The 71,502-nt window shown below is 45.8% G+C and overlaps 1 protein-coding gene across 1 annotated transcript; it reads left to right on the top strand.

Annotated features, from left to right (window-relative positions):
- The first annotated feature begins 17,729 nt into the window (after positions 1 to 17,729).
- Positions 17,730 to 57,869, top strand: Cdyl2 (chromodomain protein, Y-like 2). The gene is made up of 6 exons (XM_013012799.1): positions 17,730 to 18,316; positions 39,572 to 39,789; positions 48,701 to 48,873; positions 53,581 to 53,791; positions 55,324 to 55,467; positions 57,100 to 57,869. Exons 1-6 carry the CDS (start codon positions 18,139 to 18,141, stop codon positions 57,256 to 57,258), a joined length of 1,083 nt encoding a protein of 360 aa, XP_012868253.1. The 5' UTR covers positions 17,730 to 18,138; the 3' UTR covers positions 57,259 to 57,869.
- Positions 57,870 to 71,502: the final 13,633 nt, after the last annotated feature.

Below are 71,502 nucleotides of genomic sequence, written 5' to 3'. Positions count from 1 at the left end.
TCTAGGCCAGTGGCAATAGAGCACAATAAATGTCCTTAAATGTCTAGAAGGCAATTCAGGAGGTGGGATTGTAGGTCTTGGATATGGGCGGTGAGCATTAGAAGTATCAGATCTCTGTCAAAATAACTACTTCCTCAGTTGGATGGCTGAATTGGGGTGTTGGGTAGTGGCAGTCATCCAAAGCTCTCAGTCACTGCTAATTGTGGTGAGGTCTTAACTTGGGGCTCATCAGGATTCCTGTATCCTCTATTGTACTCTGTGGTCCTTCTTTCTTCACGGTCTGAGCCAGACATGTTTCTTCGTCTTCACCCTCTGATCTCTGCAGGCTTAGTTTCATAGACTCATGGCTTGGACTGAAGCCCTGGTTATGTTTGTGCACCCCAGGCACCACAAGGCAGTTACACTTGGTAGATTTCATCTCAGTTGCTCCCTCAGGTAAGTAAGACTCATCTTCTCATTTCCACGGACTTAACTGCTCCTTTGGGGTCTATGGATGCTTCAACTTGGTGATTCTGTCTCTGGATGAGTGGCTTCCCAGCTCTTGGCATGGCTACCTCCTGCTTGCTGGAATGGATTGGAACACCACATTGATTCTGTTCTGTGAAATCTGCATAAAAAACTACAAAGCTTGATGCTTCCATTTGATCTGTGAAAATGGAATTTTTGATCCAGATGTAATGATGGCTTATTTGGGTGCTAATGGATTTCACTGCGAAGCCCTAGGTGAGCCTTAGGAGTTAGCTAGGTTGACTATGGAATGAAGTGGTATTTCTGCTCAGGGTTTGCAGGTTGGCATCGTTGTAAAAGTGTGCTGGGGTTCAACAGACCGGACCTGTTGCAAAAGCAGAAAGAGTAGGATAGATGATTTCATTGAAATGGCCAGAACTTGTGGCAGATCGGAGGAAGTCTAATCTAATACACGAGATACAGGAACTGGTGTTTGTCACAAGCCAGGTGTGCAGCAACCTCTTGATCTATTTTTATTATTAAGCTAGCATTCTTTAGAACAACAGGCATGTTGTTATTCTTTTAAACCTTCAGCCTTCAGTGCAGCCATTTCAGAACTTGTCCATTTTGGAGAGAAAAAGGAGGCCTGGCCAGGGAAAAGGAGTCTGCTGAGGTTTATACAGCAAGTAGCTTGAGTCAAACCCCAGGGCTGTCAGGAGGTTTTGCCTTCCCACTCTGGTAGCTAGAGGACAAGAAACCTTTTTATCTTGGGAAAAGCCCGCTCTTTTATTGGCTTGAGATGTTGATAAAAGCAGGACTTCCTCCGAATCATTCCAGTAGACCCATCTTTGCCCTTTCCCAGGTGTGCCTGCGTCTGTGGCCGCCTACCTCCTGCCCCAGGGTGAGCTGTCACTGTCTTCTGACACAGTGCTTCACGATCTGAGCTTTGCATTTATCACAGCTCCACTGATAGGTCCCCTGCCCTCCCATGGGAACATCCACTTCCTGTTGGCCATTGGCTTTGTCCAGAAGGTTGTCTTCCTGTTGGCATCACTTTGAGACCAGCGCTCTCACCTAGTTTGCCTCCCATTACCACTGTCAGAGTGCCGGCATTGTCCAGTTTGCCAGTCATTTAACCACACCTTGACTTTCCGAAGCTTGTGGTGTGTTGAGTCCTGTGTATTTGCCTGTCGTAGAGAGGAATTGTTTCCGTATTTACAGCAAGCAGCTTTAGAGACAGACTGAAGATAACCAGCTGCGGTGCAGGATTCAGATATGCACTGTAACAAAAATAGGTATTCATGAAACTAAAATTTGAAATTACTTCCTTCATATCTCAAAATGAATAGTGTGCTGGGCATGTGATACGTGGTGCAAAACTATTTCTGATTTTTAGCAAAACCAAAAATTAGCATATTCAAAATTCTTCTTTGGTGACTTGGCTCTTTACAAAATTTAAAACACCACAGTTATGAATGTGTGTGTGTGTGTGTGTGTGTGTGTGTGTGTGTGTGTGTGTGTGTGAGAAATGCATGCACATGTACCTATGGGATGTGGTTGAGATGGTTAGAGTTTTCTGCCTTGAACTGTTGTTTCTAGTGGACAAATCATCCACAAGCAAATGCAAAAGCTCAAATTATTCCCTAATATATCAATCATGTTGGAACAAATTTGTGTTTTCAAAACAAGTTAATGGTGGGTACTGACTGTACTTTTCTGTTTTTATTTCCTCTTGTTTGATTGGTGCCTTACACTTCTGTTCAACTTGCAGTTTGGAGCTATGTTGCCAGAAGTATGTTTTTATCTTTATATTTAAAACAGGAATGTGGATAGGTAATTGCCTCATTTTGCTTTATAATAAGCATTTTTTTGTATTTTAACATATTTTCATAAGAATTGCATCTACATTATTTTATAATAAATATTCCTTCACTGCCAGATTCCTGCATGCTCTGTCTTCATACTTTGGAACTGAGAACAAAACAAATTGAACCACAAAATGAGCTTGTAATACTTTTCACTTATAAGTTATAAGAACTCTATGCCTTTTTATTTGCTTATTCATCTGAAAGGGAAATCTGACTACCAGATAATACTTATTGATTGCTTGTTGGGTATCTTTGTACCCAACAAGGCTGTATGCAGTGGTGAGTGTCATGTTGAGTTTTCCCTTTGATGAAGATACTGAGTCTTGTCCTTATAATGGGATGATGTTGGTACCTTTACAAGGGAGTGGTAGGGCTGTAGCAAAATAAAGGAGATGGTAGGTCCAGTGCCTGTTGGACACGTGTAAGCTTCTCTCTTTCTTTCTATCCTAATCCTTATTCTTCCCATTAGCTGAATATTTTCTACATCCTACCCCTCCATGGGGTGGAAGGGAGTGAAGAGCACCATCTTTACCCAAGCCCTGAGAATTTGATCCTCTGGGCTCTTCTGTTGGTATAAAAACATCCTGTCTTGCTTTCTGGATAACCTCGCGGTGATCTAGTGTTAAGAGAATCGAAGGCTCTCATTGAAATTTGGCCAGTAAATATTGATGAAATATTCTTCTCATTTATGACAAAGTGCCATCCCTTGACCTGTGAAGGGTCCAGGTAAGCTGAGCCCCAGAGCTCTCTGGAGCTGTTTCTGCTTGCTGGATCTAGCCATTTATTTGCAAACAGAAACTTTTCTTGTAAACACCAAGTCTGATAAAAATTAGGAAGAGGTCATGCCTTCAGCATTGGGTCTGTGCACTCAGAATGACCCCATCTCCTGTCTTGATACAACTAGGATGTCTGGAATTGGGGTGAGCCAACTGGAAGAGGCCTCATGTTCTGGGCCATTTTGAGGCTGCTACCTTGCTTTGGGCATCTAGAGTCATATATCTACAATGTTCATTTCAGCACCAGTCACAACAGCAGACAGAACCTCTGTGGCTATCTCCAGTCTGTGGAACGTGGCTCTGGCTGAATGGAGTTAGAAATGGGGATTGACTCCCTGCCTGTCCCCTGGTCCAGTGTGACTTCCTGCCAGGCCTCCACCGAATCACAGGACCTCCCAGAACCAAATGAAATCCCTGCTACACTTCATGCAGGAAGACAAGCTGGTAAATGTGCTTTGTCTGGGACTCTTGGCCAGGTAGTCCAGGAGCCAGATCTTCTAACGCCTGCCTTTGACTCCCAAGCGGTGGCTGGTAGAACAGGAAGACTGCCTCTCCAGTCTCGTTTCTCCTTCATTGCTCCTTTCTTCCTTTTGTCATTCTGGGTGCCCCCTCACCTCACCTCATTCTCACTATTTTCCTTACAACACAGTGCATTTTCAGGACTCTTGCTCATTACTTATGTGTAGAAGGAGGGATGTTCCCCTCTGGGGTTGCTTCTAGCATCTAGGTGGCTAATTCATTGTTGGTGAATTGTTACCAGGTTCAGTTGTGAATTCTTTCTAAATGCCATCTCATTTGATCCTGCAATATGCAAAGCCATGGTCATTATTCCTTCTCCAGATGGGAGAACTGGAGAGAGGCCCAGATGGCTGATTATAGGCCTGTATGTCTCACTAGAGTAGAGTCTAGATTCAGGTTCAGGTTGTCTCGTTTCTAAGCTGCACTTGTTAACACCAGCCTTGAGTAGGGGTAGATCTAGCCTTGCCTTCTTGGTTTGGAGCTCTTGATCTTTTGTGAGAGTAATCCTTTTGATGTTCTTGGGGGAGTTGATAGACTTGCAGCCAAGAGGAAAGTGTTGGACATACTTGGTTTTGCAGGATTTTTGATAGACTTGATGTAGGCTCTTCAACAGTGGTTTGAGTTTATATCTTTTCCCAAGGGAAAGATACAGAGTAGAGAAGACTGACTCTCCTCACTGGATGCCAAGTTTTGTGAGAACTTAGACCATGTCTGTAGTATCAGATCATATCCCTGTAATGCCCCCACAGGATTGAGCATACAGTAGATGCTCAGTATGCTCGACTTTCCCATGATACCTCTGCATCTACCACAGTCCCTAGCATGTGATATGCACTGCTTGTTGAATGAGTAAATGAATGAATGAGTCTTGTCTTTTGTGTTCTGCAACAGCAGCTGTGGCTGCCTAGAGTGGGAAGTTGAAAATAATAATTGTAAAATGTATTGTAAATTCTGTAAATTCCATGCTGAGTGTGTGGGGGCAACATGGGCTGATGGGTGGATGTTATATTGACTAGTAACCTCATCCTGGGTGAGAAAAAGGTGAGGGGGAAAAGAAGGAGGTTGGAGAGTATCTGGAAGACAATTAACTCTAATCCTATTCCCTTGAGATACCATTCCTGTTAGCATGCTGGCCTCTTTTTGCATGTGTGTGTGTGTGTGTGTGTGTGTGTGTGTGTGTGTGTGTTCATTTGTTCTACGTAGTAAATACAATTTTACAAATAAAGTCTTCAATTTTTCCTAGGGTGTGCATATTTAATGTGGTTGAAATACAAATTCAATAATACAATTTCAATGGTAATATCATAGATACACCTTGATACAACTTGGTTGCTTAAGACACGAGCAGGTGATCGCCCCTCAGGATTCTGCAGGGCCTGGGTGGGTGGTTCCTCAGTTGTTTGGTCTGGTCTTACCCTTGCAGCTAGGATGGAAGACCAAGTGGCCCCAGCCAAGTTCCTAGCATGAGATGCTGGTGGCTGGCTGGGGTGTTTCTTATCCTCTCAACCTCCAATGTGCTAGGCTGGTATGTGGTCAGGACAGCAGACCCAGGAGATGGGAGCAGAAGCCACGGGCCGCTTAAGGCCCGGTCTTTGAAGTTGCAGAGTCACTTCTACTGTATTCTGTTGCTTAAAGCAAGTCACAGGGGCAGCCTGGATCCAGCGATTGCGAAATACAGTCCACCCCTGATGGCAGGAGAGACGAGGAGGAATTGCTAGGGGGTTGTGGACACTCATGATTCATTGGCGCTGTGGATTCCCTGAGACAATGGGAAACACAGTTTTTTATTTAGTATTGCAGCACTTTCCCGCATTATTAAAACCTGTTTGTTGATCTAATACTTGGAGCATGCATATTTCATTTTAGCCTGTTGGTGAACGATGTCGCATTTAATCTATTTCCATGGAAACCTACAGTAAACATGCACGGTGCTTTGCCAGTTTTTTTTTTTTGAAGAGACATTACTCCCTTAATGAGTTAGAGACATTTAAAGGCCCTTGCTACTTAGTGTGAAAATCTTCCACAGAAAGTTGATCACTACGAAACAGTGAGTCAGGAGTGTCTTTCCCATCCCTTGCTAGCGCTCCACACTGCTGATTTTCAAAACACCTTTAAAAGGGCAAAATCAGAACCTTATTAGTGAATTTATGTTCATATTCCTCGTCATAGTTATGATAAAGTGTTCTCTATATTAGATAACCATTTGTGTGTTTCATTTGTAAACAGCTTAATCATTTATGTATTTATCTCTAATGATATTACTGAGATCTTCATTTTTTATTTTTTTCCTTTTTAATTTACACTGAGTATTTTAAAAAGCAGATGATTTTGCTTTTAAGCTTTCTTGTATGTGCGTGTGTGTGTGTGTGTGTGTGTATGTGTGTGTGTGTTATTGTGTAGGAGTTTAGGTTTTTCTGACTTTTGAAATAACCTGGAATTTTTTTTATTTTTTTATTTTTTGTCAGTTGTGGGGGCTGAACTCTGGGCCTGGGCGCTGTCCCTGAGCTCTTCAGCTCAAGGCTAGCACTCTACCACTTGAGCCACAGCGCCACTTCCAGTGGAAATAATTTTTTAGGAAACCCTGCACTGTGTTTCCTCTGTTGTGAACTGGGCTTTCCCCAATGCCACTTCTCCAATATTCCTTTCATTTGATAGGATTTCTTTTCTTTTTTTTTTGGTTGGTCATGGAGCTTGAACTCTGGGCTTGGGCGCTGTCCCTCAGCTCTTCAGCTCAAGGCAAATGCTCTACTGCTTGAGCAACAGCACCACTTCTTGTTTTCGAGTGGTTTATTGGAGAGAAGAGTCTCATGGACTTTCCTTGCCCGGGCTGGCTTTGAACCATGATGCTCAGATCTCAGCCTGCTGAGTAGCTAGGATTACAGGCGTGAGCCACTGGCGCTTGGCTTGATAGGATTTCTGATGTTGCTATTTTATTTTAATAGGGCATATGTTCTCATAGACACTGTATTGTTCCCAGGCGTTCTCTTGTTTGGCTCACTTAGTTTTCCTTGGTCACGCCAGCCTTCGGTGGTGATGCTAGCTTTGTAAGTGTTCACTTTTGTAAGTGTGGGAGTTCCTTCTCAGTACTGGGCTTCTTCAAAGATGTCCATGTTCATTTAATTCCCTCAGTGGTACTTGGGGGTCATTCTGTACAGTTCTGAAAATAGATCCATAGGGGTCTGTGTCGTGATGGCATTATTGTTACGATCGATTTGTTGCAAATGGACAGGTTTAATGTATGCAGAGGCAGGGGACATACACCTCCATTCATTGAGGTCCCTTGAAACGGCCCTGTAGAGCCTTGTGGTTGATCTTCTTGCAGCTTCCTGATATTTCTTGTGAAAGTTAATCTGCACAATTTAGTCTTTTTCTTGGTTGTTAAGTCATTTGAGGAGAGGAGAATTAAGCTGTCTTTCCTAAATGGTAGAGAACCAGTTCCTGTCGGTTAAAATCACCGCAGAAGTTGTATGTGTATGTTGGAGGTTACACATATATCTTGGTTCTTTCTAAAGTTTTATGCACTGATTTTAACATCCATTTGTAGGTCATTTCTGTAGCAGTTATTACCACAGTAATCTAATGATGAGTTGTCTGTTTCTCTTATTATTAACAATTTTCTGAACTTGAAATGGATGTAGGAGGGGGTTAGAGTTGTTTTTTGTTTTTGTTTTTTGTTTGTTTGCTTTTTTTTTTCCTCCGGTCATGGGGCCTGAACTCTGGGCCTGGGCGCTGTCCCTCAGCTCTTCAGTTCAAGGCGAGCGCTCTACCCCCTTGAGCCACAGTGCCACTTCGGCTTTTTCTGCTTATGTGGTGCTGAGGAATCGAACCCAGGGCCCCATGCATGTGAGGTGAGCGCTCTACCCCTGAGCCACTTCCCAGCCCCACGGGGGTTAGAGTTTAACAAGCCCATCTGCGTTTCCTTTGTTCCTGGATGGCTCACCTTCCGCCTTTCTCTCCCATCCCACCTTCGCCTTTCCCTCTCCTTTTATCCCAAATGTACATTTCGTATTCCGGCTGTATGCGTCCCTTCTTTTCTTTTCCATCCTTCTACTCCCCCTTACCTGCCCTCCCCACCACATTTTCCGTAATTTTTTCCCCTTTATTATTTGAGATTATTCTGAAAGGAATATGGGTCTCTTCTTTCCCTTTGCTTATTTCTCCCAGGGTCAACAAACTTGATCTGTAATGGGATAATAAATCCCTTTGATTCTGCAGGCAATAGAGATTTTTGTCACACTCTACCCTGGAAGTTGAGGATAGATATTGCATAAAGGAAAAGGATGGTCTTGGGTAGATTCTATTAAAACTGTTTCCAACATAGGCATCGGGCCGACGTCAGCCCATAATTTGCCAAGCACTGATGAATTCGTTCATTAATTTTATGTTACATAGACCCCTGGGTATTTATTTTATGTTGAGGTTTCAGTGCAGCACTGTCATTGTTTTGTTATTGAAATGATCCCAGCTTTGACCCCTGGCAGCTCCTTCGTCTGGCTCCTGTGCCATCCGTATCCTCTCACTGTGGGTTTGTTCATTTGTTTTCTTAGGAGATGTTTTACTTGTTAGCACTGCAAGACCATTTGGCTTCATCCCGTGGATGAGCTATATCCTGTCAGTTTTAAAATCCAATACTTCTCTGGGGATTCTTGTTCCTTTCATTGGAGAATGGTGTTTAGAAACCAAGTTATACATGTGAGGTGTGTTCATTGCTATTGAGGGAGGCATTCTTTTTGTGGTCTTCTCAGAGGACAGGTGGAGGAGATACTGGTGTGTACACTAACCCATGGTTTATATAGCTGTACTTCTGTATTTATAGGTATGTGTCTGTGCATGCATGGTTAAAATCAGCCAGTTCATACCACTTCTGTGACTCAAATCTTATCCTGGCATTCATTCTAGTCTTCCCTTTAGTTTCTTTACAACTTCTTCATCTTCTTTGAGATCCTGACTCCTCTTGCCAACAATTGGCTTATTGGCTCAAACAATCTATATGTAAGGTCATGTCTTTATTTTTCATACCTCTGTGAAGAACAAATTTACCAACTATAGTGCAGTATTTTTACATAGTTTTATTTATCTGTGGCCTCTGTTGTATCCACTTTAAACATATTTTTTTCCCTTAAGTAAGAGAATGCCTTTTCCCCCATCGCTTCCCTCGGATTGTGTCCACCCTGGTGATACAGTAAAAGTCAGTTGTCACTGGCAGCATCTCATCCTGGGGGTCCCCAGCATCCTGCCTGATATTTTAAAAAATGCATACAGAGAAGGTTAAGTGTTTGTGGTCTGTAGCTCTGTGGGTTTTGACAGATACACAGTCATGGATCCACCTCCGCGGTGCCACACACGGCAGCTTTGTCACCAAAAAGTTCCCTTATGCAGTCACTTTGTCATCATTCCTTCCTCTGCTGGCTCCACTCATCTAAGTCATAAAACATAGAGCCTGTGGGTCTGTCTTTTTTCCCTTGGCAAATGAACTTGAGATTCACTCAGCTGCCTTGCAAGTCAGTGTTTTCCCCCTTTTCTTTCTGAGTAGTGATCCAGTGTTATATGGGTGGACTTCGGTTTGTTTATCTGTGAGCTTGTTGGAAGATATCTTTCCTATTTCCACTCTTGAACAGTTAGGAGCAAAGCAAGCACGAGAATTCACTTGTGGATTTTGTTTTGAGTAAATATTGTACCTGTTCTTATTTCTGCTTTCATAATTTGATTCTTTTTGGCTCTTATTCTCAAACGCTCTTTCATTTTTAAGATACCTCTAGCAGTGTAGGTCTTATTTCCATCTTCTTGATTGATTTGAAATGTTTATTTTTGTTTCTATACGTTTCATCTGTGTTTTCCACACAATTTTATTAAGGCATTATTTACCTGCACACAAACCTCACAGACTGTTAAGTGTAAAGTTGATTTTTCACAGATGTCTATGGAGACCACAGTGGTCAAATTATGGCGCATTTCTGCCTCCTGGAAAGCTTATTTGTGGCTTTTGTAGTCATTCTCCTTTCCAGCCCCGCACCAGCATCCTGCAGCCACTGATCTTTGATCTTGTGGATATGCTTTGCCTGCAAGGTGCTTTCCTAGGTCGGGCCTCTTTCTTTCAGCTGATGTTTGTGCAGTTTGCTCGAAGTAGATGTTTATCCGTTGTCCTTTCTGTCAACAAGCAGCAGATCGTTGCCTGATTATACTGTAATTTATTTAGCTGCAAAAATATTTTATTTCTCTGGTTTCTGGCTACTATGAATAAAAATGCTATGCTCATTTGTATCATTTTTGTATCATTTGTGCCAATGCTAGGACTTGATCTCAGCACCTCACACTCTACCACTTGAGCCACAGCTCTACTTATGGCTTTTTGCTAATTAATTGGAGATAAGATGTTCATAGACTTTTCCTGCTTGAGCTGGCTTTGAACCATGATCCCCATATCTCAATCTTCTATGCAGATAGGATTATATGCATGAGCCACCAGCACCTGCCTAAGAAACTGGTTTTTTAAAAAAATAATATATACATTTTTCCTCATATTTTTGCTTTCTGTTTTCACATTTTAAATAAATAATCCTTTGAGAACCACTTTGTATCTGCTTCTGATTTTATCATACTCAGTAATGATTTAGGATTAACTGTAGATATTCAGTTGGTCTTATTGTTTAGTGTTAATCCTCACATGTAACCTTCCTGTATCTTCTTAAGTATGAAGTTCAAAGACAGGTTGAAAAATCAGTTTTTGAAATACCCGTTTGAGTCAATATTTTTAATACTTGGTCTTCTAAGACATGAGATGTCTTCCTTCTTCTCAAATGAGGGATCACAGAATCACTTGACCAAATGCAGAATTCTTGAATTAGAAATATTTATTTCCTCCTCATATATTACGGCACATAATAGTCTCTAAAATTGATCTGATTCTTGTTTTTATCATTTTGGATGGCTCCTGATAGTTGTACATTTGTTATTTTGGAATAAAGATGCTTGTGCCCAGCCTGAAAGTTGACATTTTTTCAGCCTCTCTTTCTGCCATCACTGAGATTTTTTCTTGACCTGCAAACTCAGAATATGAGAGATTTTTTTTCTGTTATGTCTTGGGTTAGTATTTCTGTTCCATTTTGATTTTTTTTCCCTCTGTTGGACTTAGATTGGTTGGATCTGTGTAACCTCTCCCAGATACCTATTCTTACTTTCTTCGCTATTTTCTTTCAAATCTGTGGCCTTTTCTCTGCCTTCCTGGAGAGCTTTTGTGTATGTAGTCTACATCACTGATTTGATTTCTGCATATTGATTCTATCCTTTCCTGGTTCCAATGGGAATTTTCTTCTTTTACTTGTAGTTTCCTTTTGGTTTCTTTATGTGCTTTCTTATGTAATGAATCTTCTTTCATTTCAGTTTCCTTTTGAACCTGTTGGTTTCACTTCATCATTTTCCCCTTTTAAATACAGAGGCCATATTTTCTATTATCTTGGAAGACATACCACAGTACTATTCAAAAATGTATAGGCCCTGATCAGAGCAAGGCTCCTCTATCTGTGAGATGTCTTCAGCTGTGGTCTGGGCATCTGTCTTAGTCACCTTCATCATGTTGCCCGTGTCTCTTGGTTGGACCTCACATTGAGACTAGTTTGATTGACCTGGTCCTGAGACAGATATCTTGGGATGGCTCTCCAAGCATGGGCAAGAGAAGCCATTGTGCCTCCTATGTTCCTTTGACCAGATCACTAGAAGCAAGCGCTTCTAGTAACCTCAACAGCTCATGGCAAGTTGCTTCTAGAACATTCTCTATCTTCTTCCTTCTTGAAGGCTATAAATACCAAGTTTAATGATGGGGTTCCTGAATCCTTCTACCCACAAAGGAGTTGTTCTGTGAAGCTAAAGGATTCAAAGGCATGGTCCTCATGGACGTGGGGTTTGTGGTTTGGCATCAGGAATGAACTATGTGTCTGCCACATAGCATGGCCACACTGATGCATATATGTGCAGGCTGTAGGGGAGAATGAAGGAAGGAGTGACATTGACCAAGAGACATTAAAAAAGACTCACAAACCAAAACAAAGTATGTTGCTCAACACCACAGCACCACACTTTCTTGCTCTTTCCTGCCAGAGGCTAAGATACAGACCAACAATGCATTTTCTCAGGCCAGCCTCACCAGCTGCAGAGCTGTTCTGTGTTTTCTGGGCAACCCTGGTCCACAGCAACTGTGTTGTATCCAGTGCCCCTGTGTGATGGGAAGCTGGGGTAAGGACTGTGATAGTGACTAGGGAGGAGGCACACACTGCATGCATTGTGCCCACAGGAGACTCGAGCTTGGGAAGTTAGTCCTAAATGATACAAAAGTGCCACAAGTGTTCATTGACCCTGCTAGGTATTGAGAGAAGACCACTGTAGACCTCATCAAGTTGGACCCACTTGATATGGTGTAGCCATTGAAAGTATGGGGTTCGGAGCCCAGGGGATTGGCACTCTGATTATTTCTCAGAGGTGGGGCCCTGGACAGGGTCCATATCCTCTGTAAGAAGGATCATGCTTATAATCCTAGCTACTTAGAAGGCTGAGATAGGGAGGATCATGGCTCAAGGCTACCTGGGGCAGACAGATTAGCAAAGGCCCGTTTCAGCTCATAGCCAAGTGCAGTAGAATGTGTCTCATCCCAAGGTGCATGGGGGGCGGGGGTTATAGTCTCAGGCTAGCCTGAGCAGAGAAGTTCATGAAACTCCTCTCAGAAGAAGAAGCTAGGTGTGGCACAGCACACATGTCAGGCTAGCTCTGGGCAGAGGTGAAAAATAGGAGTATCGTGTTTAGGTGTGTACCTGAGAAGGAAATGAGACCCTGCCTCAGAAATGACCAGTGCAGGAAAAGCACTTAAGACATGATTCATGGCTCAGTGATAGAGTGACTGCCTAGTGAATAATAACGCCCTGAGTTCCAATCCCAGTACTGCCAAGAAGGAGAAAATTATATTCTCACTTTGAAGATTCACTGAGCTAATAAATAGGGATTGTGTACGTCTGTGGCTGGCTCTTGGCGAGTGTTACAGAGAGGTCTGATATTGCGGTTGCTATTTTGTTAGCCTGGTAATGGAAGGTTGAGGAGCCAGATGTCCTTGGATGGTGTCTTACTGCTTCAGCTTCTCTCCGTTTCTGAGCATCCAGTTTGGCCTCCATTGACTTGTTCTGCTCAGAGGAGCCTCCTTGTCCGGCTCCTTTGAGGCCCTTCCTCTCACCTGTGCTTCTCTTGGTACTCCGCTCTCTTCCCACAGTCCTTTCTGCAGAATATGTTGTGCCTACTCTTTTCACGGCTGTGTCCCCCACTGGACCACGGGTGCCCTGATGGTCTGTGGGGTTCAAATCTTGGTTAACTACACTGACTGACTCTGTGGAGGGAAGCTACCTACCTTCTTGATGTCTTCATGTCCTATCTGCCCTCTAGAAATCTCAACGTCCTTGTTCATCCAGTGGTAAGAATTTACACCCAGGTGAAATACTGGGGACAAAATGAAACCTGACACCTTGTAAGTGATTATCAGAGTTCCTAGAACATGTACCAATCCAGGTGACTGTCATCATCATTATCCTTAATAACACAGCCATCCGTGGGTCCCTGTGGCACAGGTAATAATTGCATCAGAGCTTCCCTGCCCCCCCTTGCTGTGGAATAGTCTCAAGTCTGGGATCACAAAGAGTAACAGTTAATTAATGATTTAGTTGAACTCCAAGGAATAGTTCTGAGTCTCAGACTGCTCATCTTTGAAGAAAAGAAGCTGGTGGAGGTATAAGCATGCTCGATTTCCTTAGCTTCATTCATATACTTTAGCATGTGTAATTCCAAGAGAAGGGGTCTAATTTGCACTGGTACTGCACATGACCTGTGTGGTAGAGAGGCTGATGAGTCGGGGTCAGAGCTGCCAGGACTGGTGCACATGGCTGAGTTGCCAGCGGGCATGTGGACACCGAGGAGGATGCTGGGAAGCTTTAGGAGAGAGGACTTCTTATATGAGGAATATTGTGGCATAAGCAAGGTCAGGTTCTAGGTACGGATCTTCATTACCAACAGAGCAAACTGGCATTCAGATGATGTCCGAGACCCGGTGAGAAGAGAGGGACCAATGGGAGGTAAAGGAGGGTCTCCACAGCTTCCCTCCTTTTTCTCTGTGGACATTTTGGACTTTGTCAAGAAGCAATTCTTTTTCTGAACCTGAGAATAACACTCACTTGTTTGTTTAAACGCTGCATTAGATGAGATACATAGAAACATTCCCATCTACTGTTCTGTGTGTAAGAGAGCAACCCCTTTGTTTTAATAGAGTGCTTTGGAGTGCTCCACATTACCATCTCTTCAGTTCTTCTAACAACTGTGTTGGTGGTAGTTGTTACTATAAACTCCTGTTTTTACATTTGGGGATGCTAAGGTCCAGAGAGGTTGACTAGTGGCTCCTGGTCTTAGGGATAGAAAGTGGCAGAGCCAACAGATTTTCCTTCCAAAGATCAGGCTATCAGAGATGGTCCTGTTAGTAGTATTCATAGTCAAGTGTCCAGTGGCTTTGTGGATGAGATCAGAGGTGGAAGCAGTTATTTTTTTAAGTCCCCCATAAAGCAACTTGTGACTCTGTGATTGAAACCTCAAGTAACGTGGAAGGAGTGAAGTTCTCCCTCTGTGTGACCCCCGCATCCTTGCTACCCCACCAGGCTTCTGGAGCAGCCCCGATCTGCATAGCTGCCTTTCAGACTTAGAAAGGCTCCGTGGAGTGGTTGGTCTCTTTTGCTTCTTTCCAGGGAAGAGCTGGTTGTCCTAAGACGTCTGGTGGCAGCATGGGGAGACATTGTGTCTGCAGATACCACCAAGGTTTGGGTCCTAGGAGGCTGTGTGAGATGAAGTGACCTTTGGAGTTGCGTATGAAAATGCATGTTTGTATATTCTCCGCAGCTGCCCCATGAAGCTGTCGTGCTACTTCCTCCTTGCTGTATGAGTCATCCGAGGCCCACAGTGGTTTAGAAACTTGCTTAGGAACATGAGATAAGGCTTGATGGTATTTAAACTAGATGAGCTTGCTCCAAAGCCTGTGTTATTGAATATACTATGCTCATTTTTCCCCTAAGTTCATTTTGTTAAGTGACTGACATCTGTCCATCCACTCATCCATTTAGAGACCAGCTCTCCATCCTTTCATCCACCACCTACCTATCCATGTGTCTCTCCATCCACTTCTCTTTCTGTTATCGATCTGTTCATCCATCTACCTATCCACCCTCTGATTTCACTGTTCATCATTCAGTGATCAATCCATCCTTAATCCAGCCATCCACTCACTGTCCATCTTTTCATCAGCCTCCCCTCCCCTCCCCATTCATTATGTTGGCTATCTGTCTAACATGCTCCTTTGCTTCATTTGATATTCCCTCATCTGAGAGCCAAGCATTTTCTGCCTTCCCTTCCCTTCCTCTCGCTTCCTTTCCCCTTTTCCTCCCTTCTTCTCTCTTCCTTCTCTCCCTCCTTCTCTCCCTCTCCTTTTTGGAGAGCTCAGGGCCTTGCTAGCCAGGTGCTTTACCACTTGGATCACTCCTTTGTTGGTCATTTCAAGATAGGTTCTTGCTGTATGCCTGGGCTTCTCTAGGCTGAGATCCATTTATGTATGCTTCTTCATGTCATTGGCATGACAGTGTGTGACTCTGTGGCCAAGCATTATGTTCCCCTGTAGCTGGGATGACAGACATGTATCACATTGCTAGCCTTTGGGTAAGATGAAGACTCAGAACTTTTTACTAGTGCTGGCTTTGAACTGCAATCCTTTAGATTTCCACCTTCCAAGTAGCTAAGATTATGGGCTTCAACCACCATGCCCATCAGATTGTGTGTTTTCTCAACCTGAAAACCTTCTGAATACACATTCCCTTGTTCTCAAGGACTTGTGTGGGCTTTTGCCATTCTAATTCCGCGCCCTTGGGAGTGATGCTATTCTAGGCTGGGTTGGGCTCCTTTGTCACCTTCCTCCCTCTGCAGGCATGCGGAGGATCTCTCCCTACAAAGGCCTCAAAATGAAGCAAAGCTACAAGCCCATCCACAACTCCTCTGGGCTTTCTGAAGAGCATTGACAACTATTTCACCAGTGTTCTTTGACCTATAGATTGGAAGTTGGATGAGTTGGACATGAGTTTACTTTTTACAAACTAGTATAGAGTTTGTGTGGCATATCTGTAAATTATGCAGTAAATTTCAAACAGATGTCCACAGAGCATTTTATAAGGAAAGAAATTTTAATTGGCCTGTTTAAATGGAGATAAATCAATTATGGAAACAATTAAAATTGTCTATGAGAGGCAGTATTGGGAAGAGGAAACATGGCTTAGCTATTTCCATATTTATTAAGTGCAAGGCAATAAAAACTGTTTAATTATTTTGCATAGCCTCTGTTGTGCATAAACCAGTGAGAGACAATCCCTCTTTACAAAAATTCAAGCATGTAAACAGAGGCCACTAATGAACCCTGCCTGAATTTCAGTTTAACTTCACCCACTTTACTCTTCCCATATTTCTTCATATGTTTCCACGTTGTAGTCTTGACTTAATTACATCACAATTCCATTCCATACAATTACATGTGCACTCAAATATAATATACTTTTGAATATAATCATTTACTTTTTTTTATTGAAGCAGCATCTTTGGGGTAGAACACTGGGAATTTTCACTGTGTTTTTTTTGGGGGGGTTCCAGTCATGGGGCCTGAACTCTGGGCTTGGGCGCTGTCCCTCAGCTCTTCACCTCAAGGCTAGCACTCTATCACTTGAGCCACAGTGCCACTTCCGGCTTTTTTCTTTTTGCTTATGTGGTGCTAAGGAATCGAACCCAGGACCCCATGCATGCAAGGCAAGCACTCTACCACTGAGCCACCTTCCCAGCCCTATCACTGTGTTTTTTTTTTAAATATTAAAAAAACCTCAAATCTGAATTGTCTGATACCCTTTGCTTATTAGTTCATCTGCCATTTGCATGAGGACTACTTTTGTTACTTTGAAGACACAGAGACAGTAGCACTTGGCTTGAAACTAGGAGGTAGGTTCAGATCCCACCCTGACATCATCCTGGCTGTTCCTTGGAGTCCCCTTCACATTTGGTTTCTTCATCTAAAATTGTGGTGTACCCTATAGGGCTCTGCTAGCCACATGGTGGGCTCTCCCAAAATGTCCTATCTCTTGGCCTTCTAAGTGTGCTCCTATGGTGCACCAGGTTTCCTGCTTGGCTTTGTTAATTATAATCCTTTCTGGTTGAGCTGAAAGAATTGTGCCGCTGAGACAGTTGACCTTGTGGTTAAGACTGGTGCCTGATGACAAAATCCCAGCATCTGAACAGAGCACTGAGAAGTCCTCTGAGCTACACTAGTGCATTGCTCTTGCAGAAATGAACACGTGGTACTTCTGTACATTGTGTGTGTGTGTGTGTGTGTGTGTGTGTGTGTGGTACTTCTGTACATTGTGTGTGGGTGTGTGGTACTTCTGTACATTTTGTGTGTGTGTGTGTGTGTGGTACTTGTGTACATTTTGTGTGTGTGTGCACGCGCTCGCGTGTGTGCACGCATGTGCACGCATGGCACACACAGAGTAGGAGAGTAGGACTGGTGTGAGCATGGTCCTTGTGTGGCTCTGCCCTTCCCACCTGCGGGACTTGGTTGAGTTCCTTCATCTCTTAGAACCTTAGTTCTCTCTTGGTAAAGTGGGGAAGTACTACCTCACTGGGTTGTTTTCAGGAGCATTTAAGATGGGCAGCAATTAGGATAACTTAGCGTAGTGCTGTGTATAGTATTGCTCAGAATGGAAAACCCACTCTGAATTGGTCTTTGGAAAAAAATAAGTCAATTTTGCTGCTATGCAAAGAATGACAGTCTCTTGAGAAAGCAAGCCTGCAGTGTGATTTCAGATGCGAGCAAGCATGGCTGGACACATGGCGGCCCCTGGCAGGGGATAGCAGCCGGGCACCATGGGACGTGACCACCTACCTGTATGCCTTTGGTTTCATTGAGTGATGTCCCTGATGTTCCTGGCAGTGCCAGCTGACCTATGCCAGGTTCCGTGTTCTTGCTGCCCAGGACTGACTTTCTCTTTCCTCTCTGTTTTCTGACTTTTTCCACCCAGGTTGAAAGGATTGTGGACAAGAGGAAGAACAAGAAAGGGAAGTGGGAGTACCTTATCCGATGGAAGGGCTACGGGAGCACGGAGGACACGTGGGAGCCGGAGCACCACCTCCTGCACTGTGAGGAGTTCATCGACGAGTTCAACGGGCTGCACGTGTCGAAGGACAAGCGGGCCAAGTCAGGGAAGCAGTCGGGCACCTCCAAGCTGCTGCGGGACTCCCGGGGCCCCGCTGTGGAGAAACTTCCCCACAGGTCTTCAGAGCCCGCCAAGAGCAAAGGGACTTCCCACAAGCGGAAGCGCATCAATCCTCTGTCTAAGCCCAAGAAGGGGCATTCAGGCAAGCCCCCCGCAGGTGGCGACAGGGCAGCTAAGACAGTGTCTTACAGGACTACACCCAGCGGCCTGCAGATCATGCCCCTGAAGAAGGCCCAGAACGGCTTGGAAAACGGGGATGCTGGCTCCGAGAAGGATGAGAGTCATTTTGGAAACGAGTCCCACCAGCCGGACTTGGATTTGAATGACCACGACGGAGAGCAGGAGGCCGGCGACAGTGATGGGACCCACTCGGCGCTGGTGGAGAATGGGCTTGGTTGGTGCTTTTCTTTTCCCTTGGGTTTGGTTTTGGTCAGGTGGGTGGGTGGCCTGCAGTCTAGGGAACGGGGAGGATGCTCTCTTCCTGACTCCTTTCCAGTCATGTTCCCTCTGTTCATTCCCCTTGTCCAGGGCTGTGGGTCTTATTTCCAAATTAGGCCCTGGCTGCTATAACAAAATCTGGAGGCTTGGTAATCTATCAGCAATAGAAATTGGTTTCCCACAGTTCTGGTGACTGGAAGTTCAAGGCCAAGGTGCCAGCAGTGTCAGTGCCTGGTGGGGGCTGCTCTTCAGAGGGGCATCATGGAACTGTCCTGACATGGTACAGGGTGGGGGTGGGGTGGGAGGCGTGGCCCTTTTCAGGCCGCTAACCCCTCTGGAGCTGAGCCCTCCACCTCTTGATGCTTCTGCATTGGGGGTGAGGTTTCAACCTGGGAATTTCTGGGGAAGGGAGTGTGGGACACTGGTATCCAGACTGCAGCAGGTGCACAGTGTCATCCTGACACCATCCCAGGCTAATTCCCTGCGTTTGCACTCTCTTGCTCCATCCTGGAAGCAACACAGCTTGTGTACACCATGTTCCATCCTGGAATTCCACCCTCCTGCTGAGTCTGTACAGGCAAAATTAAGGAAAGAGGAGGCAATGGCCCAGGTAATTTGAGCTCCCACACCTGCCGTTTCCTCAGCAGGTAGATTGCTCTGGAACTGAGTCCTAGGGGGCCCTGTATCTTCCCGGGAAGCTGTCGGTGCCAGGGATCAGTGTGTGTTCCCTTGTTTCTCAGACACCAGCGTGTCTACCAGTGTGTACGTTGTCCTCTTCGCTGATAGCCTTGATCCTTGGCAGGTGGGGGATCCTGTGTGGGCATGGACATGCCAGGGAGGGCAGGGCCATCTGGCACCTGCAGGAATGCTGAGATGTGAGAGGAGTGATGTGAGAGTGTTGATGGAACTTTGGGGTTCACTGGGGTGAGCTCGCCTTTTAAAGGACTCTTACTGGGGGGCTGGGAGCCCTCACTTGGAGGTTCTTTCTTCTCCAGAGTGGAGATTCACCCAAATAGGATTCATTTAGCCATCTGTGACTCACATTTCCGTCTGGAGATCCCTGGTGCTGGTGGGACTGTGCCTACTATATATGTAAAAGCTGTTAGTTTTGAACATGCAGCTCCTGGGGAGAAGTGGGCTGGGTACTGGAGGCTTGGCACAAGCGCCCATGTTTGCTGCTCCTGTAACAGCTGCCGCAGTCACCGGCTACCTATGGCAGGCAGGGTGACAAGCAGCTCCAGGTGTCTGGGGCTCTGGCTGTGGGTATGGGGAGTAAGCCCAGCACCCTTGGCTGTTGGCACCCTCTGCCCTGCTCAGAACACAGCTGCCCCCAAGGAGGCAGACGTGCAAGGGAGGGTGGTTTTCTGATACTACTAGACCCTGGTGTGAAAAAGAAGAAGGTGGCGTCCCTCATCCTGAATTGCTTTCTAAAGAAGTGCTAACTCTTTGCTGTCTGTCTTCGGCTCTCATTGAGGCCAACCTGGTCTTGGCCTGCTGTCAGGCAGGTTACCTCACAACCAGGAGAAGCAGGTGAGGGCCACGGTTGTCTTGTCAACTCCACTATGCTTATCTGGATGTCTCCCCCTTCTCATCTCTCTGGTGCTTCCAGTGTGCACAGCTGGGATGGGCAGGAGGAAGTGTCTGCCTCTCTCTGCTTTGCTCTGAGAGGGCCTTACTGCTTCATAGCGTGCTGTAATGGTGCCCATGAAGTCCACGTGGCTAAGCCAGTGCTTCCTGCACTGCATGCGTGTCAGATCAGCCTAAGACGGCGAGAGCTCATCACGTCTGTGATGGGGTGGGGCCCCAAGGGCGAGTTGACAGACCCATGGCCACTCTGCTGCATTTTGACGCATGCTCGAAGGTAGCCTGAGGTAGCAATTAAATTTCACATTAGGCATCTGTGCACTTTGGATTCAATACTAATCTTTTTTCCAGCACTTCCTGGATTACTGCTGGAAGTACAGTGGTAAAAGACAGGTAAGGGCTTTTCCTTCGGAAACTTACAGTCTACTTTCTGGTGAGTTAGAGTGGTTGCGTCTAGCTCTGTGCTGAGAAAGTGTGTGGGGCTGATCACACATGTGTTACAGACAGGCGGTGCCACTGTTCCACCCACATGAATGTCCCAGCCACCGTCAGCTCTGCACATTCTAGCTAGATGCAGCTTTTTATTCAGGTACGCAGGTGACCTGAGGAAGAAAATGGCTGGAAATTATTGCCAGAGATAGCAAGGACAATGGCCAAGAGAGTTGTTCTAGATTCTTGAACAGACAAACTCAAGAGAGAAGAGGCTCTGTTGGAGGAGGGCAGCCTGGTGAGGGAGTAGCCATGCCTGGGGTGGAGCCCTGATGTCCTCCTCCTACCCGCTCCCCTATTCTGTCTCCTGTGGTTCAATTCCCAGCACCCACTGCTGTGCCTGCAGGCTTGCCACACCAATCACAGGCTTGCCTTTCCCTGGCAGAAAGGGACGGGTTCTCCCAGGTGCCGCATACCAATGTGCTTTCCATGGTTTTCACTTCCTTTGGTGAATGAAAGGTCTGCATATGGAGTAGCGACCCGTGTGCTGCTGGCTTCCCCAGGTTCTGCTGTGGGAAGACATGCTAAATCGGGGCTCCGGCGGGTAGTGTTTTGGTTGCAGATTGTTTCCCCCAGCCGTGTTTATGAGGTGTATGCCGTACTCGTGTTGCTCTCAATACTGATTTTTCTCAGGTCATGACAAATAGCTTTGTGGTTCAGATACCATCTGCCTCAGTACCCCTTAGGGAGCTTGTTAAAACTCACTCCACCCTGATCAAATGGCGGGGCCTCAGGTGGGGGGGCAGGGTCTGCATCTTACCTGTCAACGGAATTCTGAGAGTGGGTGTACACAGGTTGTGAGCAGTCAGTCCTGGGTCCCTTGGAGGAGGGGAGGGTCGAAGTGATTGCTTGGATTTTAAGCCTGTATGTAGGAATGTGGACTTTCCAAGTTTTAAAACCTGACAGTTTCTGGTACCCTTTCCTGAACCCATCCTCTCTCTTCTTACCTAAAGCAGAGGTGTCACCTGAATGGAGAGGCTAGTTAGTTTGTTCCTCCCATTCTGTCTGGAACTGCTGGTCATTCTGTTGTTTAGAGGTGTACAGAGCCGCATGTCCATTAACCTGAGGGGACATGGCTCCCTATGCCTCCCCCTCCCCCTCTAGCCCAAGAAGGACACGCAGATGCCTGCTGCTCTCCAAAGCCTATGGCCCACGTCCACGTTGCTTTAAGTTTTGAGGGTCCTTTCCTAGTCTGAAGACTGCCCTCCGTCTCCCAACTCTTTTAATCTCAGACGTCGCTTGAGTCTATGTTTTCCCCATTATTCCTGCTGTTGAATGCATCATCCCACAGATTCTGGCAACCTTTGCCGTCTTCTGTCTTTTGATCTTTTAAGATGATCATAGCCTTTGCTTCTAGAATATTTGTTTATCACATCTTACTCTTTCAAGGTGATTATCATTTTCCCTTTATTGGTCAAAATCAGGAACCGTGTTTGGAAAGCAGGGCATGGTGGCATATGCCGGCACTCAGGATGCTAAAGCAGGGTTGTGAGTTTGAGGCCAGCCTGAGTTACAAAGCTGTTTCATAGAGGAGCACTTTAGTGCTGGTGCCAGTGGAGGAGTGCCCTGTCACTCTCCAGCCTCAGTTTCTCAGAGGTGGAGCCAGAAGTAAGTCTGAAGAGTGGGTAAGAATGCACATGTGCATTTCCATCAAGTTATCTGCTTCTTCTCTCTCCCCACCATGCTTGAGACCATCATCCTGGATTAATGAGTGCTGTGATGGCAAGATGGATATGTAGGGGTTCCTGCATGCTGGTTGTTACAGGGAGAGAGGTAGAGTGTGTCTGTACTCTGGATCTTAAAGTTTGCTTGTAGAAAACTTGGAGAATAGAATGTTTGTGAATTGAAGTTTTGGAGGATAGGAACTTACCCTGAGGTACAGCCTTGAGGTTTGCAAAGTAGCTCCAGCAATCATGCAGTTCTAATCAGCAGTACTCTCTGTATGACAGAAGTGGAGGGTGAGGTTACATGAGGGCTTAGGTTGGGGCCAGCTGAGAGACCTAGGCAAGGTGCTCCAGCTCTGGCCGCTGAACTGCTCAACTTGCTTCCAGACAGTAAAAAGCGATCCCTAAGCTCTGATTATTCAGACGTGGGACAGGAGTGCTGCTGGGACCCGCTTCTGTTTCCCAGCCCCCCTTGCTTCCTGTCCGACCGACATGATGTAAGCTTACAGGACGAGCTCTCCACAGTTCAGTTTGAAAACTTGGATATAATGGTCCATTTCCTAGAATATTGAAATTTAACTAAATCGAATGTGACATTAGAAATTTCACAGAAGGATCCTGAAAGAAAGAACACAAGGTCTATGTGATTTCACAGGTGCTTTGGAACATTCTAGAGCAGGTCATCTAAGCCCATGGTACACATCATCCCTGCTGGTCTAGATGATTGCAGAAAGCAGAGAAAGAGAGCACGTGGAGTCCAGAAGATCCTAGACTTCAAAGCAGGCAGAGAGAGGAGGAGGAAGACAGTTCATAGGACAGTCTCACTCAGGTGCAGGACAGTTCTGAAGAGTCCAGTCCATGGACGCTTTCCCAGTGCTTGACCCTTGCAGGAGCTTCTCACTCCTGGCCCTCCCGAAGTTGGTTCCAGCGCATGACTGAAGAGCTGCGGCTACTTCTAGAGGCTTCCAGCTTAATCTGGAAGAGCCTTTTCAGGGACAGCTATCTCAGGACAGCCCTGAGCGTCCTGGGACAGGGTTCCAACCCATGAGTCCAGGCCAGTGTCCACGTGATGCCTCTTGCCAACCCAGGCATCCGTTTCCCCAGCACAGCGTTCTCTTCATGGGTGCGGAGCCCCAGCTCTTCTCAGGTCTACAAATGCTGACCCATCCTTTGGGTGTTCAGAAGTAGGGGATTCTCCAAACCGGTAACAACAACAACAGAAGCTATGAAGGTTTTGTGTTTTGCTTCAAAATGTCACAAGTTAGTACTTTGTGCTAATGAATGAACTTAAAATAACCCATTTATGCTTTTATGTTATGACCCTGTCCGGCTTGGCCACTCCATCCTTTGGAAGTGCCAGGCTGTGATGGAAAATCTGACTCTCCTACCGGGAGCAACCTGACCCCTGGCAAGTCCAAGGGAGAAATGGACTCCCCATTGGGCTCCTGAGCCTGGGGTTTGGTTTGGCATCTAGAAGGGGCGGATGGGATTCTGATGCTGGCTTTCCTGCCAGCTCAGAAGCTTTTCTTGATTGGCCACCTAAGAAATGTCTGAGGAACTATTTTCTTGTTGCCAATCGTCTGTGTCTAGCCTTGTGGGGGTGAAGTGGGGAGTAGATGCTTCCTTTCTAGCGAAAGCATTGTGTGGAGTGGGTACCGTGTCTCTAGAGGACTCGAAGCAAGAATAAAATTAGTTTACTGGTCACCCACAGTGTGGCAGAATGTTGACCACCATTGACTTTGTTGACCTCCTTTTTATTTTATTTTTATACTTTTTGTTCAAAGATTCTGTACTCCTCTTTTACAATGTCTTTGAAAAAGAGAGAAAAGTACTTATATGACATAGTTTAAGTTCTTGTAGGGTTTTATTATTTTATTTCCCTTTTATTTCTTTCCTTTTCCTTTTCCTCTTCTCTCCTCAATTCTCCGTGTCTCTCTATTCCTCTTAATTTTTAGTTACAAAAGTGAGGCATCTGATTGTACAAATTCCTACAACATGGAAAGGATTAGCTTTTGTTTCCCTTTCTTCCCAAATTCTATTTCAAGTGTTCATGTTTCTTACGGGTCTTTCTGGACTATTCTCACTTATTACCCACTATGTATTACATATGTAATAGATATCATACATTTACTCAAATATTTGTTGAGGGAGATATGAATATGAGTAAACTCTCTTTTGTGTATTTATCACCTATCATATCTGTTTATCAACCATATTTATTTGTATCTGCCATATATCTATCTCACCTATCAGTCCTGGCATCTATTTTATCTATCATTATCTATCATTTATTATGTATTATTTATCATGTATCATAGTGTTAACTATCATACTTATTATCTGTCTGTCTGTCTGTCTAGTTATCTGTCATCTCCAAGGCCTCCCTGAGGTGACATTTGAGTAAAGTCTGGGGCATTTGCAGCCTTTTTCCTGTAACTTGCTTTCTACATTTTAAATCCACCTTGGCTCTGTGTCTGGGTCAGGACATGTGGCTCTGCTCTCCTCTTTTAGCCGCTGAGGATTTTACAGTGTGCAGAGACTTAACTGTTCTCTCTTTGACAAGGCTGAGGCAGCCTGCAGAGACATGTGCTCTTGCCAGCCCTGGCTATCTATTACCAGCCTTTGTAATGCTTTTTCCAAACTCTGTTGATTTAATTTTAGTTTAGCACTGAGGGAGCATCTTCTCATGCCCTGTGTCTGTCCATGGAAACTGGTCAGGTGCAGGCATGTGCTGAACACAGTGTGCTGGGAAGCCATCGTTCATCTTCTGCCTCAGGTAAACGCCTGACCTCTCTGTCCATTTCATTGATGGAATGCAGATAATTCTGCCCCCAGCACTGGGTGAAGTGGCAGTGAATTAATTTATAGAAAGCCCTTAGAATATTATTTTTCACATGGTAGATATTCCTTAGTTATTAACAGTTTTTTCACTTCCCTTGTTCTAACTGTATCTTTGCATTTTCCTATTTGTTTGTATAAAAAGCTTTTTTTTTTTTGTCATGGAGCTTGAACTCAGGGCCTATGTGCTATCTCTGAGCCTCTTTGTGCTCAAAGCTAGTGTGCTACCACTTGACTCACAGCACCATTTTCGGATTTTGAGTGGTTAATCAGAGTCTCATGGGCACTTTTCTACCCAATCTGTCTTTGAACCACAATCCTCAGATCTCAGCCTCCTGAGTAGCTAAGATTACAGGCATGAGCTACTGGCTCCCAGCTTTAGAAAGCATTTTAGTGTGTATATTGATCCCTTGCTCTAGTGTTAAACCAGCCAATACTCATTGAATGACAGCTGTATGCCAGGAACCATGTAGACAGATAATAGAGCTCTGACACAAAGGATATACAAGAAAGCCGCGATGGGGGCTAATAGTGGGAGTACCAGAGCCATCCTGGGAGGAGGCCTTCTTGGAGAAAAAGATACATAAATTGGGTCTGAGAAGGCTGGCTGAGTAAGCGAGAAGAGGCATGGCTGGAGGTGGTGAGAGTGTAACAAGGGCACAGAGTAAAAGACCAGCACAGGGGTACATGTTGCCACATCACAAAGGATATGGCAGTTCAACCCATCCTAGACCATTCTGGGGGAAGCCAGATCCATGGACCCCACTCTCTGCATTCCACATGTGTGGCTCCTCCTTAGTGTCCCTTCCCTACCACCCCTCACATTCATAGTGGTTGCCATTCATCCTGCATGTCCCCTTTAGTGACCCCTCCCCTGGGAGCCCATCTACCAGGGAACATGGCCTTCTATTTCCATCTACCCATGTAAAAGTGAGCGTCTTCACTGACAGCATGGACCTCAGTTTGTACGTGTCACAGCCTGTCATTTATGTGTTAGTTACTTTGGCATTGTTGTAGTTAAATACCCCAGAAAAGCAACTTAAGGGAAGATTTCTGCTTGTGGCGTCAGATGGTTCATGCACTTGAGCAGAAAATCGGAAGCGTGCTTGCCTCATGGCAGACAGAATGTGGAGAGTACAAGAAAGGCCGCACCCCCATTGACCTACTTCCCCTATTAGTCTCGTGACTCCTAGTTTCCTGAACCTCCCAAAACAGCGCCACTGGCTGGAGACCAAGGGTATAACACTTGAACTTGCTGGGACCTCTCCTGTCAAATGCTCCCATTGTGCATAATCTTGTCTCCCACACTTAGTCATGATCCCTGAGACGGTAAGAATAGCCTGGAATTTTGCTCATAGCTCTATTGTTGAATTGTGCCAGGGCACTAAGAGGTGGCTAAGAAGCACAGTGGGTGCTGGATGAGGGGTGATCAGGAGGAAGACAAGAAACCTTTCCACTTGTGACATGGGTCCAAGTTGCAAACTCACCTAGCATTAGTCAGAGCCTTGATCCCTGGTCCCCCTCTTACCTTCCTTGAGTTGTTTCAAGTGTTTGCTTTGCTTTCTTGTGGCTTCCTGCTCGTGGTATCATGCTATGAAGAGCAGATAACACTGTCAGGGTTATTGACAGGAGCTAAAGTTCCCCTTTACCTTGTCTTTTTTATGTGTAGGTTTTTTTTTTCTAAGACAAAGCCTTCCTTTATAGTCCTAACTGGTCTGGAGCATTATATGTAGCTCAGGCAGGCCTGTGAATCACGAACTTCCTGCCTCAGTCTCCTCAGTGCTGGGATTACAAAGGCGCGAACAAGCATACCTGGCTCAACAATGGGCTATGTGCTACCAGTCATGGCTGATTCTTCATTAAGTGACCAGGCTCACTCCCCATGTGCCCTTGGTAGCAGAGTATACCTCCTATGGGTTACATTTTTCCTGTTTTGTATAGTTCTTTGCTATAGAAAAGAAGTTATAGGCATAGAAACTGAGGCTGGAGCACATGGACTAACTGGCCTGTGGCCTGCTGGTGGGTTGGTGGTCACCAGGGTTTCAGCTCTGCTGATCTAGCGCCACACACACACTCTGGCTGCTGCTGCCCTCATTTGTCAGAAGCTTAGAGAGGAAAGCCACATTATATTTGAAAAACCTGTTTGTGTTAGTTCGCCTTTTGAGATCATAAACTTTCCTCTACCGTTCAGTTAAAGAGACATTTATTTTATGCCTCTCTATGCTGGCAACTGAAGATACAGAGATGAACAGCCTGATCTTCTTGAGAATTTGAAGCTAATTAAGTGGATGAAGGAGTCACTTGGTCCCTTAGGACTGCTACAAAGCCATGCATGCTAATTCTGGAAGGACCGGCCCTTGAGTTCCTTGATCAGCCATTCCCAGGCACCTGGGGATGAAGAGGCAGCTTCCAGGAAGACCACTGTTGAGGTGGTTCTGGAGGACTTGATGTGCGAAGGTGGATGGAACCAGCATCCTGGCCAAGAGGCTGTGGAAGCAGTGGTCCAGAGACAGGAAAATGCAGTGCTGAGGCCCTCAAGTAGTCCTGAAAATTTGGGTGTTTCAAGGGCAGTAGTGGGAGTTAAGGCTCAAGAGCAGATCGAGACCAGAAGGCTGAGGAGTGTAAGACTTTGAGTAGAGGAAAAGGGATAAAATGACTTTTCAGTGGAGTTACTTTATGCACACTAATGCTCTTCCATCCTAACACTTTTTAAGTAGCTATGGCCCTTGGACAATCTTTATGCAGGAGTCTAGGTTTGAACTGCAGAAGCAGGATCTCCCTCCCCCAACCCCTTTTATTGGCAGTACTGAGAATTGAGCCCAAGTTTCAGGTTTGCCAAGACAGACTTTTTTTTCTACCCCTTGAGCCACATTCTTTGCCCTTTTGCCCTTTTGCTTTTAGTTGGTTTTTCAGATAGGGTCTTTAGATTTCTCAAGGTCAGCCTGGGACTAGTCTTTCTACTTAGGCTTCCTGAGAAGCTGGGATTACAGGCATGGACCATAACACCTGGTTCTGAAATAGTTTCTTGTAATCAGGTTATTTTGCATTTTGAATTCATGCTTTTCTTGGCTGTTTAAACTGTTTAGATGGCTGACAGTAAACATCACAAGATGTATATAATCATCCCAGCCATTCTAAGTACTCTCACAACCTCAACTTCATTGAAATTCAGAGTGTATGGATTTATCAGGAATAATTATGGCTTGCCACAGGATGGCTAATGTGACTAAGAGGTTGCAAATTTGAACTCAGCAGGTGCATTCAGCCTTTGAGGTCTGAGCTTCTCTACAGGGGGCCAAGTTGGGAGCTGGGACAAGAATGACCAGTTCTGTTACAGTGGAGCTAGTACAGTGCATAGGAGCACTCTGAACCACACCTGGTTGTGTGTGTGTGTGTATGTGCATGTGTGTGTGTGCGCACACGTAGTGAGGGGTGTAAGCCAAGGGATTTCCCAACCCCTTCCCCTCATCATAGCCAAGACTGACCTTCCTGCCCACACTTCTTTGAGACATCATTTGGGGCAGACATACACTTACTCTATGGTTCCCAATGACCATCTGTGGCTACCTGGTTATTTTGATAATTCTGTATAATCCACAAATGAAGTTATAAACATTCAAAATCTCTTGGGAGATGAAAGGTTCACCCTTGGTAATCATTCAACATACAAGGATCTGTGTCTGTCTTGTGCTGGGCTCCTGTGGTTCAGAAGACACCAGAATGAGTAGGATAGTCCTGGCCTTGAGGAATCCATCTGGGGGCCAGAAGGGAGCCAAATGTTCACGAATAGCAAACTAAAGACAGGGAGGCATGCATGGTAATTACCCTGCCATGTGAATCCTCACTGCTTAACAGGAAGCCTTCAGCCTTAGGTGGCCACACTTGAATTTCAGTTAATTAAAATGAAAGAATTTTAAATTTTCAGTGGCCTGTTTTGGCCACTGGCTACTCTGTGGGACCATGCATCCATTGGTAGATCTACATCTGGTCCTGCTGATCAGGCCACCCCAGGGGCCTGCAAATAGAGCCACCCTAGCATCGCAGATGCTCACTGAGAACTGCTAAAAGGACCGAGGATTGTACAGTGTGGGCTGTGAAAACAGGACAGACAAACAGGAAAGAGGACATGCTGCTGAGGGAGGATGTCCAGGCATGTCCCACTGGAGCCACACTAAGAAGGACAAGGCCTCTCATGAGTGTGGGAAGGAGGCTGACATTGGTTCAGGGATGGAGAGTGACCCTGGTCTCTCGACTGCCTTCTGGGTCTGATGGTTGAAGCCCCACTGAGTGCCACCATCTGGAGGAAATTTCCTGGTACCTGCTCCCAACACCCTGTGCTCTCTGCTTGGGCTCCATGAAGAGGTGAGATCTCGCTTGGCTGCTGTGAGGCAGAAAGCAAAGGTGTGGAGTGAGGTGTGAGCGAGCACCTGAACCATGCAGGGCCAACCGCTTGTAGAAAACACAGGTTTTCCTGCATGAGGGCAAGGCAGAGCTTGGGGAACATAGCTCAGGAGGCTGAGGCTTCCTCACCTGTGAATGAGGCAACTGTGGAATGAACCCGCCATCTACATAGATGTTCCATTAATGGCATTGTGGTTCATTGGGTGCTCTAGTTGGTTTTCTCTGTCTCCTGGCTTGCTCATTCATGAACTTGATGAACACTGTGCCGAGCATGTGCTGTCTTCTAGGCACTGCCATGCTGAAGATGCAAAGGTGTATAAGACTCAGGTTTGTCCCCTGAGGAGTCCATGATTTGGTGGTGACAGCAGGCATGTGTGGGGATGAAGAGTACACAGTGAAATGAGCTCTGCGTGGTGAAAGATGTCACCTAGCACAGGGGCCAGCCACTGGGCTTCTATTTTCTTTTTGGCTTTGTTCAGCAGTAGACTGGGCTTCTGGGAAGAAAAGAAATACTTTTCTTACAGCTCATGTGAATGGCAGGGCTCCCATGCAGCATGAAGGTTTAGAGTCCAGAATCTTGCTGGAAGTAATCATGCCATGCTGGCACTGCTCTGTGGTGTGGCCTTGGGCTTTGGTCAAGGACAGTATGCTACAGTGTGGTCCTGAGAACTGATTGTGATAACCCAGGTGGAAGCTGCATTTGGCACTCAGCAGTGCACAGGGATTGAGGAGTGGGACCTATAGCTGGTGGCCGACATGACACCCGGAGAGTCTCTGCTTTGGGTTGTCCTGGGTAGTATGGATGGTTCCCAGTCCAGATGTTGTGATCATCAGAGGTCAGGACTAGAGTACAAGGATGTGTGGGATCAGAAAAACTACATACACATCCTTGACTTAGGGACAGCATTGGTGACATCTGCACTTGTCCTTCCTTCCCCCTGTGTAGTGGAGTCTTTGTGCTCCTCTTGCCTAGTGTTTGATGTGCTCTTGTTAGAGAACTTGGCCACAGATTCTGAGCTCTAATAGCACATTGCTGAGAACTGATGCTGCATGAGAGGCACATGCTCTGTGATTCATTCCTGGTCTGCTTTGTTCTCTGACCTGTGCAAACACCTCAGCCCTCAACCTTCTGTCCTCCTAGACAGCCCATCCATCTATAGTTCTACAGTTCAAGAAGGATAACTTGTCTTGGTGGGGAAATATTGGAAATGCCTATTTACCTGTTCCTTTGAGTGCTATTTTAGCTGGGTATAAAATTGTTGATTGGCAGTTATTTTCTCTTGGCATTGTGATGATAATTTTTTTATTGTTACTGAAAAAGGTGATGTACAGAGGGTTACAGCTAGGCAAAGAAAACATTTCTTTTTGGACAGTGTCAACCCTTTCCTCATGCTCTCAGTTTTTCCCTCCCATTCCCCACCTGTAAGTTGTATAGTTCATTTTCAACATAGTGTCCAGTGAATACTATTGCTGCATTTATTCACCCTTTGACTCTCCATTTCTGTGCATTCTCTTATATGAACAAACAAACAGAACAAAAGAAAAGAAAACAAAAACACCAAAGAAGAATAAACCTCTCATTTTCATTTCTTGGAGTAGATTTAGATAAATATTATTTTGTATGATCAAATGCATATAGGCATTGTGACTTTCTGTTCCTCTCCTGCGAGTATCCTCCTTTGGTCTTACTGTGTGTGAATGCCTAGAGTCATGTATAATTTGTTATTTCCGGGTATTTTAGATCTAGCTTCCACATATGAGAGAAAACATGCACTGTTTGTCTCTCTCAGCTTGGCGTACCTCACTTAACATGATTTGTTCTAGATCCATTAATTTCCCTGCATAATATTATTTTTTTCTAATGGCTGTGTAAAATTCCATTGTGTATAGGTGCTGTAGTTTTTGGATCCACTTGTCTATTGTAAGGCATCTGGGCTGTTTCCCCAGCTTAGCTATTGTGATTAGTGTAAGTGTCTTTATGATATCCTGGCTTATGATGTTCTGGGTAGATGCCCAGGAGTGGTATGGCTGGGTCATAGGGGAGATCCATGTTTAAGTTTTTGAGGAACCTCCAGAATGCTGTGTAGAGTGGTTGTACATTTCCACTAACAGTGCTGTAGGGTTCTTTTCCCCCCACTTCCCCACCAACATTTATTGTTTGAATTCACAGTGTGGCCATCTAATTGGGGTGGAATTGATAATAAGTTCCTTATACTTTTTAAATTGCTGTTATCAGTTGTTGTTCTCTTTATTTTTTATTAACATAAATAAATTGTACAAAGGGTTTTCATGTCATAATTACATTTATGTGTATAATGTTCTCAGATCAAATTTACCCCTTTTTATTAGTCTTTTTAATCTTCTCCTTACCCCTTTTTTCCAATAGGACAGGTGGATGGATGGTTAACTGGATTCATGGATGGATGGATAGATGGGTGGATGAATAGATGGACAGATGAGTGGTTGGATGAGTGGGTGTAAGTATGGATATATGTATATATGCTAGATGATGAGTAAGTGGGTGGATGGATGGAGAATAGAAGAGGCATATGTAATTATTGTTAGGTTTTTAAAAAGAGGTAGCCGAGTAAGAACAGCACCATGCATGTGGTATTCAGGTAAGGGGTAGGTTTTTTCAGTAGACCTGCTGGGACCAGGCAAGGTTGGCACTCCACGCAGCTGGCAAAAGAGCGAGAGCAGAGAGAGAGAGAGCTAGAAAAGAGCAGAGAGAGAGTCTGGGCCTGCGCTAGGCCTTATGTAGGGTATGGGCAGAGAAGGGTGTGGCCACATCAAATTCAGATGTGACCTCAGTGGATGCAGATGTGACTTCTTCCAGGTGTCCCAGTTGCTTAGGTAACACAGGTACTGGGTAGAGACTTTGCTGCGAGGAGGGTGGAGTCTGCTAGCCATCCAGGAGCGGACCTTGCAATTATTATACACTGAAAGAAAGCAAATAGCAAAATACTAAAACTGGTGAATTAAAAATAGCCAAATACCAAAACTGGTGAATTTAAAAAAGGGTCCTTCATGATGTTTTCTATAAATTTAAAATTTTTAAAAAATAAAATTAATTTCAAACATAACTAACCTGCAAATAAAATATAAATTAACTTTTTGTACAAAGGGTACCTCTAAGAAAGAAATACTCCAAGAAGTAACAGTGGAATATTTTTTGTGTGTGTTTATGTGGTACTAAGGACTTTAACCCAGGGCCTTATGCATGCTAGGCAAGAAGTCTACCACTAAGCCACATTCCCAGCCCAGTAGAATTTTTTTAAAATTCTCAGTTGGACCAATACTGTCAGTACCAAACAAGATAAAAAGACAAATAATAAAGAAAATGCAGAATATAATGGAGAAAGAATTTAAAGCACAGCATATACAGAAAAAAAATCACATGATTAAGAAGGAAGTGACATTATATATAAATACACACACAGGAATGGCATGTAATAAAACCTAATAAAAACAATGTTACGTTGCCATCCCTCTTACATTAATGACTGCATGCCTTATGTACCTTTCCTTTCTTCATTAGGAAATGTGTTTGTTGACATCACTCTGTATTAGTTTGTGGAATTGATGCTCTTCCTTTTTATGGCTATACAGTATTCCATTGTGTGAGTGGACCTTAGTTATTCCACTTACCTATTTCCTTTGAGGAAATTTCAAATACTTGCAAATAATGAATAATGTTCTAATGAGTAATCTTATGTGTGCCTATTTTGTCTTATAGTTATATTTTTGGGATACATTTCTAGGAAGAGGATCAATTTTGTCATATCTCACAAATTCCCTTCCATAATAATTTCTTTTTACACCTATTTGGACTCCTAAATAGCAGAATATTGTCAAGAAGTTGAGTTTTCACTAAATTGAAGGGCAAGATGGTAATTTCAGTGTAGTTTCATTTCTTCTATTATAATACACTTTTGACTGACGTTGAGTTCTTTTCTTATCGTTAAGGGCCATTTTGATTTAATGTTTGTATATTGTTTATGTCTTTTGTCTGATTTATTTTTCTGGAGGGTTTTTAAAAAATCTTTCTGATCTTCAGTGTTGAACAGCTCTTCCCAATTTGAGGTTATGAGTTTTTTGTTTTTTGTTTTTGGTTGGTCATGGTGCTTGAACTCTGGGCCTGGGTGCTGTCCCTCAGCTCTTCAGCTGAAGGCGAGCGCCCTACCACTTGAGCTACAGCACCACTTCTGGTTTTCTGGTGGTTTATTGGAGATAGGAGTCTCACGGTCTCTCCTGCCTGGGCTGGCTTTGAACCGCAATCCTCAGATCTCAGCCTCCTGAGTAGCTAGGATTACAGGCATGAGCCACCAGCACCCGGCATGAGTTTTTTTTAAATTGTACACAAACAGTTTTTCCTATTTGTCTTTTGCTTTTTAAATTTAATGTTCATTATTTTGCTTGATGCCCTTGTTTTTTTTTTGGTGCTCTCATTTGAGTTTCTTGCTGATTTTAGGTTGGTATTTCCTTTGCATCTGCCGTGTTGCACATTTGAAATATTACTATCTTAAAGTCCTCGTCAGATTGTCTCATGGTATTTGTTTGATCTCACTTGCCCGCAGTCCTGTGGGGTGGAGCGGTCTCCGGTCTTGCACAGGGGACAGCAGGTGAGCAGGTAGCCAACAAGAGGGAGGGGAGGTGGCACTGGAATGCAGGCAATCTGGGCTTGGCCTTCAGCCCACTGTGGACTCAGCAGGGTGCTTTGTCCCCCCAGGCTTCCCGTGCCCAGACTTTGAGTTTGGTCAGGAATATGGAAGACTCACCACTGGTTCTGCTGTTTTGAGCCTATTGTTTTCCCAGTCTACACTGGGGCTGTGCCTAACACGTGCCGGTCACCTTGCTGGCAGTTATTGAATTTGTAGGAGTTGAGGACAGCTGTGGAGTATGGGTCCAATCTGTGGGCTCCCAGGAACAAGATCACCAGCCGGAGTGCACGTGGCTGCTACTCCCGTGTCCTCTGCCTGCAGAGTTCCACACTGCCATCCATGTGTGTCCTGTGCCCCACAGGGCTTCCTTCCCAGCTTGGAGCAGTGCTCAGAGTAGAGGGGCATGATGCCTGGAGAGGGGGGACCTGGCTGGGTGACAAGAAGGGAGAGGGGCCCAGGTCCCACTGCCAGGGGACAGATGAGTTCAGATACCTCTGCGCTGTTGTTCATCCTTCCCACAAGTAGAGATCACAGGCGTGAGCCACTGTGCTCAGCTTGGTTGTTGAGTTGAGGGTCTTGTCAACTTTTTGCACAAGATGGCCTCCAACCACGATTCTCCTGAGCATCAGCTGCAGCTGTATCTCTAGCGGGGGTGACAAGCGCCATACCCCCACTGTGCTCCACCTGTCATTAAACTGTGAAGGAAAGAATGAAGAGAGAGAGGCAGAGAGAAAGAGATACAGCTGTGCGTTTGCCATTTAAAATCTCTGGCAACTCAAGGGAGCCCAGTGGCTGCGAGTACCTAAGATCTCAGAGCAGAGCTGTGACTCCCCAGGAGACCACAGGTGTTTATCTGACCTGGCCCATACTGGAAAGTGTAGGCACACCAACACTGCCTACGTCTCAGCAGGTGGCTGCCTCTGGTGGGCAGCCCCCATAAAAAGAGACCGCTCTGCACACAGAACCCTTCCATCTTGCCGAGGGTTCAAGGTGAAGCCTAAGAACCAGCTCCCTGGCCACCAGCCTTTTAATGAAGTGCCCACATCCATGCTCCAGAGTTCATTAAATCCTCCTGCTGGGTGTCACTGCCACCCCTTGATGTTTGACAAAGCCTGCTCGCTTAGAGACATCGAACGGTACAAAATGAGGCTTCCCAGAAGCTTGGAGATGCCATGGCTCCTGCATGGTGCCCTGTGCCTCTGATAGCACAGCCCCCGCTCGCATGGGCAACTCGCCTCCTAGCACCCCAGCTGCAGGAGAGAGGGCCGAGGGAGGGGCCGGCATTTCCTGGTCCCCGTCCTTGACATGGTCTAAATCAAGAGTGTGACCTCACCCAGAGGAGGCCTCCGGGGCTTGCAGGTGTCCGACACAGGGCCCGTGGGCTCACAGGTGCACAGGTGGTATGCTGAGCAGGACCGTGAGGGCACCACGGCCTGGCTTGAAGAGAGGCCACCAGAGAAACGAGGCTCCCATGGTGTAAATTACCCAAATAATGATGTGAGGATTATAAAGCAGCTCCTAGCTGCTGTTTAACCATTGCTGGAACTTTGAAGATACATTTGTGTGTGTGTGCGTGCATGTGTGTGTGTGTGTGTGTGTGTGTGTGTGTGTATGCACGCATGCATGTGCGTGTGCATGTGTGCGCGCGCGTGTGTGTATGTGTGTGTGTATTTTTCTGGCAGTCCTGGGGTTTGAACTCAAGGCCTCACAGTTGTTCCCGAAGCTCTCTATTGCTCAAGCCGTTGAGTTAGTTTTTAGGAAGGCTCTCACACTTTTTCCAGGGTTGGCCTGGGACTGTGTTCTCCCACCTCCACTCTGCTCCCCAGAGGCCATCTTCCCTGGGCGGTTCGGGGCCTCATCCTGCAGTCAGCCCTTCAGTCCTCCTACTTGCAGTCAGGCACTGGATCCGGCTCTGGACTCAGATGTACCCGAGACAGTTGTGTATGGAGGCATCTGTTCTGATTAGGCCCAGCCCAAGTGTGCCTACCGAGTCTAACCCTTCAATCACAGGGCCCTTTGGAGCCCGTCCTTTTCCTTCCCTGTCCCTCCCACCTGCCACCTTTCCACGAATTGCTCACTTTAGGCACACAGGGGCAGCTGCAGCAGAACTGTCAGTCTTACCTACCTTCACGGGAATGAGCTGGCTTCCCAGAGTGCATGCATGCGCACACATGCACACACACACAGCATGTTGCTCCTTTAGTTTTATACACTGTCATTTCTAAAGTTACTTCTGTTGCCACCTTCCCCCAACCTTCCTATTTTACACCCTGACATCCTTCCCTGACACTCTGAAGTCCATCCTGGGATCCCACAACTTTTCACATTTTTTTTTTTTTTACTTTTGCATACTTGCAGCTGTGCTCTGCATTCTGAAGCTCTTTGGGTTTTGACACATGCTTAAGTCTTGTATTTTCCATTATAGTATCATAAAGAATCACTTCCCCTGTGGTTCACCTCTCCAGCCCTCCTCTTATTATGAACTCCTGGCATCCATGACCCTTAACTGTTTTTATAGTTTTACTTTTGAAGCTTGTCGTGGAATCAGAATCAGAATGTACTGAATCTTCACAGTAGCTTCTTTCACCTAGTGATTTACATCTGACATCCATTCAAATCTTGTGGCTGCACAGCTAATTTCTTTATTACTGAATAATATTCTATTGTATGGTTGTGCTAGTTTGTTGACCCATTCTTACCATAAAAGGAAATATTGGTTTATTCCAGCTTTTGTTGATTATGGATAAAGCTGCAGGTTTTATTTCATAGTTTTGGGATACAGACAAGTGCTATTACTACCTGTTTTCCTTTACTTATTTTTGGGGCCCTGCACTTAAAAGAAAGGTGTTATCATTTGATCCACACCCTTGTCTGCTTATATGCCTGGCAGTATTCCTTGGCTTTTTGGCTCAAGGCTGCTGGCACTCTACCACTTGAGCCACACTGTTACCTTTAGCTTTTTGTTGGTGAATTGGAGACAAGAGTCTCATGGACTTTGCTCTTTGGGCTAGCTTTGAGCCACAATCCTATCTTTCCAACTTTGTTCTTATTCTCAGTATTATTCTGGCTACTTTTTGGTCTTTCTCCTAACTAAAGAAACTTTAGAACTGGTTTGACCACATCTACAAAATAGCTTGTTGGAATTTTGATTGGGATTTCATTGAGCTTATGGGGCACCTTGGGAAGAAGTCACCACTTACAAATGTTAAGTATTCTAATTCATGAACACAGTGTAATTAACTCTCCATTTATTTGCCTCTCTTGTGATTCTTTTCACCATCAGAATCTCTATTTCTCACAATCAGAATCTCCAGTAGGTTTGTATTTTTAATGTATTTATTATGTTTGTATTTAAGTACTTACTTCACATTTTGGGTGCTGTTGTAAATAGTACTCTTTGCTAACTGTCAGGTTCCACTTAATCATTTGGGGTATTGGGAAAGTGCATATTAATTTGCATTTATGACCCTGCTGGGGTTGCTTATTCATTCTAAAAGAGGTTGGTGTCCTTTTCCATGAATTCTTTGGTGCTTTTGACATAAATGATCTTGCCATCTGCAGACCAAAGTAATTTCATTTCTTCCTGCTCAGTGTCTCCTTTTCTTGTCTTTATGCACTAGCTGGGACCGCCAAGGTGAAGCTGACCAGAAGAGAGAGTATCCTTTCCTACGGGCAGATGTGTAGCAGGACTGTCTCACTGTTTTGTCCAGTGTATTTTGTGGTGGTCTTTAGCAAGTTGAGGAAAATGCCTTCTGCTCAATTTTGTCACATGTCTTTTGTGCATCAGAATATGACAGGGTTATATAACTTTTCTTCCTTAGCCTACTGATATGTTGAACCAGCTTTCATTCCTCTCATAGCATAAAACTCTTTTATGTTGTTGGTGTTGATTTACTATACTTCGTTGAAGAGTTCTGCAATCTATTCATGAGATACTAGTTATTCCCTTCTTTCTTTTCTCCCTTTCTCTTTTCCTTTTCCTTTCCCTTTTCCCCTCCCCTCCCCTCCCCTTCCCTCCCCTTCCTTTCATTTTCCTTTCCCTTCCCCTCGCCCCTTCCCTTCCCTTTCTGGTAGTGTGTACTGGGGCTTGACCTCAGGGCCTTGCACTTAATAGGCAGATGCTCTGCCACTCGAGCAACACCTCCAGCCCTTTTTGCTTTAGACTGTTTTTTTAGATAGGATCTTGTATTTGTTTTGCCCAGGTCAGCCTGGATTGCAGCCCTCCAGCCCACAGCCTCCTGTTTAGCTGCAAGCAGGTGCATGTTACCACAACCAGCCTATGGGCTAAGATGGGGTCTGGCCTTGAAGGGACATCATTCTCATTTCTGCCCTCCACAGAGTTGGGATTACAGTGTGAGCTGCCACACCCAGCTTTGGTTCGATTTTGTCATGGTGCAGTGCTGGCCTCGTGGACTGAGGAAGTGTTCCTCCTGTTGTGTTTTCTGGAACAGATTGTGGAGAATTGGTTGTATTTCCTCTATTAATGTTTGATGCAGTTCACTTGGACCCAGTGCCTTCTCTGTTAGAAGGTTATTAATTATTGATTCCGTTTATTTCACAGCTATAGGACTGCTCAGATGATGTATTTCCCCATGTACATGTTTTAGAAGTTGGTGTCTTCCAAGGAATTGGCCCATTTCATCTAAGCTGTCAAATAAAAAGGCAGAGAGTTACTCATAGTATTTCTTTATTATCTTTTTAATGCCCACAGGATCAATAGCAATGAGGCTTCTTTTATATCCAATATTGGTCATTTGTATTTTCTTTTTTTTTTATTTGCTGTTTTCTTCACTGGGAAGTGTTCTCAAAACACACATTGGAGCTCCTTTCCAGAGCCTCACTGCTTGGGCATCGAGGGCCCAGGCTTGTGCATGCTTTCTCTAGGACACCCGGGAGCCCCTCATGTATCTCACTGGGAGTCTGGGGATGGTGAAGCATCACGTCTGCAGCATTTTGATACTCGTTTTTAATTCTGTAGCCATGCACTCTCCAGCCATTTGTGAATGAATGCTTATCTGTGAGGCATGAAAATGCATCACTGTCCAATTGAGTTGGAAAAGGAGAGGAGGGACCAGAGGAGGACCTGCTTGGTCCTCACCAAGACACAGCCTCCTGGAAAGCACTGGGGTCTCAGGTTCCATCTCAGGTTTTCAGCCTGAGTGCTTTAGGATGGGACTCAGCATGCAGTACTGGTTTGATAAAGGCTGGCCACTCCTTTTCTCTGGCTGCTGCTCACTGTCTGTCACTCAGAAGTGTCCTGTGGACAGGTCTGTCCCCTCAACCTCTCCCCTGCTCAGTGTGGCCATTACTGGTGGGAATGCAAGTAGAAGTGAGATTCTCCCAGGCTGAGATGCTGGAGAGAGGGTCAGACCCTTCACTGCCGGGGTCCCGGGTCCTCTTCTGAATTGGACCTGCAGCATTTAAGCCCCAGGCTGTGCATCAGCCACCCACCCTCTAGAAGGGAGTTTGCACCAGGCTCTCAGCCCATCTTGAAAATCCAGATGCTCTGTGTTTGTGCTTTTGTGGCATGGTGGCCTGGGCCAGTTTCTCACTTTGCTTATCTGATTTCGGAAGGCTCTGCTCTGACCAACGGGGGCCTGAACCTGCAGAGCTCCGTGAAGAGGAAGCTGGAGGCGGAGAAGGACTATGTCTTTGACAAGAGGCTCAGGTACAGCGTCCGCCAGAATGAAAGCAACTGTCGCTTTCGCGACATTGTCGTGAGGAAGGAAGAGGGGTTCACGCACATCCTGCTGTCCAGCCAGACCTCGGATAACAACTCGCTGACGCCCGAGGTAGATGGAGGATGAGGGCTGGAGTGGGGGCGCGAGGGGGGGAATGGCCGTCAACCTCAAATCCTCTTCTGTCCTTGCATTCTCTTGTCAGTAATAGTCCCATACAGGGATGGTGAGCCACAGGCCATGGGACACAGCAAAGGGATGCGGGCTCCAGGGGGGAGGTGCTGTGTCCTTGAGCATTACCATTTACATAGACGATGGTTCTTTTCCTAGGATTGTGGGTGAGGCAGTCTGGGATGATTGGCAGGTCATGAGGGAGGGGCCACGGCTGATAGTTTAGAAGTCTGGGGAGCTGGGATTTCTTTTGCCCCTCCTTCAAGAGTGACGTTTAAGGGGACCCTCCTCCCCCAGCTTTCTCCGGAGGCTGTCAGGTGGAATGGGGGATTTGGAGGCGCTAAGCATGGGTTTTGCACGTGCTCACACACCTGGAAACCATGTTATTTTAAGCTCATCATGACACAGCCACACGAGGCTGATGCGTCTTGGGTTTTTTTTTTTTATTATTTTTTATTTTTATTTTATTTTATTTGTGAACATACTGTACAGAGGGGTTGCGTCTTGGGTTTTTTCCTACTTGACTACTTTTTTTTTTTTAAAGCATGCTTTAAAAAGGCACAGCATTTTCCTTCGGTAAACGGAGTGATGGTGACAATGTCTCCCCATTTGTTCTGCCTGTGTGGAGCACTCTGCATGGTAACTGTTATACCTACTCACTCCACGAAGCGGGTGGTTCTCCACTGGTGTGAGGTGTGCATGCTCCCTCCTCCCCTACCTCCTTCTCCTGCCAGCTGGGCCATGGTGGATGGGGGATTCCATGGCTGATCAGCCTCAGTCAGCTTCGGGATGGGAGGAAAAGAGAGAGTCATTGATCCAGTAGTCCCAGCTGTGTCAGCCCACGTGGACTGGCTGTGAGTGAGCTTACTGCCTGGGTAGGTGAGCCCCGAGAAATCCTGTAAGCTGGGCGCCAGTGGTTCATGCCTGTCATCCTAGCTACTCAGGAGGCTGAGATCTGAGGATCATGGTTCAAAGCCAGCCCAGGCAGGAAAGTCCATGAAACTCTTATCCAATAAACCACCAGAAAACCAGAAGTGACGCTGTAGCGCAAGTGTGGTAGAGTGCTTGCCTTGAGCTGAAGAGCTGAGGGACAGCGCCCAGGCCAAGCCCCACGACCGACCAAAAAAAAAAAAAAAAGAAAGAAAGACGTCCTGTAAATCAACAGACGGTGTTAAACTGCAGATGCAGATTCTGGAGCCTAGCAGACTTGGGTTTGGATCCCGCCCTCACCATCTCTGCCATTTCTGTTACCCTGGAAAGTTACTCTCCCTTCTCAGCTTCCTCAGGGAAACAGCTTGGCATTGCCTCTGAGATTAGAGTCCAAGCATGCAGAGCTCCCAGAGAGGCCGGCACATAGGAGGTAATCAATAAATGCTTCTGAGATTGCACCGTGGGGCCCACCTGCCTTGTTAATGGAGGAGAGGGAAGGGAACTCTTCCTGACTGAATTTCTCTTCCTGCTCATATGTGTGACATCGGTTGGATTGGCTGCACAAGCAGAATTCAGACATTAGTGGATGAACTAAACTAGATTCTGAGGCCAGTGGATATGTTGCGATAATTTCTCTTGTCTGGGGTATGGCTGAGAACTGGGAAATTACCAAAAATGTCCCTAAGGAAAGAGCCAGCAAATAGCAGGGGTATCAAATATGATTAAAAGCTTGTCTTCTTTGCCAGGAGAGGACCCTGAGCAGTGCCCCAGCTCTTGGCTCCTCCAGGGCCTTCAACCTCAGTTAATGTCATTATCGCACCCCTAGGGGCAGCCCAGCCATGTGAGGCCCCCATCCACCTTTAATTATATCCTCTCATCCAAGCCTGCAAAGCATATTAACTTTCTTTCTCTCTTCCTCCCCTCAGCGTCTGTTCCCTCCCTCCCTCCCTCCCTTTATCTCTCCCTTCCTCCTTCTTGTTTTTGGTACCGGGATTGAACTCAGAGCCTCACGCTTACTAAACAGGAGCTCTACCACTTGATCCATGCCTTAGACCTTTTATTTGTTTTTCAAATTATATTTTTATTATCTTTTATGTAGTTGGTTGCCATTCAACAAATGAGTTTCTAAGTTCAATGCATGTTCATCAATGTTACCCTGTCATCATTGTTCACAGCCCTCTCAACCCAAGGCTTTAGCACTTTGTTTCTTTTCCAGATAGTGTCTTTGGCTAACTTTATCCCAGCCAGTTTTGAACCATGATCCTCCAAGGTAGACCTTCGCTTCCGAAGTAGCAAAGTGTGTACCATCATGCTTAGCATCCTCCTCTCTGCTGTATTTACTTCCATTTTTATAAGAAGTACTGAAATCCATTTTATCCTGGGCCATTGTAATAACATGCTGATAACTCTGCCTGCCTTAACACTTCAAGTTCTCTGCTCAGTTCTTCACTCGGTAGTGAGAATGATGAGCTGGAAACAAGCTTTTTCAAGTTGCCCCTTTACACACACACACACACACACACACACACACACACACACGGATAATTTCTGATTGCTCAGAACCCTCCTCTGGCCTGTGAGACCAGCGCAGTTTGACCTCATTGTGGTATCTCACATCCCTCTGCTCTGCTGTCATTCTGGCTTTCCTTCGTGCTCACCTGGCACAAGACCATTGCATGTGCCCACACAACTAACCCGACCAGCTTCCCTCTCTTCTTGCATCGTTCGTTGATGCTCTTTCTTCAGGTCTCAGCTTGCCCATCACTCCAGGATGAAGTCTTCCCTTCCATCTCTCTCATACAAGCATCTTCCCTATAGAAACTCATAGTTACTCGTGTACATGTATTTTTGTGATACTTTATTCAAAATCTGATTCCCTCCCCCATCAGATGACATAGCCTGGGGGGATAAAAACTACACATTCTCTCAGTTCTGTAGTCATGAGTTATACTCCACCACATGGAGAGGTCTGAACCAGCTACTAGAAGGGATTTATAGGAGAGAAAAGTGCTATTTGAGCTTTTAAGGGATTATATTGGTTATCCTTTGCTGTGTAACAAATTGCCCTAGACTGAGCATATTCAAACATGTTCAAACAACAAGCATTGATTATTTTAGTCTCTGTGGGTCAGGAATAGGGGTGGGGCTTGGCTGGATACTCCCTGTTTAGGGTTTCCCACAGTAGAGCTGCTGGCTGGCCCCAGTCTCAGTGGGGGCTTTGCTGAGGGGTGGGGCGGGTTCTACTTCCAGGCTCACCAGTGGTGTTCGGCAGGCCTCAGTCCTCACTGGCTGTCGAATCACTTTCTAGCACATGGGCCTCAGGGCTACTTACACCTTGCAGCCAGCTTCCTCCAGAGCAACAGCTCCACAAAAGAGATGGCTAAGATAGCGCTGGGTCTCAGAAGTAACATCCCAGCCTGGCACAGTTACTCACACCTGTAACCCCAGCTACTCAAGAGGCAGAGATGGGTAGTTATGGCTTGAGAGGGGCCCTGTGAGCCTCAGTGTGGGCTGAGAGGATTTGGGGCTTAGGAGAGGAGTGTGCAGCCAGGCGGGGACTTGAGGGAGTTCCTCAGGAAAGCGATTGCTCTTGAGATGGGCCTGGCTGTCAGCCAGTTCAGATGAAGGCAGAGAGGACCGGCCTGGTTCCTTTCACACTGGGTTACCTAGGCCAAACTCTCTGCAGATTGGAAACTGGAAGATGTTCAGGGAGAGTCTCCCTGGCAGACGGTAACAGCAGGTGCAGCAGCAGCCGGGAAGTCTCTAACAAGGGCAATAAATGTAAAGGACACATTTAGGACTTGAAAATGCACAGCGATCTGTGGCCATTTGTTACTGTCACATGGAAGAGGCCTCTAAGGCAGAGGAGCTGTTGTAGGCCAGCAGGCAACAGTGGAGCACTAGGTCTCACGTGCCAGAATATTCTAGAACAAATGTGAAAGAGGGAAAGAGCGTGTAGTGGTTTCAGAACATTTTACCTTAAACACCTTACATGATAAAATTTGGGGTTCTTCAAGAAGATGGAACCTCAGCTATTTTTTCAGATTTAAAAAGCAAAGGGAAGGTGTATAATTTTTTTTCTTTCTTGATCCTTCTAATTGATTAACCAGTTAATTTTTGGAACAGTTGTGCGGTTTGAACACAGGTCTGTCTGCTTGTGAGGCAGGAGCTCTATCACTTGAGCCATGCCCCCAGCCCTTTTTGCTTTTGTGAACTTTTTCAGAAAAGGTCTCACTGTTGCTCAGAGCGTTGAACTTCAGCTCAGGGATTGCAGATATACACCATGACACTAAGTTTGTTGGTCTCGCTTTTTGCTTGGGCTGGTTTTGAACCTTGGTCCTCCCCACCTCTCATGTAGTTGGGATTATAGGCATGGGGGTCTCATACCTGGTCCTAAGTATAAATCTTAAATACGAAAAAATGTAATCTGTGCTTTAGTTATATCAAAACACAAATTTAGTTTTAATTCATGAAGGAGGTGGCTGTCTTGTCTGGCGATGTTTGTACTAAATGGCTAAGCCTGGCCTTGGTCAGGGGCTCCTCTCTAAGTCAGGCAGGGAATCACAGCTCATCTCTTTGTGGCTGGCTTTTCTTTATTTGCCTCTCAGAGCAACAGAGTTCATATATAGGTGAAAGTGTGTCTATTTCTGGAGGCAGATGGATTAAAGCATCCACAAGACAGTGGCCTGTTTGCTGTTTCTCGGTTGGGAATGTACTCTGTGCTTTGGACCCTGTCAGTGAGGAGTGTGCATCTTCTGCCACCCAGCAGAGCTCAGGCCTGGAGAGTCTCCAGATGAAGCACACCTGGCCCGCCTTCTCCACAGAAACAGGCCCATTGCTCTAAGTCCTCCTGCAGAACAAAATGGTAGAAGGTGAAGGGCTGTGGGCCTGGATTTGGAGCTGTTGGCTCCTCACTTGGTCACCAGTGCATCACTTGCAAGATTAGGGTCCTGCTGTGTACCTTGAAGGATCTTGCTTGGGATTTAAGGTGAGGAGCCAGTTACCTGCTGCAATCCTGGTATTCATTTAAAGTACTTCATAAGTGGGATTCTCTGAAAAGAATAATTCTCAGAATGTCTCCTTCAGCGCCCTACCGAATCATGAATAACAACCCTTGAAAGACTGTTTGCATACTGCCTCTCCTCGTAGACTCTAAGCTCTGCCCAGGTAGGCATTGTTTACTTTCTCCTTCCTTGGCTTCTGTTGGATCTTACGTGGAGATTTATTTCATCTTCTCATTCATCGTCATTAATGTGTTTTTAATTTGTGTTCACATAGCAAAATGTAAATGCAATCATCCCATCTACACCAGTCCAACGTAGATAACCTTTGTGTGCTCTTCTCTAAAGTCACCCCCCATCTTTCACAACACTGTCATGCATTTTATAGTTCCACCTTGCATAAAGCCACTCCTTCAAAGCAGTCATTGCCAGCTTCTTGATTCTATTAGTTGGTGGAGGCTTGTTTTGTCTAGTGATTTCAAAGGTTCTAGTCCCTGATCATGTTCTTGGGGGAACATCTTAGCAAGTAGTGTATGGTGGCATAGAGCTGCTTCATCTCATGGTGGCCAGGAAGCTGGGGTGGGATGGAGCAAGGAGGGGAAAAAGATGGGTGTGTGGAGAGGGAAGGGGGAGAGAAGGGGAAGGACTAGGGTTCCATGACCCCTTCAAGGGCTTAACTTCCTCCCTTTAAAAGGCCCTACCTCTTAAAGGTTCCCCCATCTCCCAGTAGCGCCACGACCAGCAACCAAGTCTTTTATTTAGCATATGAGCGTTTGGTATACACTTCAAATCCAGATTATATTTTGGATATATTGCAGTTTGGATATTATATATTCAATGATTATTTATAGTCAGATCTCACACTGATTTAACACCACAGTTTTCAGTTTCTTTGCTGAAGTCTGTTATTCCTTATATATCAGTTTTTTTCTTCTTCTTGAAGCACGTCCTTTTCAGTTATTTTTGTGAAAGGGGTAAATTTTATTGTGCTGAAAATACCAATTTTTACCCTCACCTTTGAGTTGTTATTTAGCCAGGTGAAAAATTTGACAGATACTTGAAATTTATTATCTATTGTCTATTTCTGGCATTTATATCTGCAGTTTTAGAACTATGGCTTCCAGGCAAATGTTTGTCCTTTCTGGTAAGCTTTCTTTTGCCCAAGAAAAAAAAATATATTTTTGGCGGGGGAGGGGGGGTAGCCCGGTCTTGGGGCCTGAACTCTGGGCCTGGGCGCTGTCCTTCAGCTCAAGGCTAGTGCTCTACCACTTGAGCCACAGCACCACTTCCAGCTTTTTTCTTTTTGCTTATTGGTGCTGAGGAATCAAACCCAGGGCCTCATGCATGCAAGACAAGCACTGTACAACTGAGCCACCTTCCCAGCCCCCTAAGAATATATGTAAAGTCTTGTTTTGTCTTTGCCATTGTGAAATTTTAAAGCGGTATATGCTGGCATTCATTTATTTCTTCCACTTAGCTTTTTGTGGTAGCTCTGGAGTTTCAGGTCTGTGTAATGTAGACCGATATCCCTTCTTCAAAGACCTCCATATCTGAATCCACACAGGCTAGGCATGTGTTAGCTTCCATGCCAGGAGGAATTAAGCTCATCCATGACCGTAAGATGAGGGGATAATTCTGCATCATCTACATGGTGCTGTCAGGGGTTCCTTAACAACAGAGCAGAGTGGAAGAGTCAGTGTTAGAGTGAAACAAAGTGTAAAGAGGGAATGACTCAGCTGACCACTGCTGGCTGTGAAGGTGGGGCCAGGAGCTAAGGAATGTAGGTATCTGTAGGAGCTCTAGAGGAAATAGCATTTCCCTGAAGGTCTCGGGATAGGAATGAAGCCCTGCTAGACCATTCTCTCCCTTTATCTCTTTAGCCATTGCCTTTTTGCCACTGTTGTGGCCTCCAGAGAAGGTTCAGCACCTGTTTTAAACCTTCTTGACTTTGGCCTGTCTCTACCCTCTCACTCATAGCTCCCATCTCTACTTCTCTGTTGTAGATTCAGGGCAGTTGCTTCAGACTTTTCAGTTCTCTTACTCTCCCTTTATCTCCACGTAATCTCAGCAGGTACCCAAGACCTTATCTTCTATTGTGAGAAGTCTTTCCCTCTTAAAATCTATTTCTCCCGTTCGCTCTCATTCTTTCTTTATCGCACACACGTGTCCTTTCTTCTCTTTCATTATTTGAATTTTTTATGTTATCATCTTTCTTAGATCAACATTATAATTATTAAAACCCTCCCACTAATTGAGTGTGCTGATTTATATTTCCTCAAGTGTTTGTGATTTTCAATTGTGAGCTCATCTGCAGCAGAGATTGTTTTCCCATGCAATTCTCATGCAGTCTAGGTTTCTGTTTCTCTCCAGAGTACTTTTCCATTCGTTTCAGGGAAATACCTCAGGGATATCACTAGCCCATGTCCAATTTCCATGTTAATTTTTTTTGTAACTTGGGGATTTCTCTCCTGTCTGGTATGATAACTTAGAACTTCAACTCCACGGAGAGAGCAGTTTGAAGTTCTCATGGGAAATTTTTCCTACAAGAAATTTGTCTGAGCAGCTCGTTTTGACTGTGGCGTAGGTGACAGGAGGATCGGAGGGGCTATGCGGTTAATCATCCAGTGGATTCCCATACAAGCTTTCTGAGTCTGCTTTTGCAGGCTCACCTTATTGCCATGTGTCACCCTGAATGTCCAAGTTCCCAAGAAATTGTGTAGACAGCAGGGACAGTGTCTGCTGCAAGGCTGCCGTTGGGAGTCGGGAGTGGAAGGGCTGTAAGGGGCCAGTTCACACTGTGTCCAGCCTTTGAGGTCCCGCAAAGTGCTTTGGCCTCTGCACTCAGTGTGTGTGTGTGGGCGGGAGGGCGGGCAGCCGAGTCCCTGATTCTATCACGACCTCCGCAGTCTTGGGAAGACTCTGCTTTTCCCTATGCACTACAGAGCTCATGCCCTGCTGCTCCTGTAGCTAGACTGTACTGTTCCGCTGAGAACCTTAGATCAAAGGCCGAGTGTCTTTGGGGCAGCAGCCTGGCCTGCACTGCAGCAGCCTGGCTAGTTCTCTTCTGAGATTGGGAAAAGACTTTCAGGAGTTAGTATACAATGAAATGAGCTGTTATTGAGTATTCACTGGATACCAGACACGGTGTTAGGCTCTACGAACAGAGGGAGGGATCAGAGAAGCATCTTTCTTGTCATTATTTGCATCACAGACCAGCACTGGTACAATGTCTCCTGTAGCCACATTAAGAAGAACAAGATGGCCTTTATCCAGAACTCACTGTACCTCCCAAGAATGTGAACCTGCCAAGGGCCATAAGCCATAGTGTCTTATGTCCTTGCATTTATTCTTTATGGTGATATCGCTGTGGGTGATTAGGCTCCCCACTAAACAGTGGCCGGTGTGTCTCAGGCTCCATGGCCAGTACACGACAGAGCCACAGTTCAGGCCAGATGCTTCTCACTGCAGCAGGACCTTAGCCCTGGCTCTGCTGCAATGCCAAGCCTACCTCTATAGGCCACATGCAAGCTATGCAAACGTCTCAGAGTGAGCAGTGGGAGAATTAAGCCGAGAAAGGACTGGCCAGTCTCACCTGGGCTGGGCACAGCACGGTTTCCCCACACCTTGGAAAAGGCTCAGCCAGCAAATGTTGGGAGAGGGTTTGCAGAGATTGACCAGGGCTAGGATGACTCCCAGACCTGAGCAACTACAGTTCTTTAGCCTGCATTGGGGATGGAGTGAGGAGGCTCTGGTTTTGATAAGGTTCTTTCTCTGTTCTAGACATGTGCTTGTTGCATTCAGGAGGCTCCCTACACAGGCAGAAACAGAGTAGCCCTCTCCCTCTCTTGCTCTTCGGGGATCAGGCCTCGAGCTGACTTTCAGGATAGACACTAAAATCCCTGCAAATGCATTTCTACCTGCAGATCATGAAGGAGGTGCGGCGAGCACTGTGCAATGCAGCCACAGACGACAGCAAGCTGCTGCTCCTGAGCGCGGTGGGCAGCGTGTTCTGCAGCGGCCTGGACTATTCCTACCTGATCGGCCGGCTGTCCAGTGACCGGCGGAAGGAGAGCACTCGCATTGCAGAAGCCATCAGGTGAGCTTTGGGGTTCTGTCTGGGCTCACCAGAATTAGGAAATAAAAATACAAGCTGTCAAATTAAGCATGAATTTCAGACTTGGCACGGAGGCGATGCCAGGTTGTTTTGCGTGTGGAGTTCTGAGTCCCTCTCCACGGTGAAGCCCTGCTCCAAAGTACTCACCTGCTTCCCACTGCAGAATTCTTTCCAGAAGGTGCATGAGAAGCTGGGTGCAGTTAAACCCCACCCCTTGCCTTACCTCCCAAAGGTATTGGGAGCCTGTAATGATGACCTTATTTCATAATAAAGGTCTGTGCAAATGTAATGAAGTTAGTAATTTGAAATGAGATCATCCTGGATTAGAGTGAACACCAAACCCGGAGAGAACTGCCCTATGAGAGCAGAAGAGAAGGACCTTGCATGTAATCCTAGCCTCTCAGGGGAGAGGTAGAGCTTGAGAGTCTGGTTGATGCTACAAGTCCCTCCCCAGGTATATTTATGTATTTATGGGGCTGAGAAATCTCTTGTGAAAGAAGTTTGTTCTTGACCGGGCGCTGGTGGCTCACGCCTGTAATCCTAGCTACTCAGGAGGCTGAGATCTGAGGATCGCGGTTCAAAGCCAGCCTGGGCAGGAAAGACCGTGAGACTCCTATCTCCAATAAACCACCACAAAACCGGAAGTGGCGCTGTAGCTCAAGTGGTAGAGCGCTCGCCTTGAGCTAAAGAGCTGAGGGACAGTACTCAGGCCCAGAGTTCAAGCCCCACGACTGACAAAAAAAAAGAAGTTTGTTCTTAATCCAACAGAACTGGGTGGACGTAGCATGTTCTTGATCTCACATAGCCTATGGATGCCTCTTGCTCTCTTAAGAGCTCTTCAGGGATGAGCACCTGGCCTGGTGCTCCTGCCCAGTCTTTGTCATTGCTTAAAGAGGGCACACACAGGACTGGGCCCTGACTCCCTCTGCATATGCTGGATGAGTAGATGGGGTGGGGGGTGGAGGGGCACAGATGACTCATCCACCAGCAGTCTCCTGGACGCAGGACCGTTGTGAGAGGAAGAGAGATGTGCACGCCTGCCCTCAGCACAGTGCCATGATGGCTTGTTCAGGAAGGCGGGGAGGGCTAGCTGCACCTGAGCTCAGCGGCCACCTGAGCTCAACACCCACCTCCATGCTCATTCGTGGTGCAGCTCTGAGCTTATCATCTTGTCAAGCCTATTGCATTTTCCAGAAAACAAAAGCCATCAAAATTATAGGCCTGGCCTCCCTGGTGGATTGCTAGGATAAAGAGCAGCCAGATACCCATCCTAGCCTATTTCTGGCACATGCTAAGCACTTACAATAGGTGTAAAGAATGATTACCGTTACTGTGACAGCTGCTACTTCCAGCGCCAGAGTTGTAGTTAAGCTCAGTCTGACTATGGTGTGGCCTCCTGGAGACTCCTCGGGGGCCCTGGGGTGATGATCACAGTGTGCACTTGGTGCTCGCAGGCTGCTGTGTGGCTGTGAGAGTTGGCCCGGGAGGACTTTCTTCTATGGCTCTGGTTCAGTGGAACAATTGCCCTAGGTGACATGGGACATCAGCACCATCAGAGACTTGCTCTGCGTCTTCAGGAGCCTCTGTGAATGATCACGGACCACCGTGACATACATGTGTACAACCCACACTGATGGAGTCCAATTGCTACTCCCTGGACATCAGGAACTGTGCTGGTGGCCTGCGTGGATAGTGTCATGGACAGTATCACGTGGTTTCACGCAGCCCCGTGAGGAGTGGCATGAGCATTTCCATGTTACAGAGGGAGAAATTGAGGTTCTAGAGGTGGGGCAGCTTTTCCAAGGTCTGACCACTGTTGAGGACCCCAAATCTGTCAGATTCTCCAGTTCCTGTCCTTTCTGCCGGCAGCAGCATCTTGGTCAGGCAGGAGCCATAGAGGGCTTAGGTTGTATGGAAGAAACTGTGAAAGCCACTGTCCCCCTGATGGCCTTGGGTGCTGGGGAAGGTGGCGTACAGTCCCGTCCTCCCCCTTCCCCCGCCAGACAGTGCTCTCAGATCAGGTATCTGAGCCACAGGTCTGTAATGCAATATCCTGTTTGCCTCCAACGTCCATGGGGCCTTGTGATACAGATCTGCTGCCTGAGGTGAGAGAGAAAGGCTTGCGCGGGTGGGGGGGGCGGTGTTCATATCACATTTTTATATGAAGGAAATGAAATGAGGAGCAGGTTGGAATGAAACAGGAGCGGCTGGGGATGGGGGTGGCGCTCTGCATGGTCACGCTGCTCTTCTAAGGTTCTTGTTGTCCTTATATAGCGTTTATTTAGTTTGGAAACCAGAGTGAAAGCTCTGAGGTCCTGAAGAGGGTCAGGCCTGCAGTTGATTCTGGAAAAACATGAGGCCCACCCGAGACCTCCAATGGCAAGGCTGATGGAGAAACTAGGGGCTCTGGTACTGGAGAGGTGACAAAGGCAGGCGATCCATTCTCAGTCTGGCATGGAGGAATTCTGTACTGAGTGGAAGATTTAGCTTGATCAGTCTGTCTTTCCCAAGCCCGAAGTCTTAAGATTCTGAAATTACATGAAGGCACTCAGAAAGGGATCTCTGATGAAAATCACCCAAAGCTCGGGGTTTCAAGGACTTACCAATAAGCCCCACGTCCCCTACAGATTCCAGATTGCATTCGTTAAAAATAAAATATAAGCCAGTGATCATCACACATCCTAAATCCTAAGGAGAAAGCCACTAAAGCCAGGAGAAAGCTACTAAAAACCAGGAGTGATGGCCATGGGACCAAGACTTGCATTTTGTGTTTTTCTGTTTTGTTTTTTGGTCTTTTGCGGGGGTGGGGGAGGAGGGGAGAGATAGTGAGGCCAGCCATAACCAAAGTGCTTCTACCTTCTCAAGCAGCATGATGTTGCAAGCCTAAGTCAAAGCCGCATACTTTCATGATGACTTTATAGAGAATGCAGAAGAATGTAAAGTAGTCTTTTCATAGCTGTCTCAGGTCCTACCAAATCATGATGGTACCTGTATCTTTTCAAAATGGTTAGAAGGAGGAGCACTGTCAACTGAGAAAGGGGTAAGTCAGCAGGATATTTGTATTAGTTAAGTATTAGCTGCTTTAACAAATCCCAAATAATATGGAATGGCTCAACTGTGATAATAATTTACTACTTGCATATAGAAATCTAAACCAGATCTCACCAGTCAGCTCCTGGCTCTCCTCCAAACCATGATTTATGAACCCAGGTCTTTCTATCCTATGGCTCCACCAAGGTCTTCCAAGACTTCTGTGTTCATCTGCGTGACTTAGCTTGGAGGACTTCGTATGTACATGTAAAAACTGCACATGACTCCTGCTCCTGCTCTGCTGGCTAGTATCTGGTGACTTGACCATAGCCACCTGTAAGAAAGGCTAGGAAATGTGGTCCTTCAGTAACGTCAATAATAAGAAGGGAGGGAGAGAAAACAGCTTTGGCGAAGTGCTGGTCTATACTTGCTCCAACAAACTCTCCTTCAGGGACATGTGTATTTCTTTAGTAGCTGCTTACTGAGTGCCAATTTCAATATCGGTGGAAGCCAAACAATGCCTCATGTAGATCTGTGGTTGTCCCTAAGGTGTTAAAGGACTCAAAGATAAGGAAGTAAGAAAATCATTAGCAGGGTAATTTCAAACCATGGTATTGATTGTAAGACCTCTCAGAAGCCTTCTTGGCCCTGTTCAGTGAGCAGCAGGATCAAGAATGACATGAGCCAAGGAAGATCAGGGTCATGAGCATTTGGATTTTATCCTTGTCAGTACTTGGTAGCTGTCAACCTTCCATCGGAGAATAATGAAGAATTCTGGCTTTACTACATACCTTGAATCTTTTCTCCACCTCCAGATGAATATTAAAATTTTATAGATATTATCTAGCAACTAAGAGAAAGGCAAATGGGATTGTGGCAGGTGGCTCTGCTTCGTAAGTGCAGATGCATGCTGTAAGCTTGCTCGGTACAGACAGGCAGGGCTAGGAAAGGCTGATCCAGCCATGACGGCAGAAGTCAAATGCCATTGGAAACCAAGCATCCTTCCTCAGTTTTAGACAAAGCCATTCTAATACTACACCCTCCATGACTCAGTATCCCTGTGGATTATTCAGAATCAGATCATTCCTGATTGAAGGAAATCATAGATGTCATCAAGTTCCAACTCCTGTCTAGTCAGCATCGCCAAATGTGATCATGAATCCCAAAGTACAAGTCCTGCAATGAGGAATTTCTGCCTCTTAAAGCTATCTCATTCCTTGGGCCAGTGGTGGTAGAACATTCTTTGTCTCTTGGAGTTGCAATTTGCCTCTTTGGAATACCTTCCTCTGGTTCTGCTCCCAAACCATAACATTCTGGTCATCTTCCTTCAATGTGTACAACTTTGTCAGTATCTGGGGTGTCCACGTAATTCACTGTTCTAGTCATGGCTCTCAAGAGTGGGAGCAGGTGATGGAAACTGAGAGTAGCTCGGAGATATCAGGCATGAACTGGCTGACAGGGATGCATATGCACCCTTGTCAGTCCCCTGTGAGAAATCACGCAGCCTGGTGGCTCTGTGTCTGGGTGAGTAAGGCTCTTGCCTGTCCCTGCTCACCTCTGATGACCAGAATGTGCATCGTAGTGCGTGGGAGAATTATGGGGCTCTGGGGGCTTGACGACCGCAGGCATCTGTTAAAGAGGGACTTCTCTCTCGTCCAGGGACTTCGTGAAGGCCTTTATCCAGTTTAAGAAGCCCATTGTGGTAGCCATCAACGGGCCAGCACTGGGCCTGGGAGCCTCCATCCTGCCCCTCTGTGACATCGTGTGGGCCAGTGAGAAGGCCTGGTTCCAGACACCCTATGCCACCATCCGCCTCACGCCAGCCGGCTGCTCCTCCTACACCTTCCCCCAGATCCTGGGCGTGGCACTGGTAAGCATCCTCTTTCCCTAGCAGCCTCCCTCCGCAGGGTGTGTGCTCTTGGCTCCTTATAGGATCCTTCTTCCATTGTGGCTTCTTATTGATGAAATGCAGGTTCCTGTCCACCTGCAGAATCTTCAGCTTCCTCTGCCACTCCAGAAGAGCCAAAACTGAGTTTGGTTTGGTCTTGGGGCCTCCAAGGTATCTGCCTCTGGGAACAGCAGAACTGGGAGGAGGATGATGAGGTCCACTCACTGCGCACCTACTCTGTGCCACAAAACTGTACATGTATTACCTTATTCCTCACAGTAACTCAGTAGGACTGTGTACGATAACCCCAAACACACAGTCCTTCTGTCTAAATGGTTGCTGTCTCACCCCTGCGCCCCTGTCTGCACCCCTAGCAGAGGAAGAAGACAGAGAGATCTTACCCAGGAGATCTTCGTAGGTTGGGCCTGCAGGGGACATCTTCTTTTCCATCACTGGCCATGACATCATCGTGTGGCCGCTCCAGTTGGTAGGGGAGGTGGGAAGCATGGTTTAGCTGCACACCTGGCAAGAGAAGGGAAAGGACTGTGCTGATCACACAGTAGACTCCATGCTGCAGATTCTTCCATTAAGATTGCCACGCCATGTCTCTGGGTGGGTCAGTGGGGCTGGTGTCCAATCACAGCACTAGGGTCAGGAACTGCTGTCACAGTGGAGAGCACTCACTGTGTGCCGGGGCTGGGCATGGCCCGGGAGGAAGGCAGTTGGATAGACATGGAAAAGGAGTCAGATTGAGCAGAGAGTGAGCTGGGCAGGGCTTGGAATGAAGGTCGGTGAGCATTCAGTGAGAATGGATGAGAGGGAGCCAGGCATGAGGCACAAAGCTAGGCAGGCAGTCCCCCAGGAGCGGTCTGCCCAGGGACTGACATGCCACCCCCCAGCAGTCCCCCGAGCTCATCAGAGACCCCCTCAAAGCTGCCAAAGCTCAGCCGAGACGACACGCCCAAAGGCTGTACTGACTCCACAGCCCCGGAGAGTGACGTCCGCCCTTCCACGGTGGCATATGTCTGTTGTGAATTTTTCTTTCTTTGGAAAGGACTCCAGGGTTTCTGACGACTTTTCCACCCTACTGAAAGGAAATGGTGCCTCTACCCTGATTCTTGATTGTCTGTCAGCAGCCACCCATTTCGTAACCATGATGACTCCCATCCATCTAGGCGCTCTGAAATCTCCTTAGGGAGGGCTTTATAGTTCTAATTTCTTCCTTCTGTCCTTTTACATTTCTACCTGTCATTGGGTTCATCTTCCTTCATCACATCAATACCCTGGACCCAGACCATAGTATAGACCATGAGTCTGGCCTCCAGATGTGGGAGAGGTACCGGGCCTAGGCACACAAGGCTATAGGAAATACCTGGCTCCTTTAAGAATTTAACACATGCCATCACACATGTCCACGTGTAGTTCACCCAGCATTCTAACCTTACGTTGTGAGACAGCTCCTCACAGGAGTCTTCCCTGAGAAGCTCAGCCCACCCCTGCCTTTGCTCTTTCAGGCCAACGAGATGTTGTTCTGTGGGCGGAAGCTCACAGCCCAGGAGGCCTGCAGCAGAGGCCTGGTGTCCCAGGTCTTCTGGCCCACCACCTTCAGCCAGGAGGTCATGCTGCGGGTCAAGGAGATGGCCTCCTGCAGTGCCGTGGTGAGTTCCTGCCCCCTGTATGCCCGTTCCCTTTATAGATGAAGAAGCCACCAGGCACGAGGGACTGACGTTCCAGATGCCATAGACAAGGGAGGTGAGAGATTAAGTCAGCAGGCGTTGCTGAGCATTGTTCCAGATCCTCTGTGCCCCGTCAAAGAGATTCCATAATCTGGGGTAGTGTGTGCTGCTTTAAGAGAAAGTCCTGCGCCCCCTCCCAAAGCACCAAACACTTCAGCTTTCAGAGAGAGGAGAAACCCCGGCAAATACAGGACAGAGTGTGGGACAGCTCACAGTGACTAGCCCAGAACACAGTGACGCCACACTTCGTCTCTTCTGTCCACCGAGTGCCTGGCATGTCTAAACTCCACCATTTGACGCTGAAGAAGCATTGAAAAACAGAGAAATAGCACCTCTGCAGAGGCGCCAGTTGCTAATTAAGTGTTGATTTTATCTCACGACAGTAACCGAGTATAGGAGGGGATGATTCTTGCTGTAGCTGGTGTGTTACAGGCCACTATGCTCAGCTGAGAATGAGCATCCTGTTGAGAGAAGGCATCTCAGGAACTCTTCTGCCTGTGCTGGCTGGAACCATGACTCAAGTAGCTAGGGTTATAGACATGAGCCACTGGTGCCCAGCTATTACTGAGAATATTACTCATTCTATGATTATTACATTGTTATACTGTAGATGCAGCACTGCGATCACTCAGTACTGTGATGATTACTACCTTACTAATACTCAGTACTATAGTGAGTACTACAATGATCCCTCACCTATCTTGGGAGTTATGCTCCAGAGACCCATGTGATAGGTGAAAATCCCCCAAGTAGCAGCATTATATAGTCGCCCCTCACTTATTGCTACTTCACAGATTTTCACCTGTCATGGGGGATCTCTAGAACGTAGCTCCCACAATAGGTGAGGGATCACTATTTCTGTATTTCTTTTTAAAAACCTGTGATACAGCAAAGCCACACTAAGTGAACTGCGATATAGCAAGGGACGGTGGTACCATTATTACCACTCATTGCTACTCTTATGATCATTGCTGTGATTGCTGTGGTATTATTCATTCCTCTGATTAGTACTGTGCTGCCATGATTATTACTGATCGATGCAACTTTTGTGTATTCTGGCAATTATGATGATGATAATTGCTACAGTTATTATCACTCATTAGTACAATGATTACTACTACTCTTACTACTAAAAGGGCCATTGCTGTCGGGGTGGGTTATGTGGATGCTTTGACAACCATGAGTTCATTTCATCACCTCACCCTGGGTTCCCAGTGACCCTGAGTTAGGTGCCATTGTCCCTGACACATTGTGAAAATGTCTTAAACTCTCCTAGCGTCCACAGCAAATGGCACTATGGTGATGTCACTCTTGGGTAAAAGGCGACACTCTTGTGGCCTACGGTACCATAATTTCCCCACCTTCCCTTCAGTCATCCTGGGGATGGAGGGCTCACTCTCTTGACCACTGGAAGCTATTCAACCACTGCTGGAACCCAGAACCAGCTAGCCCAGGCCATGGTTGGTGAACCTCTCCATCTGAGGCAGAGCAAGGTCTCACAGGCCAGCACATAGTCCCAGGGCCAGCTAACCAAGCTTCTCGGTTCCCTTCCAGGTGTTAGAGGAGTCCAAATGCCTGGTCCGGAGCTTCCTGAAGTCAGTACTGGAAGATGTGAATGAGAAGGAGTGCCTCATGCTCAAGCAGCTCTGGAGCTCCTCTAAAGGCCTGGATTCCCTGTTCAGCTACCTGCAGGACAAAATCTACGAGGTCTAAAGAGCCCTAGCTCACCTGCCCCCGCGTTCATGGGCACCTGACTTCCAGCTTGGCCCTGTGTTCTGGCCGTTGGAGCCCAGGGTCTGCCCCTGCCAAGAGTTCATCAGGGTGTCTCTTTACACCTAGGGTTGTGTCCATTCCTGTGTTTGGTTGTTCCTCATTGGTTTGCTTTCGTTTTACAAGGAAGCGCAGCACACCTGACCTCCCCACCCGCTGCCCCAATTTGCCACAGAGCTGTCGAGGGCTACATCTTCCCAAGGCTCTGTTGGGTTCTGCTGTCCTTTCCCTATTTGCTGGAATGCACCGCCATGGTCCACGGGGGGAAGACCACTCTCCCTTGTCCTGACTCAGGCTGTGTCTACACAGTGCCTCTGATTTAGAGGCCACCATAGTTCTCTGGTTCAGTGCAGATTTGTGGCCGGGGGTTGACTGTCTTAGGGAATTCTCAGACCAGTGAGCAAGCCACTGTGTAGACCCGGCCTCAGTCTCCTCTCCAGTGCAATTCTGTGTGACTATTAGGGCTTTGGTCTTAAAACCGAACTGAGCGATTCACAAACCCAGATATTGTACATTTAGAAATGTTTTGTTAAATATATATTTTTAAAACAATGTACGTGGAAATTCTGATAATTTATGTGTATTATATGTAAAGCTAGTTTTGCAAAATGTGAACTACTAGGAAATTTTTTTTCTTTATTTGGGCTTATTTATTTATTTTTGTTTATATATTATGATGTCTGATGCTCACACAGATCTTATTTTCATATTGCCCTGGACCAAATACCATTCAAAGTTGATGTCATTTGGTGTACTCTAGCAATGAACCACATAGAAAGATAATTCAGACAGATGAGAACAGAAGGATTTCTGCATCAGGCCCTCTTGTGTAGCTGTCATGTCCTAATACCAGTTCTGCAGTTTTGTTCTTAGGAGAAATCCTGGTGGAGTCTTCTTCTCACTTGCTGTCTTTAAGGAGGCAAAGGTTTCTGCCAGCCTGCGTGGTCCCGGAGCACACCCAGTCCCTAACTGTGTGCCACGGGGAGGAGGAGGGGAGGCCCTGCTGGGGATGGTGTATTTCCCAGAATGCGACGCTGACTGAACTTGGGTTGTAGAGACCGTCTCCCTTCTGCAGAAATTCAGTGATTTCTGATTTTTGCCTTCCAGGGAGGTGGGAAAGAAATTGATACCTCTTTGTTTCTAGCTGTTCACTTACTTAAAAGAGCAGCAGCCAGGAGGAGGTACCTTTGCCCCAGTGCCCCTGGGCAGCAAGAGGTCTCCAGCATCTGCACGCGGACCATCCGCCTAAAGTCTCTGGATCTGCGGCAAGAGGGAGGCGCTCGTTTGGGGTTTGTTTTTGGTTTGCGGTTTGGGTCGGTGAAGAGCGGTATGAGCACTGAGGCTGGAGCAGCTCTGCACCAGTTGAAAATTCTTAGGGAGATGGGATTTTTCATTTTTAGTCACAACCTCAAGTATTTCTTTGTTCTCTCTCTCCTTTTCCTCTGAGTTGCCAGCCTTTGCTTGGCTCTTTCTTGGAACCCTGAGTGTGGCAGAAAGAGTTGGGCACAGCTGGCAGAGAGGAAGCTGGTTGGCTACAAAGAGGAAGAGCCAGGGGGAGCTTTCTCTGCCTCCTGTGGTCCTTTGGTCTTTTTCCTTTTCTTACAAGTGGCTAGGTGCTCCAGGCAGCATAGGTAGAGGGGTTGCATGGTCCCGGGCTTTGAGTTCACAGCTGAATGTCTACCCTAGAGCAAGAGATACGGCCCTTGAAACAGTGGCTCTCACGGATATCAAGCCTCCTGGCTCTTAAGATGACCTTTTCTTCACCAGAAAACCTTTTCAGTCCAGGGAAGAGGAAGTTCCCTGCCATTCTCCTCCAGCCTGTGCCATTTTGAGGGCCAGAAGAGACAACCTCCTTGGCTATGTTCAGCCAGAGGAAGTTGGGATTGAAGTCATGCCTAGCTCCCTTGTCGAATCCCATAGGAGCCGTGTACCTGGAGCATAGGAATGAGCACTGGGAAATGCTTGCTTCTGCCCCAGTTGCCTGAGTGAGTCTCATGATTGCTGCCCCCCAAGCCCTTAGGTAAACTTCATTCTTGTATGTGTGGCAGAGACTCATTGCTGTTGCTGTATCTCATCTCCGCTGTTTAGCGTCGGATGAGGGTGGTGCTTGTGTTCGACGTCTAAAGAATCCCACTGAAAATGGAAAGGGAATGTTTTGAATTTTCTTTTTTATCAGTCTGTACCTTTGTTTTCTGCTGAAAGAAGCAGAAGTGTTTAAGCTTTGGGCATATAATGTCTATGGTAGCTGTGTGAACTCCTCTTTAAGGTAGAATTCATGCTGGTAATTTTTAGGTTCTGGGTGCAATTGGATTTTTATTTTAAAGACTCTTTCATTTTGGTTGTTTGTATAAAGTCAATTCAATAGGAGAGTTCTACCAACAGAAAAAGTTAGTAAATGTGATTGCTCCAGGTTAGACGAGACCGTTATAATTTTTATTTTTCAAATAGTTGTTTGGGCAACATGTACCAGATCTAAGGTTGTGTCAAAGGATAGCTTTCTCATGATAGGACTCAGACTTGTTTTTAATCTTACACCCCCGTGTCTTTTCTCCACCCCTAGAGTGCTTTCTCTCTTTCTTTCCTTTCCCCTGCTCCCTCCACCCTTGCTGGGGCTTGGAAGGATCTTTGAGGAGTTGTGGTTGGATTTAGCAATCCCATCTCAGAATTCCTTGTGGAATTCCTAAGTAAGCAGCTATGGTGGGAAGTTGGGAGGACCTCTATTTACCAAGGACCCCAGCAAACCACCATCTCCATTTCTTTGCCGCCCTTGGAACTTTCCTTCCTGCTCTGTCTCAGTGCTCATGATCTCTCTCATAATTTTGTCATGGAGCCATTGGAGTGAAAGCCTTGTTCCAGAGGACTTTTTTCTTTTGCATAGTTTTTGTCGAGATGCTCAGACATTCTCATCAATTGGAAGCCAGAGCCTAATGTGGAGGTCATATTCGCGTGTCCCTTCCTGCTTAGAAATAATGTCTGTGCATAAAAACCAAGTTGTTGGGTTTTTGTTTTTGTTTTTTGCTAAGAATGAAATTTGATAACTATGAGGAAGAAGGAAGTAGAGAACTAATGTAAACGTTGTCTTGTTGTTTGGTGTAGATTAAACTAGGAAATGTTCTCTCCAAAGCATGAAAATACATTTTCCCCACGTGAAGTTTAGTATGAAGATGGGAAAGTAGTAATCACAATAGACTTTGAACAATGCAACCCTATCTCTGAATAGCCACATTTAAAAATAGCCTTGACCGAACGCTGAATTGCATTTCCCATTATTAACTGTTGGTTTTAAAACTAAAAAAAAAAGACACTTTTTAAAAGTTTGTAAACTTTTTTAATTTGGAATTTAGTCACATTCATGCAGTTTTTCAATCTAGTTTCTGTAGAAAATTTTTTTAACAAAGAGAAATAGAAACATCTGCAGATCTTCCTAAGTAAATAGTTAAGATGCAGAATTGCGTCTCTAATGTGTTTCTGTATTTAGATATTTAGATCTGTTGTATATATTAGTCAAGATACTCTCGCTAATATACACAGTATTTAAGACTCAAAATGAGATTTCTTAAGTATTTTATTTTATTCTCTGTAAATGGTTTTGTAAAATCTTTAAAAAAATCTACACTTTGCCTTTGTAGATACATCTTTGGGGTTTGTCTTGCATGTCTACTTTTGTTGTAGATAAGTGTTATTTAGTTCTTTCTGCAAATTTGGGTTAAAATGCTTACAGACTTTAATACAGTATATATTTTCAGAATATAAACTTTTATATTTCCGTGGTAAGTTAAGATATGCGTTTTAGGCAATCTTTTCCATTAATATCATTTGTTCTTTTTAAAAATAGCATACTGGTTTGGTGCCAATGTGTTTTTTTTTAAACATAATGCTCTTATATTGTTAGAGAGCAGAGGTTAATTTTCTTTTTTTTTTTTTAAAGAAATTATTGGGTTTGAAGTATCATTTGAAAATGTACTGAATTTGTGAATAAGCCTTACCATTAGGATCAGTTAAACTTTCCAACTTTTGCAACTACGTGTAGAGTTTAAGGTCGTCTCATAAGTTCTCATTGTGTGGCTATTGAAGGAGTTTGGGAACAGAGCCTTAAGCTTGTTGCAAATATATAGATATATATATTAACAAATAGGGTAATACGGGTTGTTTCCTCCATGTAACCATGTTAATGGGCTCAGTGCAGTCTGTAATTCATGGCTAATCTGAAGAGTGTGGTTTAATTGATGGTGGCAGGGACCAGGTAGATTCCTTAGTGATGGTCTTTAGCCCTCCGATTGGACCAGGGACAGGTTTTCTAGAGCCACTTCCGTACTATCGCATAGTTCAGACACGGTCATGAGGAGGAATGCTGGTTCATCATTTGTTTTGAACAAATGGTATTTCCTGCTTCTGACCCAGGTGGTGGACCGCAGGTTCCTTGTGGATGACCTGGAAATGTCCATTCTGGCTGAGCTCAGCACTCCTTGAGAGATGTTAACAAAGTTTACATATGAGTCTTACTGTGTAGACAATCTGAAGTCAATTTTCGTTCCACAATCAGCATTCCACGTGTTCTCTGTGTCTCTGTGTGTCAAGCCATACGAAGGTGGAATGGAGCAGGATGAAGGCAGACTAGATGCAGAACAGGAACACCAGCTGTGTCAGTCTCTTCGGGCTGAGACAGTACAGTCATGAAATTTATCAGCGATGTGTTCTCTGTGTCTGGGATCTCATAAAACCAATTAAGATTCACATTTATTTTTATTTAAATATGATTCCTTTTGGTTGGCCATACTCCAGTAGTCATCCATTGAATATTCTCACCAACACTTTAAGTAGGAGCTTTAGTCCAGGGCTATAGTGTAGCTGAAGCCATATGGTCCACCTCTAGTAAGTTTTCATTGTCACTTTATCACCCATTTGCATGAAGATTTGCTGATTTGCTTCCCATTTCTTCAGTGTGTGTGTTTGTGTGTACGTGTGTACGTGTGTGTGTGTGTGTGTGTGTGTGAGTGAGAGAGAGAGAGAGAGAAAGAACCAAAGTCTGATGTTAAACTTCTTCTCTGATGTCTCTCTGGTTTGACCTCAACTTGGTGGCCCGATGCCTCTCTTGATCCTGGACCTCATTATGTTGATTTTGGATAGTTTAGAGATACAGGCTTTTCCACCTAGTATTTATTTTGTCCCTGTGCCATTAGTCCCAACTTGAAGTCATTTGCCAATGTCTGTGTTGACAGGATTGTGAAAATAATTGCCTTTCATAAAACCAAGGACCAAAGAATTCCATTATTCCAACAAAACTTAAGTTATCGTAGCTTATAGGCACATCTGGACAGATGGTACAGAGAAACCACTCAGTTTCCCCCAATCTCCTGCTCCCCCTGTCTGGCCATACTGAGAGGATTGTTGTCACATAGAGAAGGCTCTGAAAGAGGAGTTTCTAAGGTTGGAACTCAGTATCTCAGGTGGATGTTTTCTGCTGTGTAGTCCTGTGTCTTTATTCATATCATAAGTAGTGGAAGTCTGGCATTTCCCCGGGTTATGTGACCAGTGTAGACTCATCCATTTGCATCTGAGCCTCCAGCAGGAGCTCTGCAGATGTGTCTCCCCAAGCAATGGGATCCTGCAACTGCCAGACGTCCACCTCTTTTGTTCCACATGGACCCATTCCAGTTCCTGTTTGGCAGAGGAGAGCTTTTTCTCAGTTCTCACACCAGGTGTTACTCCATTCTCATTCATGATGAAATCATTGATCCATTAACCAATTGAGAAATGAAGGATGCTGATGAAGTGCTATTCTATTGGTAAGGCTTATTACCAAACTTCTGATAATGAAGCAGGCTACCAAAAACATAATCCAGCCCATTCTCAGAATGTTTGGGTTTGATCATGGATGTAGCACACACACCCAAATCCACGGAGACCTTTGCAAATTAGGCTACTTGTTTTTATTTTGCCAGATTATCATGAGAAAGTCTTTTAACTAGTTCTGAATACTTGTAAGTATGAGTACTTCATAGAGTTACAAAGCAGGTACAGCTGGCTCATTCTCACCACGTTGTAAATACTTCCCTGAACTGGGTACAGTACTGAGGATAATAATCAGATTTATCAACTGCTGACTGTCTAGAGCAAATTGTACACTCTCTTTGTGAATGGTCCTGTAACGTGTATGAACACATTTCTGGGTGCCTTAGAAGTTGTATTTTTCATGTGTGCTAATACGCAGTATTTATACATTGTGAGAAGCTGCTTTGAATAAAAAGGTTGAAACTTCGCCTCCATTTGCTGTGTTCCCACTTTGGCAGTCTGTACTGAAAGCTCACAAACAAGCTCTGTGGTTTCTGAGTAGAGAAGTCTCTGGTTTTATGTCTGGATTCTCACCAGCCCGGGGCCCCTGGCCCCCTACCCAGCTCTGACCTGAAGCTCTAGGTATTCAGGGAGATAGTTGTAGGGGAAGTGAGGGGACCCTAGAAATGGAGAGAACACATGGGGCTCACACATTTATCTACTCCCTAACTCACTCGAAGCATTTCTCACACGGGTCCCCTCTTCAGTGTAGACAGCCTTCCGTAGAGCTTGATTTCATACAACCCAAGCTGCTGCATTTGACCAACAATATTTGTCACTGTGGATGATGTCCTTTCATGGCATGATCTCATTGCTTTGTTTGTACAACATGGCTCTGAGGAGAGATCTGGCTTCCAGGGCTAAATTCAAACACATGGGACTGCAGGGATGAGAAACAGGAAGGCTTTCGGGATGTTGAGATAATGGATACTGCAAAAGGGATTTACATAAGAATACCCATGTGTCCATCTGCCCACTCACCTATCCATCTTTCTGTCCACCTGTCTGTCCATTCAGTCTCCCATCTGGCAGCAATCATTGTTGACCACCCCATCCACTGTGAATCAAGCTGTACGGGTGCTGGGATGCAGATTCCTCAGACAGCTCTTGTATAAATGACCTTGGATCTCGTCGTGTATGAAAGGTGATTCTCAAGATGTCCACATCCCAGGACTGCAGAGGGCATGTTCTCAGAAATCATCACCTTCGGAGTTGAGAAGATAGTGTGTCACTCATGGTCCATATTCTCTTGAGTCACTTAGTTTGTGTGGACCAGTCTTTTTCAGCTGCATTTCTGCTCCTTTTTCCTTGGTGCCCTCATCATTATCTTCATGGTGGTGATTATGAGTACCTCTTCCTCTTCAAGGTCCTGATTCCATCCTAGGTAGGTGGTCCAAGTCAAGCCTGAAAGTTCTTTCCCTCCAGTGTCTTGCGGTCCTCCTGCAGGTTGGAGGAGTGTTTTGAACGTTGGTTGTAACATCTGTAAACACAAAAAACCTTGCTGTTTATACTGTCACTCAAAGGCTTCTTTGATGTGATATTTTGCTCAACGAGCCCCTTCCTCAATAGGAGAGAGGAAAATGAGTGATGGAACTGAAACTCCCTGGTTGGCCGGAAATACCAACAATTAAATGATACCTAGTACATTGGAGATAAGCACAAAAGCAACTTTCTGGTACCTCTCCAGGTCCCTTTAGGTCTGCCTGATTTAGGGTAAGGCGACAGGGTAGTCCTTCTGTGATCAGAATGAAGTCCTAATGTACTTCTGGATCTTTCTGCTCTCATAGATTCTAGGAGTCACAAACAGACTCAGCTCATTCACAATTACCATGTTGGGTTTAGAAGTCCTTTCAGCTGTATTCAAGAGTACAGCTTTGCTGACATACGCTTGCCTTTACTGGCTGGATGCAGACAGTAGGAAAGATGTTGCATGAATGGTGACGTCAGATGGGGTTTTGTTCTGTGGGCCTCAAAGATGTTCATTCTCGACTCTCAGAATTTCATGGGGTTCTTGGTAACTCCCTAAGTGTACAGTGGGCAGCCCCTGTAGTTGAATAGATTAATTCTATGTAATACTTATCCCCCTTTCACCTCAACAGTCCCAAGGAGTCTGGGAAGAACATTCCTCACACACCCTTCTGGATGCACAGAGGCACAGATGGCAGGTAGACATCAGTCAGGTTCTAACAGCGATGTCAATGTGTGGGCGAGTCTCCTAAGAGAGGCAGGCTGTAGGGCTTTGGGGGTTGTAATGAGAGCAGGAGTCAGGGGCCCTGGAGGGTGCAGGGGGAGTGGCCCTGGCTGACTTAGCTTTCACAGATTTGTTCCAGGACAGCAGAGGAGACCAGGGAGGGCAGAAGCAAGGTCACCAGCAGGAGACTTGGGATTGCACCTTGACTCGGGCTTGAACCAGGGATGAGGCAGGCAGCTAGGCGGTGGTGAGGAGTGAAATCCCGTCTATGGTGATGACAGATCAAGATTTGCAGGTGGGTTCGTTGGCAAGTTGGGGAGTCAGTCAGGTGGACCTGAGCTTGAGCTCAAGGGTCTGGCAGAGGAAACTTCCCCTAACCGATGCAGGGATGGAGCTGGGACTAAAGAATGTCGCCAGAGGCTGGGCTGAGACCCGGCTTCTCAGGCAGCAGGTAGCAGGTGTGCAACCTTGCTCAGCCTGAGGATGGTGGCCCGGGCCTCTGGCGAGGTTTTGAATGATGAAAGGAAGTTTACACATACACGTGCATATGTATGGGTGTGTCTGTGCCTGTGTGTAATTTCATACATTTGAGATGTATTGAAGTCTGGAAATAACATTGATTGTATATATGAACCTCTTGTGGGCAGGGAGTCATTTTTAATGAACATATGATTCATATAAAATACGTCGTTGTGTATAATTTTTATGTTATGAACACAGTCGTTATGCAATGACTTAATAAGACACACATATGTGTATATGTGTGAGCTTTTATGTATATGAGATTTACGCACACATAAAGGTTTATTTAAGTGAGACGTACACACTTGCAATTTTTCTATATATAAAAATGTCTAGAACTGTTGGTTGTTGGCAAGTGATCAGTAATTAAATGAGGTTTACATATATGCATACAATTATGTATTAGATTGACTGAAAATACCAATAATAGTCAGATACATCGAAACGCCCACAGCTTCAGGACACTTGTTGGCACAGTATATTGCCACCATGTAATAGCAGTAGCTATACTAGGACTTCACTGCAGGATACTTGGGCAGAGCTGGGCTGTCGCTCCTCCTCTCTTCTGTACTTAGGCCTCCCAGTGCCTCTCTCAGGGAGTCTTGAGGATCCAGGGGTGTGTGTGTGTCCCTGAGATTCCATAGAGGTGCTCTGGCGACTCCTGCATGCTGAGGCTTCTAGAGAAGTTGTCAATGCTCCTTTATCTAAACTCCTCCCTGGAGACACAGAGGCAGTGGTATTGAGGCAGGGATGCACCAAGATCGTTCCTAAACTGGACCTGGAGTCAAGTCTAAAGTCAGGATCAGGAGACTTGAACAGAGCATCAGTCTGGGAAAAGCCAGGGCCCAGAGTGGCAGAGGGACAAGAGCCACTGTGAGGCTGTGTGACGTGGACAGGTGTGGGGCAGAACACGGGCACTTGGATGGGGCTGCGGCCATCAGGCCTGCGGACCGGGAGCCGGCTCTAGGAACCAGGTGGACAGGAAGTGCCATTGTGTGTGTGAATCAAGGCTGACTCGTCCTGCCAGCCATCAGTTGGAACAACTGTGCAGAGATCTGACTCCGCCAAGTGTCTAGAGAGCAAGAGCATAGTTTGGAGCAGAACAACCTTGTATTTAAGCTCTCCAATTAGTTTTCTTCTTGATTGTGTCACACACCTTTCCTCATCTGGACAATGGGCAGTAATACCCACTATGGTTATTACAAAGCTCATTCAGGCTAACTGGAGGACGCCCAGAAGAGAAACTAGCTCATAGCAAGCATCCTCTGAGCACATTCATCTTCTCTTTACCAAAAAAGCGACAGAAACCTGGCTGGAGGGCGGGGGAAAGAGTGCAGGGAGCAAACTGGGAGTCAGCACGCCTCATCAAGGGTGCCATCAGGGACTGACACCCAAGCCGAAGTAGTTGAAGGGTGTCAGGAGACCGCCCTCCCCTGGGAAAAGCCCCCTGCCAGATGGTGCCTTGTGGGATGTAACTTAATAACATCCTAGATTAAGGGACTTAAAAATGATCTGTGGCTGCAGAATGGTTGGCGTCCGTAGGTTTAGCTCTGTGTGCAGAGAAACATTCGGGTGCCAGCATCCCTGTGGCACTCGGCGATGTGCACCTGGTAGACTGCAGGAACCGCGGTCCTGGCCACCATGGAACACAGAGTCTTTGTCTCTGCGAGTGCACGGTGCCCAGGTGGCAGGATACCTGGTGGGTCTAACTTCATGCGTGCATGGTGTCCCAGGATGGCACCTATAACATGGTTAACCCTCTCCTTAACGGAGAGACACATGAGCTGCTGTTCTGGGCAATTGGGTGGCAACAAAGGAAAAATTCAGATGTTGTAGGTTAATGCCTGGTTGACAATTTTTTTTTTAAAGAATCTCATGGTCTGGGCTAGGAGGTTGGCTCAGTGGTAGAGTGCTTGCCTTGCATGCATGAGGCCCTGGGTTCAATTCCTCAGTACCACATAAGCCAAAAAACCTGGAAGTGATGCTGTGGCTCAAGTGGTAGGGTGCTAGCCTTGAGCTAAAGAGATGAGGGACAGCACCCACAGTTCAAGCCCCACGACCGACCAAAAAAAAAAAAAAAACAATCTCACGGTCATGTCTTTAAGGTGGGATCTCTCCTCAGCTACACTTTTTGTTTGATTATGAAGCTTTTCTCTACCCCCTGCAAGCCCTTGCATGCTTCCCCATACTATTAGCATAACTAAGAAGGTGATCTACCACTTGAACCACACCTCAGCCATTTTTTCCTCTTCTGTATTTTTCAGGTAGAGTCTTGCATTTGTCTAGGGCCAGGCTCAGACTGCCATCCTCTGCCTATGGTCCCTCACATAGCTGGAATCATGGGTGCTTACCACCACGCCGGGCTTGTTGATAACATTTAGTCCCACCTCCAGTCCTTCTGAACTCTTGCTTCCTGAGCAGCTGTAATTACAGGTATGAACCACAGCACCTAGCTATACATAACATTTTTCATGAAAAATCATTGTATCCTGTCAGATAAGAAAAGGGTGAGGGAGCTGGGAAGGTGGCTCAGTGGTAGAGCGCTTGCCTTGCATGCCTGAGGCCCTGGGTTTGATTCCTCAGCACCACATAAGCAAAAAGAAAAAAGCCGGAAGTGGTGCTGTGGCTCAAGGGGTAGAGCGCTAGCCTTGAGCTGAAGAGCTGAGGGACAGCGCCCAGGCCCAGAGTTCAGGCCCCACGACCGGACCAAAAAAAAAAAAAGAAGTAGAAGAGGGGCATTCTTTTGCAATTTTTCAAATCTCGTTAACGTCAGGCTGGATAGATATTTATATCAGTTTCTACATTCAATCTGTTAGGTTATATAATATCTAGAATATACTATCAGACACATGAGAAGATGACTGTTTCCAATAGCATGCTATTATTATTAAAATGACAATACCACCATGATGTAGGTCCTCAGGAAGAGCCTGAGGGACAACCTCCCCTATCCCTGCAGAGTACCTCGACCATACTTTGAGAACTGCAGTTCTACACGACAGGTCATGAAAGAAAAGACAGGATGAGTTTGAACACACTTCTTTGGGAGTTGCATCGGATAGTCCGTCAGTTCTTGGTTGACAGGTAACACCATGAGGTGTCTAGAACTTTGACTCAAAGGAAAGCAGCTCATTAGTCTGGCTGTTCTAGGTCCCAGAAGTTTTCAGAACAGGAAAGAGGATGTGATAACTGGAGGAATGCCGATGATGGGAGTCAAAGTGTGTCTCAAAATGATGCCGATGGGGCTGGAAAGGTGGCTGAGGGATAGAGCGCTTGTCTCTCATGCATGAGACCCTGGGTTCGAATTCTCAGCACCACATACACTGAAAAAGCTGGAAGTGGCGCTGTGGCTCAAGTAGTAGAGTTCTAGCCTTGAGATGAAGAGCTGAAGGTCAGCAGAGTTCAGGCCCTATGACCAACACACACACACACACACACACACACACACACACAAGATGATTACTATTAGGGTGTGCCTATAAATCTACAAGTACATCTAATAGATTGTGAAAGACAAATAATTACACCTGGACATGATTAATTAAACCACACAGTGTGAACAAAGAAGGATAGATATTCTTAGGAGAGAATCACAAGGGTTCAGTAGCTAGGTGCATATGATCATATAAAATGCTTAGTGAACTGAACTCCCAAGAAATGGAAACAAAGGTTTTCTATTGTACTGTCTGCAGTTATTTCCCTCTCCCTTTGGCTTACTCCCTTTTGTCACTGTTTTTGATTTCTGTACTTTTTGTCTTGTATATAAGTTTATTTGATTTAGGGAGGAGAAGGGGAAGCAAAGATACGGTGGGAGAAAGGGTAGACCAATTCAGCAGTGAAACTAGTAGACACTATGTAGAAATGAACCCTACAACTTGGAAGGGAGGAGGGAAGTCAGGAGGGGAAAAACTGGGAGAAAACAAGGGAGGGGTGACACTGATCCAAAAGAAATGTACTCATTACTTATGTAACTCTAACCCCTTTGTACATCACCTTAACAATAAAATTTAAGTAAAAAAAGAAAAAAACTGATGATCATGACTAAAACATATTGAGTAATCGCTAAATGCTCTACTAATCAAATTTGCCCCATCGTTTAATATGAGAAACAACTAGAGAGAGGTCTCGCCATCTCACACCTGGCAGATGGCAGAGCTGAGCATGAAAGTAGGAGAGGGAAACTTTATTTTTTAATTTTTATTTGTTTTTTTTTTTAACCTAAGTATAGCTTGGCTTCATGCCTTCGGGGCCTCTGGTCTGGTCTTTTGTTGTTTGTTTCTTTGCTTTCTTTTGTTATTTTTAGCTTTAGTTTTTACTTAGTCTAGTCTTTCTTGGGGTGAATGCTCCAACCACAAGATGAATGTGCAAGTTGTAGCTTTTCGAGCTGTGGTTTTTAGCAAAGTCTAGCTTAGGGACTTTTCTGTGGTATTCCTTCTAGACAATTTTGAAAAAAATACCCAATTGTGAGCTCCCTACCCAGAAAAGAAATGCCAAAAACAAATCTGATTAAGACCAAAACTTCTAATGTCACCAACTTTCCAAGCACGTGCCCTCCAGAGGTGGTGCATGGCAGGCCGTAGCTAGGGGAGCTGACTCATCTCACTAGGAGCCCGGTAGCTTTGGCTATTGTCCACAAGAGCATTTCACCTGCCCACTGCCCTCTTGGCACTGGGGATCTGCCCTTCTCCAAGCCACACTGTTCTCTCTAAGTGCAAGGCTGGCCCTCAGCAAGGGTCAGTCGTTACGTAAACACAGCAGAGCCCAAGCATACTTTGTCTTGGAGTTCCTGATGGACAATTCAGAGCCTCGTCCTCCTTTCGGTGGTCCTGTGAGACAGGAACATGGGGTTGGTGGGCTTCTTGTTGCCTTCTTGTTGCTTGATTTTTAATCTTCCATGTGAAGTCCCTCAGCCTGTCAGGAACTAAGTCTTTGCCAGGGTTCTCATGTTTCTCCACGTCTTGTTTCCTCTGTGATGTCTTCTCCTATCCTCTACCCTCTGGACCTCACTAGTATTTCCCATCTTCTACCTTTGGATTTGGGGCCATATTTTTGCCCATCTGCACTATTCGATTCTCCCAGCTCTATTATGTGAATTTTCATATCATACAATGTAATGTGTACATGTACACGTGTAATTTTTGAAACTTAGAGCTATATCTCACTCTTCACATTGTCCCTCGTAGCCCTCACAGGGTCATCCCTGGGTGTACAGAGTAGAGTATTTTGTAAATGTGTGACTGCATGAATAAAGTGTCACCCAAATCATGGAGCATTTATTGAACAATCACAACAAACAGAAAGACACTTGTAAGTGTACAGTGACAAAAAAGCAAAGAGGCTATGCATGAGTCTTTACAAAACCAGTCCAGCACTAGGAAAACAACTGGACATTTGAAGCTTCCACTTGCTGGTCAGCAGTTTGTTCTGAATGGAAGTTGTGGCTTGGGGACATAATTTGTTGAATTTGCTTGGAGTTGGAGAAAGTCTAGAGGACAGTGGATGGCATCATGAAAGTTTCTAGCTAGAATCTTCTTGGAAAAGAGCATTCGTAGGGAAGAAGTTTGATCTCTGATAGGAGTCAGATGCAGGTACCCGCTGACATTCCCCCTGGCAAAGCAGGTATAGTGGGGCCTGAACAACAA

The sequence above is a fragment of the Dipodomys ordii genome, unplaced genomic scaffold (genome assembly GCF_000151885.1).
Source record: "Dipodomys ordii isolate 6190 unplaced genomic scaffold, Dord_2.0 Scaffold18, whole genome shotgun sequence".
NCBI lineage: Eukaryota > Metazoa > Chordata > Mammalia > Rodentia > Heteromyidae > Dipodomys > Dipodomys ordii.
This window is presented reverse-complemented; position numbering and strand designations above follow the sequence as displayed.

Bases quoted from the DNA above. Each gene is read 5' to 3' on its own strand.
- Cdyl2 (XM_013012799.1), top strand. From the start codon at position 18,139: ATGCCCCTGAAGAAGGCCCAGAACGGCTTGGAAAACGGGGATGCTGGC. The intron at 18,317-39,571 runs GTTGGTGCTTTT...TGATTTCGGAAG, and splicing joins GCTGGTGGAGAATGGGCTTG to GCTCTGCTCTGACCAACGGG. The intron at 39,790-48,700 runs GTAGATGGAGGA...TTCTACCTGCAG, and splicing joins ACAACTCGCTGACGCCCGAG to ATCATGAAGGAGGTGCGGCG.